Source organism: Erigeron canadensis, chromosome 6 (genome assembly GCF_010389155.1).
Source record: "Erigeron canadensis isolate Cc75 chromosome 6, C_canadensis_v1, whole genome shotgun sequence".
Classification (NCBI taxonomy): Eukaryota; Viridiplantae; Streptophyta; class Magnoliopsida; order Asterales; family Asteraceae; genus Erigeron; species Erigeron canadensis.
This window is the reverse complement of record NC_057766.1, coordinates 32111810-32181573: the sequence shown is the minus strand read 5'-3', so window position 1 is coordinate 32181573 and position 69764 is coordinate 32111810. Positions and strand designations below refer to the sequence as shown.

Here is a 69764-nt window from a genome sequence, read left to right as displayed (position 1 = left end):
TTGGGTAGAGAGACTGTTTCCATATGGATGTAAAACGAATAAAGAAGAAAGAAGAAAACTTACGGATGTAAAACGAATGAAATAACAATAAAGAGAGAGATCCGCAATACGAAAGGCTCAAATGGATCAAAAGCCTGTAAAATTATCACGTACTATTTTTTTATAAAAAACAAATAGATGTTACAAACGCAATTATATACTCGTAATAAATCAAAAGGAATATGCACATACCGATTGATTAATTGATAATTGATTGATTTAAAATAATAAATCAAATAATGATATGAATGGATCGAGTAGGTACTTAATCGATCGGAAATATGTGAAAGGTCAAGTGCTGGAATTTATATACGCTTACGCTTCTCGATTCGTGGCTCAGAATCAAATTAGGAGAAAAAACCGCCAAACTCTAATGCCCTCCCCTCACTTCTTCACACGTGTTTTTTTGTTGAAGATGAATAAATATACCCCTGGGATACGCTTAATTTCAGCCGTGAAAGTTTTCTTTATTGTTAAACGCTTTTCAAAAATGATAAATGTGACAAATATGTTTAAAATTTTTTGTATTAATTTATGTAGACTCTTTGTGAATCTTAATCACTAATTACGACTGTATGTATCAAAAAAGGTTTTTTAGTCATGTTGCTAGACCTATCACTTCTAATCGGGTTCGAAGACCTATCAATTAGTATCATGTATGAATAAATATTCCATTTCTATTCTCTGTCACCAAAAATATGGTTAAAGAAGTTTATGCCTTAATTTTATTTCGTATAAAGCCATTAAAATCGCAACCTACCAACAGTCCAGCCTAGCCAAGCTCAAGTCACCCACTTGGAGACTGGAGAATCAGTTGTATCAACGCTGTAGCCAACCCCCCCTCCCAAACCCCCCGGCTACTTTTGCAATGTATAATTATTATCTTTGGCCCAATGAGACTATATGAGAGTGCTACGACAATATGACCAAAAAAAATGAACCGGTAATAGAGGACCATATCGTGAGAAAATGGGAGCAATGAGAAGTGACATGCTGGTGATGTGGGGGTGGGGGGAGAAAGAAGGGTTCAGAGAGGATAACCCATGGCCTTATATGTCCCAAAAAAAACTTGCATACAATGTAGTACTGCAAGTAAATAATTTATATCTGCCCATCTGATACTTTAAATATGCACATGAACTATCATCTACAATTCCTTAAGCTCCATTAAGAAGTTCTCTAAGTCAAAAAGGCTTCACTAACAAAAACACTCAATATATAATGATATCCGAGACAAAATATTCAGATCCCCAGTTACATAATCTTGTGTGAATGATGATCCTCAGGAACATCATAAAGAATCGAGTTCTCCATGTATTTACAAAGTTATGATGCGTTTGTTTTTCCCACTCAAGCAGGCTGCAGTTGTTTTTGCTTTGCCTTGGATGCAGCTAGCTTTCCATTTTTCTTTTCGTACTCCTGCTTAAGTTCCTCCAAACGCCTTGATACCTAAAACCATGAACACTTTGTGAGCAGAAGCCGCAAAAAATATAGATGACAATATGACAAATCAGATTGCATAACTTAAGAGTTGCTCAGGCAGCAGAAGATTATAGATGACATTTTTCTTTTCCTTTTTTAATATACAAACAGTTGTACCCATGCAAGTATACAGGCCGTGAATGCTTATCATTACTCTTTTGTTTGAAATATAGCCGTATTTTAGACATGCATTGTAAGTTAGGGCTGTTAATCAGTCGGGTTATTCGTAGAGTATAAACTAACCTGTAACCCAAACCAAATAAAACTTTGGATTATTTGGGTTTGGAATGGGTCAGGTCGGGATTCCTGTATCCAAAATCAACCTAAATATATTGGGTTCTTCCCTATGTTCATTTAGCACAAAAAGTTGGAAAAATACTATGAAAGTGGCTCATGTATGCATGAATGCAAGATAATGTACTCACGTACATAGTGTAGAAATAAATCATAATTTGGAACTTGCATTATATCAAAAAAAAAAATTCATAGCACCAAACAAATTAGAAGTAGTTGATAGAATCAATGCAAATATTGAAAGGAAAAGAAGACATAAAGTTCAAAAAAAGGTGACTTTATTAATCAATTGTAGATTTCAAACCTCACAAAACACATTTGTTCATACAATTCAATGAAAATATAATATGGGGCATTTGGGTTACCCCATTCTTTACTTATTCAACCCACATACCAAACTACATTACACATTTGATTTCAGGTCCCGAAAGCCAAATAAGGTGACCTACATAACCCAAACCCATTCGGTTCGAGTCAAGTTATATAGCATGGGTAATGTGGACACCGCTATTACATGTATGTTATACTCCTTCCATCCTAAGTATAGTCTAGCAATTTCACTTAAAAAATAGCTTTACGAAGATGCCATGAGCACTGGACTACTGGAGTATGACACAACCGTCAGCAGTACACTTATAAAAAGGAAGTTCCCTGTCCATGATTTTTCATACTGAAAACCATGAGCACCTTGATGCACCTCAAATCATGCTTATAAGAAGCATTGTCATGATGACTCTAAGGCATTAACTCAAATAGTTCTAACAATGGAACCAAATGATTTCGACAAGTTGGTGGAAGTATTGGTATGTGAGGCAAAGCTATGAAATAAGGCAACCTTGTGGCTTGTGGTTTAGAATCCATTAACAATATGCTATAGGGAGTAGAAGTGTGAAATACTGGAGACAATACTGTGATACCAACAGACCATACAGCGACATATCCAGTGTACACCGTACAAACTATACATAAAAAAACACTATTAGTACCGTGCGGGTTGAGACCGCTTATTTTAACTTTAGTTTCAAAACGTTGTTTTGGTAAAAACGTAGGCAAGAATCACTAGGCCAAAGTTTGAATTAGGTGACATACAGTACAATATTAGTACATATATTATCAAACTTTTGGTTCCGGCTTCATCCTGTTGAGACGCCCTTACAAGGGCTATGGGTAAAAATGTTACAACTTATCTTGGATGAAAACATTACTTACAAAGATGTTAGTTTCGACATTGTGGACCCCCCCCCCCCCCCCCCAACACACAACAATTCTATCTTTCAGTTCATGCAACAATTAGAGAGTGGTACCTTAAATGAGTAGGCCAGTGGAAGCAATTTATCTGGATTCATTGCATCATCGGGAAAGTTCCGAAGAGCATGAATAAGTTTCTCAAATGGTAAGTTTACCTACAAATAACATATTTTAGTGATATATAATCTACAATAACACTTAATTGGAGTCTAACACAAAGGTTTGGGCCACTAACCAAGTCATCATGGCAATATTTCAACAGCGCCAAACCAACTTTAAAAACAATCTTGACACCCTGTGCATAGCATACAAAAGAAAGTCATTAATAAGCAAACTTCTTTTCTCGTTTTCCAGTTTATCAATATCTTTATATGAGTTCAGCAAGAGCTTCATACTTCCTACACGCCACTAACCTCATAGAGAAAAACATCCCATATACGAAGAGCCAGATGGAAAGGGAAAGAATATGAGAAAACAGTAATAAACCACTGGCTTCCATACATACTTGGGTTTATCATTTCTTGTGTAAAGTGTTCCCCTAACTTTGGCAGATACTCCCTCATCAAAAGATCAAACTGAAACAAATATTGTTGAACAAGAGGCAATCCCTCCTGCACCCAACAACAAGAACTCAACATTAAAAAAAATACAAAGAAATCACAGATAGATAAGACATTGAAGAAATGAAGAAAAAAATGAAGTGTTTTAGACTTGTGGGTATAGTAGAAGTTACCAAATACAATCCTTCCATTGGAGCATGGACAGCTCCTTTCAATAATGCCACCAACAGCCAAAATGCATCTTCTTCGCTCATATAAAGCAGCAAGAGACCGGCTAAAAATCCCATACCCTGCATTTGAAAGAAACTTTTGATACACGGGCCTTCTCCAAAGATTGTTAGATATTCATTGTAATGTACTTCGATGGTATACCTGTACGTATCCAACGTCCCTGTCATATACAGAGTAGGCCTTCAAAACATTGTAAAGTGATCTTTGGCCAGGTCCATGTCTCTGCTGGTAGAACACATGTGAAGGAAAAGTACGAGATATATCCCGTATTATATCTAGCTCAGAAGCTGATGTCTCGTATATCACTAGTTGCTGCAGCAAAAGTAATCAATTAATCATCGGCGAAAACTTTAGACTAACTCAAAGTAGTTGTAAGATAGTAAACCAAACGTTAAACTGATATAGAGATTTGAATATCAGGAATACCTCATAAACGCCAGGGTTCATCAATAAAAGATCCCGACTTCCAGAAATCAATTGCCAAACAAGACCCCTCAAACAATCAGGTATTCCTTTTCGTATACGACGTTTAACTACATGTGGTTTCCTTCTCACATAATGCTTCCAATCACTACCTCCAACACCTATCATTTTTCTCCATTTCCTAAGCTTTCTCTCTTCCCTATCAACCATCGTTTCATTGATTCAATCAAACAATAAACCACATAAAACAAAACAAAAAACCACTACTACCAAAGTTTTGTAGTTGAAAAACTCACAAGTCATATGCAAATTATGAACATCTCTAAGTTCCAAATGAAATGTAGTAACTTGATACATACTTGATACAAGTAAGTATGCACAATGCAATAAGGTTTAACGCATCGAAAGGTATCCAACTTGTCACGTCTTTCCATTGAATGTAATTCAACTTCTAAACCTTCTATTTTGTTTATCTAAACTCTCAATTCATTCTTATTGTATGTATATGATTATGACCTCATGTATAACTTAATACACTAATTACTCTGCCTAGAGGTAACCGGATACATACAATATCGAAACGTGACAAGTTAGAAACATTAATATACAATTATACGATATCTTAAACCTAATTTGATCTGCTCCTAACAAACAATAGCTAAAATGAAACAAAAAAACATGCATTACCTCTGATACTCGAAAGACGACTTGTTTTTCGCTAATCGGTCAGGTGGAGAGTGATTATGTTCGGGTTTAACGAAACCGAATCTATCTACTTTAACTGGAGCTGGCAGTTGCACACTCTCATCCACTCTTTTCTTTTCCATCCTCCTAACTATCTCAAACACCTCACCATTTCCCCCTATTTCCATTCCATTTATTTATCAATAAATCATAATGAAATCAAAAAACTATACATTTTCATAAACCCTAATTCTTCATTATTACAAACAACAAATAAAAATAACTGAAATGAGGTTTTCATACCTGAGTGATCTAAGGAGTTTGATTAATCTTCTATTCAGATGGTGTCTTAGATACAAAATGTGTATATATATATAATGTATTTATATGTATAATTAAAAATTGGAAATCAATAGATTATTATAATACGATGAATGAAAAATTATTGGGGGAATTTTATTGATTGGTTTGTGTAAATTGAGTGTGAAAGAGGATTGGATCGTCTGGAATGCCGGGATGTGTTGTATTTCGATCTCAGCCGTTGATTTTTAATCTAAGGGATTTTGTATTATGACACGTCACTGTGAGGGCGTTTTACGTTACTTCTACTATTTTTATCATGTACATCACATCCCGTTCCTTGACTTTTACGTGATATTACGACTCACTTGCCTTTATGATTCTTGCATCGTATGATGCACGACTCGGGTATGATTGCGGCTGCCTTTATGGTGGTCCGTAACTCGTAAGGTAAAGAAAAAAATCATCTTTAATAAATACTAAAAAAGAATCCTTAAATCAAAAATAGAGGAATCTAGACCCTTTATTAAATTTTTTTCTTATTTCTCCACCCTTAGATCAAGATGATGACATCATCATTGACTCAACATAGAATCAAATACTCTTTTAGTCCTTCAACTATAGATAAAATGTTCTAACAATACATATTAATAAATAATATTCTACTAATCATATCAATTTTAATAAATCTAACATTTTGGATACCCTTTTTGATTCACATCATCATTTATCGTTTATTTTTGATAAATCTTCTTATAGATTAATATTATTTAAAAAAATACGTTTTTTTGATTTGTTAACAAATAATGATTGTTTCAAAAAACTATGTCGATCCATGTTATAACTTTTTTGATAATTGATTTTTTAATAAGTATTAGCATTTATATTTGTAGTTTCTTAACTTGTGTCAAGTAATATTATGATCCATCTTCCATTATAGTTTATTTTTCGTATTTGATTTTCTTGCAAATAATTAATAGCAATTAATTTTGTATTGTATGGTTTAAATTAACCTTATGTTAAGAAGTATAACTAAACACTTGATACTATATGATTAAGGTTGAACTATAAGGTTGTTATTGTTTATAATGAATCATTTAAATGAGCTTGTAGGAATTGAAATATTGTGACAAACAGTCATTACCGTGATATGAAAAATGTATGAGTATTATACATCAACTACACATTAGCATAATAAAGATTACATAGTTGCTTCCATATCACTATATACAATATCATAGCTGATCAAGTTTTGTGCGATAGGATGGTTGACATCGATGCATTCAAGGAATCTTGGAACATCTGGGTTAAAATTGTCTTACTTTGGAAGCAGACGTATACGTACAACCCAAAAATTGTCCCATTCGAGCCCATCTTTAATGAAGGAGGCGTTAGGAAAATCAATAACTTCGCTATAGCTTCAATGAAGGAGATTACATGATTGTGGATCATAGACATAAAATCAGCTTCTACAAAACCACTACTATTTGTGTATTTAATTATTTTGTGGATACCATAAATCCTTATAACTTTTTATACTATACGTAGTTAACTACCTCCATGCATTGGACTAACCGTTTTAGCTTTAATTCACTGGAAAAAAAACCTATTGTAATATTTAAAAATATAATCATTTGTGATACTACATAAAACTAAAAAACACTTGTCAAGTGGATGAGAAACCAATGTCAAACCTTAGTCTTTGAAATTATATTTATAGTATGGTTGTTTTATGAAAAAATCAAACGGTTCACTTTCATTATTCTTATTTTATTTATTATTCTGTAAATTTTAATAGCTTTTAAGTATTTATTATACCATTATGTTAACTTTTTATAGGTATAAAATGTAATTTTTCATAAGTTTTTTCCGCGTGGGTTATAATCTAGTAATTTATGATATGAAATATTTAAATTAATTGATTCTTATTTAACTTTGATAAATGTGTGATTAGTATAAAATATTTTCATTTAATTAGTAGATATATTTAAAGACTACAATATTCGACATATATATATATTCCATATAGATTTTAGTAGATATATTTAAAGACATATATCTATTCCATATAGATATAGATAGATTTTCAAATTTTAAGAAAAAAAGTTTAAATATTATAAACATAATTGCCTCTGAAGACAAAGGTCATGAGTTCGATCCTCATGTCTAGTAAGACTGGAGGTCCTTTTCTATCTGTGGTAAAATCTGTAACCAGTTTCTCTACCTTCGGTAGAGCCGTAGAGGTAAGATTGTCTACATTTCAACCTCCCCATACACTGTTGACCGTTGATGAGGGTATTTGGACAAAACAACCGTGGAAGGTGACATTATAAACACCATGAGGAAGCTAAATTTGATGTCTTACAGAATGGGAAGGAAAAAAAAAATTTAGATGTTTTAAAAATTTATCATTAACGTAAAGCGAAACATGTTCCGCGTAACATGTAATGATGAATATGATAGATTAATCAATAGTTTTGTTGGTCTTCTTTTAAAATTATGGATTTGTCAATAAGGGTTAATGTTTCAAAATAAGGTCTTAAATTATGATTTTATTTTAGTTTATTTTAAGTTGTATTGTTTATGAAATTGGACCCTTGTAATCATATATTAAAATGAAAATGAATGGTAATGTTTAGGGTTCTTATAAACTTGTTGTATCGGGTTATCCTTTAGGTGGACATAGGACTATTTTGTTCTTGATTTATTCTTTTTATTATCTGTTTATTTGGTATTATTTCAGCGTAGGACCATCTTTATTTGTATATCACTAAAATACCACTAGACGTTAGAACGTCACCGCTACTACTTTTGTAGTTTTTAATTTTTTATGACCCATTAATTTTCTTATCTAGATTACTAAAACAAAATTTTATATTTTTTAAAACTTTTTCTATTATTCATTAAATAGTTTCACTCTATTTCACTTAGGAGAGTGACAATGGAGCAAGGTATGGGCTATGCATCATGCCTAGCGGCAACACCGCTGTCAAGAATAAGGCATGGGGACTAGGCATGGATTCAGACAAAAATTGTCGGAGAAATAGTGTTGGGAAGAAAGTAAGATAAAGAATTTGTATGATTGAAGGAAAGTAGTGAGAGATTGTGAGGTATGAGAGAGACATGATTGTCTGGGTTAGGTATGACTAAGTATAAAATAGGTATGAAACGATGTGACATGATATTATTGGTGGATGACTAGGCATGAATTAAGTATCTAGGCACTACTGCCACCCTCTTTAATCCTTATGGATGAGATCGACATACACAAGAAGCACACATATATCACCACAACTACATCAAACACCATTGTACGTATACCATCATAACAACATCACCCCTTTTAAACATGCTAAGCCAATGAATTGACGAACTGGGCTGATTTGTCGAACCGTTGAAACATAACCAACTAAATTGATCGATTGGGAAACCAAATGTTAAACATTGCTTGCTACGAGTAATATGTTAATAAATAACAAAAATTAAAAACATATAGTAACAAACTAACAATTAATAATTCCATAACAACAAGTAACACCATAGAATTGGATATCATCGATAATATCAATCAAATTACAATTGCCCAATTAATATAGCTAGATAACGTTATTATTTTCACAAGCATGGCGACGTATACCAACGAGACACTTTGAAACTAGTGTTTTTAGCTCTTCTTATTAAAACTCGATGTAGGGCTTTCTCTCTTAATTAACAATCCCAGGGATCACACAATATTTTCGAGTAGATCATTTTAGTTATGACATATTTCGGATCAACTTAAGAATCCGAATAATAAGGTGAAAAACAAAAATTAAATCAAATTAAAAATCTCATTTTGTTTCAAACAAGAGTACTTAATTTAATAATAATATTTTGCTTAATTGCAACCTGGATCATATCTAGAACCCTCTCCTAAACACCGCCACCATATCCTTCCCGATACATCTTTCATATTCCCATTTTCTCAATTTCTTTGCATATGCTATATTCAGTGATATCCATCCATCCATCCATCCATCCGTCCATCCATCCATTAGTATATATATATTTCTTCATTATAATAATAATTATTATCATTATCATTATTAAATATTAAATATAATAATAATATAAAATAAGCCGTATATATAAAACACCTTGGAGCGCACGTTAGTGACTTACACTACGGCGGCAAAAAAACATTTCGAACACCGACCAACCCTAATATGGCGATGGCTAACCTTTTATTGAAACCCACCTTGCCGTCAATCACCACCCACCCTAAATTCTCTACAAAATCTGATTCCGGCCGCCGATCACCACCAAAACCTTCCCTCCTCCTCCCTCCTCCTTCTCATCGCCACCCTTCCGTGCATGCTTGTGCCCTTGTTAAGGTCGATCACCCTCACCACAATATATTTATTGTAGATATATTTCTATATCTATAGACGATTCTGTTTTTTTTTTTTTATTCTTGTGTGATTTATATATACAGGAACATAAGGGATTTGCTGAAAACTTAAAATGGCCGGCGGCTGATGTGACTGCCTTATCATTTTGTGACGATACTGCCAAAACATATGAGAAAGTTTGTTTCTTGCCACTCTTTCTGTTTAATTTTCAATACGATTTTTTTTGTTAGATTATAATTAGGTTATTAATAGACAGTAGTTTAGTTTAATTAGGAGTTTTGGCTACATATCTGATACCATATATAATACTCAAAAAGTTTACCTTTTTTCTTTAGAAAAAGAACAGAACAAAACAGAGACTTTGTATTTAGCTTAAAAAGCTAATGTGAAGGGTGTCGAGTGATTGTGTACTGAAGACGTTATGCACTATCGAAATTAGAGTTAGAATGTGTAAAAGAAAACTGTAAAAACCAAGGTGAAATTGTGAATGGAGATGATTATATACTGAAGATGATTTATTGCAAAAGATATTACGTATTCAGGATTGGGACACATAAAAAATTATTAAGGCGAATGTTATTGGTTGTACATTAAAGATGGGTATTAGAACATTGGAATTGGAAAACATAAACAGCTTTAAGTGTAAAACTAATTGAGTGATATTGGATTGTATGTTACAGAAGATTGTTATGATAAAAGTCTGAAACTTTTGGAATGTACTAACATAAAATGTAGAGTGCCGACGTTCTTTTGAGTTTGGGAAGTTGTATGAATTTCTAGAACCAGAATTTATTCAATATATATAGTGTTTTGTATGTGTGATTCGTATATACTGCTAATCGTGTTGCATTACTGACTATTTAATGCTTTTCTGCCCAAAATGGCGTTATGCACATTTTGAACAAATTTTGAAGTTTCAATGTCAATGGGCGAAAGAGGGACCTGTTGGTGAGACTAAAGATGGTATGCAATTTTTTTTGTACTTTTTTATTGCAGTCTTAAATCTTAACAGGATTTATCACATATGTTTCTTGACATATGTTTGGTTATATCATGAGGAATTGAACAAACACTGATGGGTTTTTTTAGATTATGGGCTTTTGTGTTGAGTCTTGATTTGGTCTCTTTCTGATTTTCTCAACTCTATTACAGAGACTCAGTCAGCAAAAACAAAGACTCGTAAAAGTAAGAAGCGGTGGACAAAGATATACACATTTATGGTTGGAGCTTCTCTTTGTGTAGTTGTGGCGGTTTTCTCCTTTGCTCTTCCAAAGCAAGTAGCGCTACGTCAAACAGTTGTCCCGTACTCGGATTTTATTGGTGGCATTCGGGATGGGAGTGTGACACGAGTTCAATTTGTGGAGAACTCACGCCTGATCTATTATGACGCCAAACCTTCCAATGACCAAGATGTTGAAACTCAACAAAGTGAACCGGGTCAAATAGAATTGTTGAAATTATTTACACCCAGGTGGAGGCACTATACAAGAAACGTGGGAGACGATAAACAACAAATTATTAGGATACTAAGAGATAAGGGTATCACATACGGTGCAGACCCTGAACTGCTTTCTGATACAATGAAGACTGTGGTTTGGGTCATGTTTCAAACAACGCCGTACTGGGTCATGGTGGGAATTTCAGGCTATCAGTTGTATATGCAACAAGGTCTTGGGAAAATGAAAAAAAGAAAACAGAGTAAGAAACTGTCTGTAACTTTCGATGACGTGGAAGGTGTAGATTCTGCAAAAGCTGAACTTCTTGAGGTAAGTCATCATCAGGTTTAATGTCGATGTTTTTTTATAATTTTGGTGTTAATCTTTCATTTGAATTTTGTAGATTGTCTTGTGCATTAATGAAGATAGCAAATACATGAAACTTGGGGCAAAGTTGCCCAGAGGGGTTTTGCTTGCTGGTCCTCCAGGGACAGGGAAAACATTGCTGGCCCGTGCTGTGGCTGGAGAAGCAGGTGTGTCGTTCTTTTCCATTTCAGCTAGTGAATTGGTAGAGGTTTTTGTTGGTACCGGAGCTGCCCGTGTTCGAGAAATTTTCCGTGAGGCAAGAAAAAATTCGCCATCTATTATTTTCATAGATGAGATAGATGCGGTCGGTGAGCAACGTGGAAGAACTTTGAATTGTGAACGCGACCAAACTTTAAACCAGGTAACATAGTTCTGTTTCAGAGGTCAAACAATATATTTGTTACTTAAAGATGATGGAAGTCATTCCCGTTTACTTATGAATGGGTTCGAGTTGGTTTCTTTTTATCTTTAACGGGTCAAATACTCAAATGGATAAATAAATACTAGTAAAATTGAACATTGCTGAAATGAAATATCAGAGTCTCTCATATTGTTGAGTTAATGCATAAACTTTCTACCTTATTCTAATTAAAAGATTATTGTTGTCGAAAAACATACTTGTAATTCTTTCTATTATACTTGACACACCGACAATGGCTTAATTGCTTAGTGGGATCTAGAGACCATAAGGTTTTGGGTTCGAGTCTCACAAAGGTTATGAGTTTTCTCCTGCATGGGTAGGTAAAGTAACCCCCAATGCCGTCTTCCACGGGTTTGGGTCTCAATACCGTCTTCGATGATATATGGGGGAGGTGCATTTGTAGACAGCCTTACCCCTACCAAATGTAAAAAGACTGCTTCCAGATTCTACCAAATGTAGAATAGGACCTCTAGCCTTGCTGGGCATGAGGATTGAACCCTTGACCTCTGTCTCCAAAGACAAGGCTCCAACCACTTGATTCAACCTAGTATGATTTTCTGCTGAATATGTGTATGACATTTTTACCCTAGTGGGGATATGATCGGGTGGTTCTACTGGTGACACGATGATACTTCAGTGGCCCGTCAGTGATCTAAATTTGATGTTCAAAAAAGATCATACTTGACATACCATTAATCCAGCGCGTATCATATCCCATATTGACCCGTTTACCCACCTAACCCATATTGTCACCTTTTGCTTAAACTCCAAGTCTTAATCGCACATAACAAATTCACAAAGATTTGGAACATTAATCTGTCTATTCCTGTAAAAGTTATGTTCTTGATGTTTTAGCTTTTGACTGAGATGGATGGGTTCGATAAGGATGAAAGTGTGGTAGTTATAGCTGCTACTAACAGGCCGGAGACACTGGATTCTGCTTTGATGAGACCAGGACGATTTTCCAGGAAAGTTCTTGTCGGTGAACCAGATGAAGATGGTAGGCGAAAGATTTTTGCTTTGTATATGAGAGATGTCCCCATGCAGGAAGACAAAGAAACCATTTGCGAACTTGTTGCTTCTCGTACCAAAGGATTAGTTGGAGCTGATCTTGAAAACATAGCTAACGAATCTGTAATGCTTGCTGGTCGCAGAGGTTTGTTAAGAAAATCTTGATTTCATTTCAAGTATCTAATTTTCACTTATTAGCATATTGAAATTACGTTGTGTGTGTATTATTAGGTGGCGATTTTGTGACAAGAGATGATGTTTTTAAAGCTGTTGAGAGAGCCACAACAAAGATTTATGATGATGATTATACTACCAAAACCAAATCACCATATTCATTTGGACCAACAGCAGTAGGAGGAGGTGCACAGTACAGGGGTCCAGCTATGGGATTCGGATTCCCGAACTGATGAAGCAGTTCGATTCGTTGAAGGTAGCTCATTTGATCCTGGTTTTGTAGCAAATCTAGGATTTCATGTTTCTTATGTATGTGTGTTGGCATGGATGGGGAGATGGATAATTTCATTAGTAGAATGAGTATGTGATTGTATTCACATTTGCTTTTGATTATTTATGGTTGTCACAGTATTAGGGAATGGAGGACACCAATTAAAACTTTGCAACATTTTTTTTTTCTTTCTAAAAGGTAAGGTTTCGTTTTGCAATATATGGTTCTGTACATCTTGTATAAGGTTGTAATTTCTATTATGTTCAATAAAATTTGTTTACCATCAAAGAATAAAATCAAAAGATGCAACTTATTGCCAAATTGTGCATGGTTTGATCAAATCTTAAAGTTTAATTATACTTGTTGATTTTTTCCTCGGCATGTAACTGTTTATGTTTGATGAGATGATAGTCTGGAGTTCACTTTTGTATTTTAAACAGAACTTGCAGTTTATGATAAATTTTCCGTGTTTTGAATGAGATTTTGAAGATTCAATCATAATTCATTGTGTGTCTTTTGTTCACGACATGTAGTAAGGACACAAGCCATCCGTCGTCCAGAATCTTTCACTTGAATCGACCATGGATGCAACTCAGGTTTCATCTGCCGGGTGACTTCTTATCAGCATCAACGTACATTTTTCATCTTTAACCTGATCTTATCTTCGTAATTATAGTCCTATCATGCCTTATGGCATTCGATGGAATTTAAGTAATAAAAGCGCTATGGATATCGACATATAGTGACACGAAACCATATTCTATACATATATATAAATTCGGTTACTTGGTTTCCGTGCGAATATCTTTTTCTGCAACATTAGCCCCTGTTGTTAAATCTTTTGCAGTAAGGTCCCCATCAGCTAATGACTGTTAAGATTTTTTCTCAACATAGTCCTTGTCATTAAAACTTTTACAATAATGGTCCCCATCAATTAACAGCCGTTAAGTTTTACTAAGCTGTTTAACGGAAGTTACAAAAAAGCTGCAAATTAGGTTTTTTTTTCCCAACAGGAGCCTCCTAAAGTTCTTATATTTATATGGCACTTTCCATTTATTTTTGCATTTCATATATATTATTATAATTTTAGTGTGTTTACATTACTTTTTTTTTTTCCACGTTTTGTCACATTTTTTTCAATTAATCATATATATTCGATACATTATTAACATTCGTTTTTTTCCCCTTCAACTATTCATATAATTGATCATTTAATGATTAATGTAACTTATGTTTGTACACGACAATACATTTTTAAACACACATTTAAATACGAAACAAATGAGTGTATCTCCCGCTAATATAAACTTTTTGAAAGCAACGTTATATTTTCTGTGGTAACGCCCGAGTTACATATATAATAATTTGTCTAATTTTAGTACATTAAAACACGTATAATCTAGAGCATACATAAACTTTTGATACATTTATCGTTATGTCAGCACCTTTTAAGTTTTAACTTTTTATACTCTGTATATTAAGGTTGTACGAAAATAATAGTTTAAAAAAGAATCTAAATCAAAAACTAATATATTTTGAAGTAGTTGTACTTTGTAGGACCAAGGTGTACGATAGTACTTTGTGATCTCCAACTCACATCCAGATCATTTCAACATGGCTCCGGTCCCACTTTCATCTTAATTACTTATTTACTTGTATACGAGCATGTTACCCGCATAATACGACGGTTTTTGTGACGGCGACTGTGTAGTGGTGGGGGACGGATGTTGGTGGTAGTGGCGGCGTCAAGTGATGTTAGATAATTTTTGATGTGAAAGTAATTTATGTAAAGGGTTAATGTAAATATTTTAAAAGAAAAAGGCTGATAGTGTTATATACCATTAAGGGTATTTTAGTCATTTCTCCAATGTAACTTTCAACACAGAGCTATTTTTTTATTATTTATATTTATAATCCCTTATAAAACAAAATGATTTTCTATTTTAGAAAATTCAGCACTTTTTCAATATCCCCAAACTACCCCTAAATAACCCTAACAAATATATTTAAAATGGTTAGTTTTTGCACCTTATTATTTTTTGCTTCTAATTCTCGACTTATATCTCTATAATCTATAATCTCTTATAAAGAGAATTAGGATTAAGAGATTAAACATATTTTTTTCTTCCCAAAATACTCATAGTCAAACATAAAAACCTTTATATACATTCTTTTTACTCATTCTCTCTAATCATTGCACACTCTCATCGACCTTCTATCACCCTCCCCCGCTTCCCTCCTTCTACACCGCCTCCCTCGATCTCCACCACCGCCTCCCTTTTATATTGTTCTCATCATTTAGCCGCTGCAACGTGCGGACACTATACTCGTATAGTATAAAAGTATAGATAAGTCAGGTTATACTAGTGTTTGCATATGTTTGTCTATATCTATATTTATATTTACTCTAAGAGAAAATCGTGACAATTTTCGTTTCCATCGTATCAAAATAGCCAAGTTTTTTCGAATTATCACAAAATAGCCATATAAATCGCAATAATTTGCAAAAATCGCAATAAGATCATGAGAATCGCAATGAGATTCTTGAGAATCGCAATATCGCAAGATTGCAAAGAGATCATGCAAGATCGCAACGAGATCATAGAATTGCAATGAGATTATAGAATCGAATAGAGATCATAGAATCGCATAGAGATCTTGCTCAATATTGAGATTCTGTAAAAATATATATATATATATATATATATTAGCAATTTTGTCAACAATAAATATAAAATTATACTAGTTTATTACAAAATCCATGAATACAAAGCTTCATAATTTCGATAACAATGTAACTTCAATACCTAATACAACACAACGTTTGCATCTAAAAGTCCCCTAAATTAACACACAAAATTCGTAAAAAAAAAAAAGAAGCAGCCTCTAAGTTTATTTGTATATAAGTTAGTAAACTAGTATGTTTTTTTATTTATTGTTGACAAAATTGCAAACAAAAAAAAATATTACAGAATCTCAATATTCCACAGGATCTCTATGCGATTTTATGATGTCATTGCAGTTATATGATGTCATTGCGATCTTGTGATCTCATTGCGATCTTGAGATTCTAGTATTGCGATTCTCAAAAATCTTATTGCAATTCTCATGATCTTATTCTGATTTATATGGCTATTTTGTGATAATCCAAAAAAACTTGACTATTTTGGTACGATCGCAACGAAAATTGGCTATTTCGCGATCTTCTCTAATTCTAAACCAACGGTTCATATATTTTTGCAGGAAAAATTGATATGTCAGTATCTCTTCCCTAAATGTCAAAAGTTTTGCATGTGAAAACTGATAGATACATGGACGCATTCATTTTAACTGATTAATGTTAGTAACTTTTAAGTATAGAAGATAAAGGGCGCGTGTAGTGCACGTGAACGTGACAAGCTAAGTTACGTAACAAATTTGTTGATGGTGAACAAATGGATAAAAACGAATGTGTATATATATTATCATACTGTATCAAATAGGCATGTTCACGGTTAAAAAAAAAAAGAAGAAGAAAGAAAAAATGGCATGGTCAAGTTAGACTTGTGTAATTTATTGGTGTTGATTTGATTTCTGAAAAAAAATGCTTTACATAAATCTCGTGAATTATAAATCGTGCGAACTTAGAGCCGATATCAAGGGACCTCTATGAAAATGACCCTAAACATGACAAGCTTTTGAATGAAAGCGATTACAGGGGCGATAATGTTAAGTATCTTTTTTCTTATTTGTAAAATTTGACTTAACCATAAAACTTTGTTGGCTTAACTATATTTTGATACTTATTGGTTTTTAACAAATTATTTGACATTTTGGTTCACACTGAAATTAAAAGAAAAATTTTCACTCCACCACTGAAAGGGATTGATCAACCAAGAACTTCCAAGGTTGCGGGAACTACAAATTAGGGTCCTTGGTCTCCAACACGAGTAAGAACACCCCCAATGGGGGGATGTATATTGGACTTTGAATACGGTGCACACCGTTGGGTGTGTTCCGTATTCAGAGTGTATTGGAGTGAAATGTGGTGGTCACCACAATTGTATTAGGGACTAGGGAGTGTATTGGAATGTATTGGATGTGAATGTTTTGGAATGTATTGGATATTGGATGTGAATGAAAAGATAACATATTGAAAAAAGATAACATATTGGAGGAGAGTGGGAGACGATTACAGGTGCTCTAACAAACTTGTACCAAGTAACCTTGACTTGAAAACAATGTGACCAAAAAATAGACTCTTTAGCAGAACAACCTGATTATAAAGGAGTAAAGGACTACTAAGTAGAAACATTGTAAATTTTGTATTCTGAAAGGATTGTAAATAACCAATTTTGTATAGTCAAGTTAAAATTTTCACTATAAATACATGTTATACTAGTTTCACATGCTCATTGATCACAATATCATTTTCACCAACTTATACAGTTAGTTGATGGCTATCACCAAAACTAGCTGTTCCACCAAGTTAATCCGATCACTTGCTTGCCATTTCAACTCACCATCTCCATCCATTGCCGCTACTCACTTTCGTTTCGCTCAAAGAACAACCATCAACACAACAACAACCATCTTCCCACCACAACAACAGGAATTTCAAAAAATCACTGACAACTGGGAATACAACTTTGCAGACACCAAAGGCCTATACTCATCTGTCAAAACATGGAAACTGATACACTCAACTGCGAACCTTAGTATGGCTTCAGTTGAGCCTGTGGTGGATTTAGGGATGTGGGTCATGAATTCTAAGTTGATGGAAGTTGGGTTGGTTAGAGACATGGTGTTGGGTGTGATCAAACATAGTGTTTATCACCACTTTGTTGCTGGTGAAGATACTTATCAAGCTGGTCAGACAGTTAAGAAGTTGTGGGAGTGTGGTTTAAGGGGTATGTTGGATTATGGTCTTGAACATGCAGTCAATAATGAATCTTGTGATGTAAATACTCAACAGTTTGTTAAAACTGTTGAATCCACACAATCTCTTCCTCCATCTTCTGTAAGTTATCTACTTATTGCATTTTAGATACAACATACAAGTAGTTTTGAATTTGGAGGTAATCTTAAATAGTGTACTATTTAAGATTACTGCATATATATCCGCTAGGCCATGGCCTAGCGGTTATTCAGGGGACTCACCAACCAAGAGATTTTGAGTTCATGTCCCAATATGGACAAATGTATGAATTTTCAGGTTAGTGCTTTTCGAATTAGATTTGGGAGCGAAATGATCAGTTACAGATCAATCATTCTTGTGTAATTTTGTCTAAAATTGTAAATTTGGTTCAATGAACAGGTTAGTTATGTAGTTGTGAAGATAACAGCTCTTTGCCCAATCTCATTATTAAAGAGAGTGAGTGATCTTCTTAGATGGGAATACAAAAATTCGTCTTCTTTTCTCCCCTGGAAGCTAAATACCCTTCCCATATTTGCCGAATGCAGCCCTTTCTACCACACGTTAGAGAAACCATCCCCTTTGACATCAACAGAGGAGCTTGATCTAGAATTGGCCCACAAAAGGCTAACAACAATATGTGACAAGGCATTAGAAAGCAATGTGAATGTGGTCATTGATGCAGAGGATACTTCTATTCAGCCGGGTATTGATTATTTCACATATTCGGGTGCAATCATGTATAACAAAGGACAAAAGCCCTTGATTTCTGGGACCATTCAAGCGTATTTGAAAGATACGGGTAAGAGGCTGTATGAGACCAAGAAAGCTGCTGATAGAATGGCATTGCCAATAGGGTTTAAGATTGTTAGAGGAGCTTATATGTCTAGCGAACGGATTTTGGCTAGTTCTCTTGGTGTTGAGTCTCCCATTCACAATAGCATCAATGACACACACCATTGTTTCAATGAGTGTGCCTCATTCATGTTAGATGAGGTCTCTAGTGGCCCTGGTGGGCTAATCCTTGCTACTCATAATCTTGAATCAGGTACAAGCTCGAAACTTCATGGATTTGATCATTTGGGTTACGTTTTGTTTTTGTTATTTTCTTAAAACGGTTAGAGGAATATGCTATGCTCTGCTTGGAATAAAGCATTAGATAAATATAGTGCACCAAATTTGATGAATGCATTGTGAATCAGGAATGTACTATCCAGGGTTATACTGGTTATGAAACCCGAGGTTGAAACGTAATATTTCATTAATGAGGTATTTCTTAAGACAAAATTCACGATCATTAATGTGAAATGCTTTGTATTGACTTTGTGTTTTGAATGAATCCATACAGGAAAATTGGCAGCCCGAAAGGCCCGCGATTTGGGAATTGGTAAAGATAGTGATAAGCTTGAGTTTGCCTCACTTTATGGAATGGCAGATGCAATGAGTTTTGGATTGAGAAATGCAGGGCATAGAGTGAGTAAGTACTTGCCATTTGGGCCTGTTGATGAGATCATGCCTTACCTTCTGAGACGAGCAGAGGAAAACAAAGGGCTAATATCATCTTCATATCTTGACAGACATCTCATGATGTAAGAACCTATACTATACGTATAACCGAGCTGTTTCTTGATGCTTCGTTTTGATGTTTAAATGATGGGATTTATGCAGGAAAGAGCTGAAAAGGAGAATAAAAGCTTATGTTGGGCAAGGCTTGGCAGAAGGAGGGAGCAAATTTAAAACACAAGCAAGCTTATGTTGGGCAAGGCTTGGCAGAAGGAGAGAGTAATTTTACTCTCGGCCTTCTGCTTCTAAACCTTGTTGCCATGTTGTTCCAAGGATGTATATCAATTAATAGGAGCGTAGGAAGTCTTGATGATAATAAAAGAAAAACGCATTTAATATTCAGTAATCCAGTTGTTGAGCTTAAATTCTTTCGGTCTGCAAGAACACTTGCAGAAGCCAGAAGTTGAAGATTTTCTGGAAACACTTGCACAGTACAATACTTGTTACTATCTTTTTAGGTTTGTTGAAATGTTCATATCAGAGCCATGATCTCCATGTATGTTTTTTATATATAGCTTGAAGTTTATGATATCTGGGACCCTGTTGGCATACCTTAGTCTTAAAATCCATGTCTGAGCCACAACTACGAACTTTTACGATCAAAACTAATAATGATAACCGTCATAATAGCTTAAAACCAAAGTAATAACAATTTGAGCTATATGCAGCAAAGCCATATTGATGTTTTCATTCTTCAGCAGGGAAAAGAATTTGGAGTTTATGTATTGACACCGCATTGAAAAAACATTGCAAGAACTCAGATTCCATTTATCAATCAAGTCTACATTCAACAAATACAACCTTACATGAAAACAATTACAAACATATTACAATCTTTTCAGGCTTTTCTTTCTAGCATCTATCTTCTTTTTGTCCACTTGAGCTTTCACCAATCCGCCTTTATTGATTGCCACCACAGGTGGTAAAGCAGTAGAACCACTACTAACTCCAATATCCACCACCGAGTTCAGAAGAGTGGTTGCACCTTTCATGGTGTTTAGTGAAGGGGCCAAAGGTGTAGTGGCTTGCACCACTGCTCCAGAGACAGCGGGTTTTGGGTCTATGATACAAACGGATGAGTTTGTCTGGTCAACATTTAAGACTGCCGTTGATTCGGATATAGCTCCTGTCTTGAACTTTGGTTTTGGCTTCAAAGCATGAATTCCAGTATACAGCCTGTGATCAAGTCACGAAAACAGTATGTTAGTATTGGATCAAGATATCTAACATAGTAGTAAACTGCAACACGTGACCTGACGCATTGTTGTAGAAAAATATTGATAGATGAGGAATCTTAAAAACCAAATCAACACCATCAATCCAACATAATCATTTCAATGCTAAATAAACGAGGAAGATTTAACTTTTTTTACTTAGCAGAGTAGGATAGAACTGCAATTTAAATGCAGTAACATAGGTGGCAAAATAGATAAGCTGGATAAGATGTCAATATGGGTTGGGCCAACTTGCCACACTTATTCTGTCCATTATATATGAATATGGATTATGTAACACTGTAACCAACTAATTATTAAAGTAATAATAACAATAATCCCAGTCTCTTTTAAAAATGAATTTAGAATGTCGTAAATTCTTGAGTTTACTACGTGACGGGTTTAAGAATGAGAACCCCTTTTGCCTCCACTTTTCACTATCAAGTTTTATTACTCATTTGATATAACATCATTCAATATAAGCCGATTGACCCATTATTTGGTGAAAGCTGACCTGGCATGCCTAGCATACTCTTCATAGTTCTCAAGAAGCATTTTGCCAGCTTGCTCGTTTAATGCAGATTCCGGAAATGGCTCAATCAACAAGCATCTGACAACCTGCAACCAGGAGACACATCAACCATAAGTTTAGTGCTTTAATTTACACCAAGTCCTCAATTTAGGAGCTGAAAAAATGATCCACAAAAACTTACAACTAAAACATGCCGTAATCCAAGACTAGGATTCCAATCCCTTTTCAATGTGTTCACACATATCTCACCGTTTGATGCAATGTTTGGGTGGAAGATCTTGGTCAAAAAATAACCTGAAAGAAGAAACACAAAGAAGATAGATATTAGCATAATACACACATTCAGGTTTAATGGCATGTTAAAAGTTTATAACCTGAGATGATCAGCATCATAGAATATTCACAAACACATGAACACGCAAGGAATGAGAAACCATCATAGTTTTCACAAACCTTTAGGAGGTGAGTGGGGGAAATCACGAGACAATATCAACTTCATGCGGAAAACACCATTCTCGTATGGAGTGCCAGCTACATACATGGGAAACATGGTTAGAACAAAGAAACAATATCTCATATATATGTACTCATTGACAAACATTGATACATTGCACATATATAGCGAGGGAAGGGTTGATGAGTACCCGGGCCATCTATATCAGCATATATTGTTGAAAAATCATCATCATTCACTCCTACTTTAATTCCTTCTGGTGGTGAATCATCAAGACTTTTCAATTCCCTAGCAAGTAGTTTGATTACATTTGGAGGAAGGTTCTCGTTGGTAGCCTGCAATTATTGCAAGGCAAACAATATGAATCGCCTATCAATTTTACTCATCAAACAATCATATCTTAAGTCTTGAAGCAACCAACTTTAAGTATACCATACCCAAATTGCCGAGAGATTTAGCATAATACTAAAAGTTTTAGAAACATTTTTGAAGGAACAAAGGTGCTAGCTTGAGCATAATCACAGGGGACTTTAGATATCATTAAACAAAGATAGATGTCGAAAGAGAGAACATACCATAAATCAGAGATAATATTTCGAGACTGAAAAGCAAACGTCAATGACAGGAGAATATAGTCAATGAAGCCAATTAACCTGTAAACACGATAAATCATTTCAAAGTTATTACACATCCGAAAGATAAACACAAACAAAATGCAAAGTTTCAACTTTAGTTACCACAATCGTCTAAATCTATGAGTTATTGAAAAAACTAAAACTATACTATCAATTTGTCTTCCTTTAGCATATCATGTCATACATCTACATTTTAACAGTTAGATCCTCGAATGCTATGCCTTACAAATGTGCCTTCCTAATGTTATATCGACATGAAAGAAACAACTTTATTTCGCAAAAACAAATACAAACTTCGGCCGATCGCTATATGCAGGGTTCATACCCTAAAAAGATCTAACAAATAAGTCATATCAACTTCCTAATCCGCAAAAATGTTACACATTGTAAGGGTATGCAAATATAAAAATGCCTACTGATACACTGAAACGAAAACTCCCAAAAATCTCTATACGAAAAATTCCTTCATCATTAACAATTAGCCTAAATCTAATCTTAAAACAACTAAAAATCAAAACTTTATACTAAAACATAAAAGGGCTTTCTTATATTTACAATCAAGTGCAGAAAAAACCCTAAGTCAATAATAGCATAACAAATAATTCACCAAAGAAACAAACTTTATACAACAATTAATCACAATAACAAAACCCCAATTCAGAAAACACACAATATCAATATATTGAAATAAAAATAAATTATTTTACCTCAAAATCAATAATCTTGAATCACACCCAGAATTAAACTTTCTTTAAAAGCCCTAAAGGTTTCAACTTTTTCACTAAATTGAAATAAAATCAAGATCAAGAAATTTATCTATTTTAAAATGATTGATTATTAGGTTTAAAATGGAGAGAGAAGAGATGAAGAGCGTTCTTGGCAATTGGGGATTAATAAATACCGGGTATATATACAGAGCAATTATAGGTACAGAGTTTACCGTTGAGGATTGTCTTTGTAATTTCATTTTAGTACTTTGAGTTATGAGCAATTGTGAAAATGATCCTTAGTATGAGGTAGATTTTGTAAATAGTTATACTTTTGGGGTGAAATTGAAGTTTACGTAATTTGTTTCGTCGGTACAAAGCCGAAGATGGGAATAAAAAAGTGTCATTGTCAATCACAGCTTGCTTTTTAAATTGGGATTTCCAATTATTGAGATTTTGATTAAATAAAAGATAAAAGTTATTAATGATCTAATTAATGGATGTTGTAGTCACCTCCCTTTCAAATATTCGGGTGTTAGTCGGGAAGAGTTGTTAGATAATATTTTTTTAATTCATCTTATCATTGTTTTTGTTATAAGTGATTTACAATTATTAATTGTATGTTTCTGAAAATGACAAAGTGATAAATCTACAACAATTATTAGTAATCTACAATAAATGTACAAGTTATAATGCACAAAGTACAACTATATAAATCAGACATTGTTGTAGATACTAAAACTTGTTGTAGCTTTATCACTTCTCATAAGATAAACATTCATCTACTCGCATTATGTGACAAAACTTTATAAAAGAAAATAATACAGAGTTATAAGTATCATTGCATCAACTAAAAGTTAAGAGTGTTTTCGATTCAGAAGTGTTTTGAGTTTGTAAGATCATTATCAATGATAAAGTATATCATATGTTATTTCTTATCAGTTTTTATCATATTTATATCTTGTCGCTTGTCAAATGATTATCAAATTAAAACATCAATATCAACAATACATCATCACTTTTTCATCGCTCTGTTTTTAAACTAAACACAATAACATAATTTCAATAGTTATGGATTATATCCTATTGGTATATGCATAAAATAGCTTGTCGTTTTAAGAAAAAGTTATTAAATAAAATGGTATTTTAATAAATAAAATAGAAAAGTAAACATCCAATGTCATTCTTCACAAATTTTAGGTCTCAATATTTAAACGGTGTATGAGAAGGTTAAGATGTAGACATTCTTAGCTCTACATAAGCAAAAACATTGCTTACAAGTTTTATCTAAATAATTGAATATGACCTCCGACTAGAGTGAGGATTACACCCTTTGACCTACCTTTGTGTCTAAGAAAACCATATTATTTTATTTGATAAATAAATATGAACTTCATGAAAATCACATCAGAAAGAATTACAATAATATTAAACAAAAAGGTAATTTTTCTTCTTCGTTTTCATTGCTTACGCCAAAGTCCTAGTCATACTTTGACCGAAAGTCTACCTATGTTTTTTTCCAATTTTCTTTTTTTTACCATTTCCACTCAAACCATCTTGAATTTGCGTTTAGAGAAATTAACGTTTCAAGAAATTATTTTTGTCTTGTCTCGTCTTATAGTTTTGTCATCACTTTTTGTTGTCTCATTATAGCTTTCTTAATTCCAAACGGGTCTCGTAAGTTGTTTTCTAAGACAAAGATGCGTGAGTTGATTATCCAGACAAAGATGCGTCTGTTTAAGTGTTACTATCTGAAGGATTGTTCCTGCAAAAACTAAGATGACGGGTGTTAGACGGAAGGACTGAAGTTGCACAAAATGTTAGTTAACCCGTGTAACGGCCGTTACACATCACTAACGGTCGTTAGTCGCTGAAATATATAAATACATTCATTTGGACGGATTTTGGGTAACTTTTTGATCACTTAAAACCCTAAAACGATCACCAATTGTCATTGGAGCCCTTTGAAGGAGGTTTTTTACTTGAATCATCATCTTTGAAATCAAAAACACGATTGGAATATCTCAGCATTCCATATTTGATTTTATCACTATGTTGGACTATATATTTGCATTCGTTATTGATTGTTATACTTTGTCGGCTCAATTATTCACAACCCGCTGATTGAGCAATAAAGTTAGGATGGAATTATAGGCCGATATCCTCTCGTAATAAGGATACTACGAGCATGGGTTTGTTATGTGTCTTTATGGGCCATATGAAATTGGCATAACAAGTTTCGTTTGGCATTATGAATGGAGTCATTAACGAGGAAATCTTCCCCAACAATCCAAAGAAATTCTCTCGTTTAATTTTGTGGCTTTTTGTAATTTGGTTGCCTTTGATGCTGAGAAACAAATCTCTATCTCTATATATAATAAAACAAGATTGTTTCCTATAATTACTTTTAGAAAATTTTTGATGTGTCAAATCCATATTTTACCTTAAATTTTTATTTATTTAATTATGATATCATATATATAAATAAAATAGAAATAGCCCTTTACATGTTTAATAAAAACATTAATCATTTATTTAAAGGAAAAAACATCTCTCTTATATAATATTACAAACAAAATATTTTTTTTTATTTACTTAATGCGGTATTCATTTCTATTTTAAAATTTTTTTATTGTGTTAGTTGATTTATTAACTATATAGTTATTGTGTTAATTGAATTACTAGATTTATATCAAATTATAATGTTTTAATAACAAATATTTTATATATTTTTAATATATTTTATTTTAAATTTTAATTAACAAGTCCGGGTTATACCCGTGTTGATTAACTAGTATTGCATTAAAAAGAAATTTATTTAATTAAATACTGCAATAAAAAAATTATCTTTAAAAAAAATCCCTTACACAAAATGAAACTAATAAGCCACCGAGGCAACGACTAGTCGACTATTATCAGTAAAACTCATTCTCATGAAATTCACGAAAATGTCACGGCAAACAACCAAACACTTAAATTATAATATCAGTGATTTCATTGTTGGAAACCAATGATATAGTTTTATCACTTTATGCTTGAAAGTTCTTAATTATAATCGTTTTCAAACTACATAATCATTTTCTCCTCCATTCTCCAACGACTTTGTATAGTGTCATAATATAATAGTAGGTAGTATAGTATTGATGTAATGATATCTATATCGATAAAACACACCAGATATAATTCAATCTATCCACTCATTTACTTAATTAGTTAATTATTGGCTAACCAAGTACACTTAGTTGGGTTGGTTAGGGGTATCTTCTAAATCCACTATGTGGGCCCCGGAGGTGAGTTTTCTCCAAGGTCTCGGGTTCGAGTCTTGGGTTTCTCATCTCAAGGTATTTTCCATGAGGAGGAGGTTGGAGGTCCAGCAAATTCTTGATTAAAATTGTCTCCAACACGTCTGAATCGAAACTAACTTTAAAAGAAAAAGGTTAATTATTGGCTAAATCCGATAAAATACATAATTACAAATACTACTATAGTAATATTGAGTGAAGTTTCAAGCTAAAAAATTAAAATAAAAATTTATGATGTAAAACAAAATATTGTAAATTATAGTCAAAATTGAAAAATAAAAGTCAACTTAAAAAATCGAGAATTATAATTGGTTAATAAATTAGCTTTAGTATAATGAGGATAAGTACTCGTGTGTTACGGCGGTGAGATGGTGGGATGATAGGTCATAAAGTGTGATAGCCAAAGGCCTTAACCGTACGGGTTTCGCCATCAGATTTAAAATTTCGTCGAAAGTATATCGAATGACATCTCTAATGAAAGAGCGCGAAATTTTAAGAACACCCATATAATTTTTATAATTTATCGATGTTTTGTTTGTGAGATAAAAATTTTTGCATGAATTGGAGGAGTAAATGATTTACGGGGGAGAGAGAAAAAAAATTATTGGTTGAAATTTGAAGGGAGAGAAAGGTGTTTGGTAATATAGAATTGATAGAAGAAGCATTTTGGAGAAGTAAATGTTGAAACTTAAAATTTTAGATAGGAAGAATCTACTTTATGATATAGTATAGATATAGATAAAGGAAAGGAAACAACGAGACCACTGATATAATTTCAAGCGAAAGGTGTCAATGTTAAGTTCTAATTGTTATTCCATACTTGATACTTCCTTTCAGTTCATCTCCTTGTCCCGTGCAAATTCCAAATTAATATTACACATATTTTTATTTTATTGTTGGGGTAACTTTATATGATGTTCACTTCATAAGCCTCAAAATTCACTAGAGTTATTTAACGTGTAAAAATTGACTAGCATTGTATCCACGCAATGCGGGGTCGCTTTGGTGGTAACGATGATTGGCGGTGGTGACGGTGGCCGTGGTGGTGTTGTTCATGGTGGGTGTAACTCTATAAGTAATTTGTATAAATGTAATTGATGTAAAGTGATAGTAGATATAATTTAGAAGATAAATGATTAATGATGTAAATTAATTTATAAAGTGTAAAATGGTAATTTTTTATCTAACACTTTTATAAGAGGAAAAATGATAATTATTATAAGATAGTATAGATATAGTACATGACGCATAATGTTAACATCATACAACATTTTCCCTTTGTTTAATACCCACTTTACTTGTATATATTCATGCTCTCTTTTTTGATCAATTAAGCATTATTTTCACCTCTCTCATATAGTTATATTTTATCCTGGGTAATGATTTACATGACTAAAATTTATAAAGTTGAATATGTCTAATCAACAAGTACTCAACTATTGAATAACGGATTCCACATATTTTCTCTTCTTACCTTCACCTTTCGTCTTGCCATGTCTCTTTCAGTCTTTCTAAGGCATGTTTACGACGAGTTTTAGGCGTGTGAATCATTTTTATATTATTCTATGTTGTTTATTGATAACTTTGTAGCTATTTAGATAGAACAATAATCAAATAAAGGTCTAACCCGGTATTGTATTTCATTTTTTATTTTGGAGCATATATCATTTTAATAAGCTAGCATACTACGGGTACAATGCGGCAGAATTATATAATTCTCAATCTTGGCATCCAGTAAATTTTTTTAGAACAGTAAACCATCTTATCGATCCTGATCACTAAGTTACATGATTTCGGTTTCAACAAGTGTTTTTTTATCATGTTTTTCATTGGTTTCTCTTTGAAACAAGCTAAAGTATTTAACAAGAAGAGAACTTATTATATGCTAAAACGCAATTTAAAAGATGTTGATTATTCGGTTATTCCCAAATGATTGTAAATTTGTAATCCTCTTGAAAGTTGAAGCACAAGTTATTAGTTTATTTTACAGGTAAATATGGGTCCAACTACTTTCATATATATTAAACTGCAAATTCAAAGAAAACCTAATATGAAAAACTCCCATCTCTAAGTTTGGAGCATTTTGTTCATAACTGGAATTAAGTTCAAGACGTTCAAATCTCGAGTCTCGTAGTATCATTTTTTAAATCAACTTTAATAGGTACAAACCACAAAAGGCTATCAATTTTTCAGAGTTTCATAATAATAACCCTATCGTTACAACTCCAAAGAAAAGGACATCAAACGAAAAAAAATATCACAAAAAATAATCTGAACTAGATTCTCAAGGGATAAGTTCTTTTGTGATAATTAATATATATATTAAAAACAAAGTTATGGAAATGCGTGTAAAGAATAGCAACAAACCGTTTTATTTCTTTGGGCTCAATTATATTTTCTTAGTGGGCCGCTTTATTTTCTTTTGAACCCATCTTATATTCTTAATTTTGGGCTTGACAAATTATGTTTTGATATTTTAAATTGCTTCCAATTTGTTTACAAAAAACAACTTATTTTAATTGCATATTATTATTTTTTAAGTTTTTAACATTTTTTAAATTATCTCATCTTAGTACAAGTGAACTATTACAATCCGTGTAAAGAATAGTAATGGGCCGTTTTATTTCTTTGGGCCCATTTTTTCTTGGTGGGTCGCTTTATTTTCTTTTGGACCCATTTTATTTTCTTAATTTTAGGCTTGACAAATTATGTTTTGATATTTTAAATTGCTTCTAATTTGTTTACAAAAAATCACTTATTTTAATTGCATATTATTATTTTTTAAGTTTTTAACATTTTTAAAATTATCTCATCTTAGTACAAGTGAACTATTACATAGTATATATACACATAACAGTGGGGTGTATGTTTTCGATATATATACCTAACCATCTCCGAAAAATTTGATTGTTATACTTATTAGTTTCAATGTTATTTCGGTTATGTTTTATTATTATGGATTATTTTTTTTTCACTTTCTATTTTCAATGATTTAAGAAATTAGCTTTAATTATGTTTTTCTTATTAATTTTTTTTTTATTTTATATATTCTACTTTCATACTTATTATCTTTTAAAATTTATATACTATATTAATTTGTTATAAAATTATATCGTAGATTTTTTCTAATTTATAATTGCTTAATCATTAAAAAATCAATATCAACTCAGGTTTTGAGCTAAATAATGTTTTTAAAAGCATGTAATAATTTTTAAATAATACGGAACACAATAAATATAATGTTTCCCGGGTCATCGTCCGGGTAACGTATCTCGTTGATAATTAAGTGTAAAAATATCTTTCATGGACTTCTGTTGTTGAAGTTATATTTGTGGTTCACGATGTCACAAAAGTGGCTCAACAATTGGCAGTGGTAACCTTAAATGTCACATGCAATCAAAACTATGATCAAGTCATCAAACAGTTTCTCTTTTAATAATTGTAAATGATCATCACTATGTAAGTATGTAACGAATACTAATAATTATAAAAAAAACCTTTAGAGTGAAAACTTATATCTATCTATATATTTATTAAAAGAGTAGGAATCATAGCCTTTTAAAACATTCTTCAAACTCCAAACTATATTAAAAAATTGCCATATAAGATTTATCTTATGTGACATCTCTATATTTTTTACAATATTTATTATATAACTAGCTATGACATGAAAGCATATACATTAATATTGATATTGATACTTTTGATATTTGATTATAGTATTTATGAAGCAGGGATCCAATCGAATCTGTCAAAAAGAATATTTGAACTTTTGTCAATAACTAATAAGAATCGTGGGATTTGATAGATTTTTTGCCAAAAATATTTTTAATATAATGTTACGTTAGAGTTTGTAAAGTACACGTACATCTACTATATTGAAAGCTTTGGTTATAGAAGATGTTATTTAATTTAATATTATATTAGACTTTGCAAGATACATATACATAGAGTATGATTTGCAAATGGCAAACGTTTTCAGAAGACTCTTGCGGGGAAATTTTCATATCTTTTTTCATATTATTGGTATGTTTTCTGTAATTAATTGGGTGAGTGGTTTTTTATTCAGTGATTCATGATTATTTTTAAAATTTTTTTTTTATATTCATGATTATTGAATGTAGTTTTTATATATAAATATATAAGTTCTACAGTTTTCGATAACCAATCGTTTCACAAACCCATGCAAAACACAATTATTCCCATAACATATTTATAAATACATTAGATAGTTATCGTAACCTATTGTATACTAACAATTTTAATTGCCGCATATCGTGTAGGTAAAATAATTTGTAATAATATATACTATACTTAGGCTGAGAGGAGTGAGGCTATCCCATTTGTGGGCGACTCACGACATGTGGCGTCATGTTACACATTGGGTAGCCCCTTAAAAAGGTGGGAGTGAGTGAGTGAGGCTACTTGGAGGATGGGGGACTCTTGCCATGTGTCGCATACTAATAATTAGTTTATTTTTTTTACTATACTTAAGCTGAGAGGAGTGAGGTTATCCCATTTGTGGGCGACTCGCGACATGTGGCGCCATGTTACACATTGGGTAGCCCCTTAAAAAGGTGGGAGTGAAGCTACTTGGAGGATAGGGGACTCTTGCCATGTGTCGCATACTAATAATTAGTTTATTTTTCTACTTTTTATACTAAAAAATTACAAACACGCACACACACACACACACATATATACACGAAATATATAAAAGACATTATTGCATAACTAAAGAAAGTCACACCAGTTCAGCTTCTAATGTATAATAGGGGAAAAAAATCCAACAAATAAAAAACAACTAAAGTAAACGAAGTATATATATATATAACTAGTCGTTCGTTGCTAACCAATCAAAAGCAATAGTCAAAGTTGTGGGAGGCGATCGATTTCTATCGCCATTTTCATTTTTTTGGCCCTATCGTCATCTCGGGCTGGTGTAGCTGACGATGGAAGCGACGAACAGAGGGGGTGGGGAATCCGGGGATCGCCCCACTCCCTTCAGTCTTATATGTCACATGTTTGTTTGTTGTCTGCTTAAAACATCCAATTATTCAAGTATCTATTTTTCAATCCAATCAAAGTGTCAATAATCTTTTTAGGGTGGGGGAATACCTCCCCACTCCTCGTCACCCCTTTCCACCTTTTCTTCTTTTCTCCGTTTTTTCTCCACTTGCACGGAGTACCTCCCCATTCAATTAAAAAGAAAAGACAACATAAGACACACACAAAAAAAAAAGAATATAAGGGTGGAGACACACCCGGGGACAGCTTTCCTCACCCTCCTCCCGCCTATTAGGTTCCACTACCACAGGGCAGTGTTCAATTAGATACCCTACGTACTTCGTCCACCCTTAAAATTGCTTTTCATAATTTTGTGATTAAAGTGATATTTATGTATTACACTTCTGCTATCATTTGATTACTTCTAAAATAGAAATTTAGTTTACTTCTAACTAAATTGGTTTTTACATTTTTTATACGATCGAACACTAATTATCTCCATTTTTTTTTTAACAAATGAAAATTTTATTTATAAGAAAATCCTGCAAAAACTAGGATATGAAATTAAAATGTAGTAAACTATAAATGAATGTCTAAACTATGTAATTTAACTATATTTGTGTTTATGATAAAAAAAATTCTAAAACTTATATAGAATTCAAATACGATACTTGATTAAAGTGCAAAGTATACGTAAATAGACGTCCAGATATAAAGGAAATTAAGGGTTTTGGATACAAAAGCACAATCAAAACATAAACGTTAAATTTCTATCTCCATCTCTAATACATTATAAAGCATTTGTTTGCTCTATTTTTTTAACTTTAACTAAGTGAAAACCCCAAAATACTCATATCACTAATTCATTACATCTTTAGAAGAAATCTCAACCACTTATTTTTTCCTTCATTCTCAAATCTCAACCACTTATTTTTCACTATCCTTCATAAATCATTTTATTTCTCTAATACATTCAAAATCTTTTATCTCAAAAAACGTACATCGATAAATTATAAAAATTATATGGGTGTTCTTACAATTTCATGCTCTTTCATTAGAGATGTCATTCGATATATTTTCGAAGAATTTTTAAATCCGAGGGCGGAGCCCGGACGGCTAAAACATTTGGCTATCACACTCTATGACCTATCGCCTCTTATGACCTATCACCCCACCATTTCACCGCCGCAACGCACAGATACTTTGTCTCGTAGTTTTAAATATAAAATCAAAAAAAGGAACAATCTCTCATTTCTCACTACATCATAACAGTAAACACTAAAACGGTTAAAAGAGAATATTCAAAACCCTAGGCTGTTAATAGCTGCGTATAAATAGAGCCAAAAGTTTGTCTTCAGCCCTTTATATTCCGTCAACGTCACCTCAACCCTTGTGCCTTCTTCATAAATTAATCTACACAGTTTTAGTCCCTCAACTTGTGAAAATGACATAAAAACCAGATTAAATTAGACAATTAAGTTGAGTTATTTAACAATTTAGTGCATGTATTTAACTTACAAACTTCAGATATTGTATGTACTCATATATATATATATATATATATACATCCAAATAGTTGTTTGATGTATACCATAGGGGAAAGAGATTTATAGTACAAGCAATCCAAAAGGTACATAAAGTACAAAGGGATGTCTTCTTCCTCATTCTTACTTCTTTTCCGGCGAGACTGCCTCCGCCAGCCACCGCCTCCTTCTTCTCCGTTGAGACAACCACCGCCACCACTATCATCTCCGACTATCCCAACCACGATGTCGGCATCGACAACAAGGGCTTCATCCGTACTGTATCAAACCGCCACCATCTCTTGGATCGCCACTCATCAAATCCATACAATTTCTATATGCGTCCCTTGACAACCAGTTTAGAACAGATGAGGGCAACGCCCGTACCGTATCCATCAGAAAACGAACTTGATTCTCGCTGGAAAAGTCGTCGGAAGTGGTAGCGGTGGTTGTCTCGCCGGAGAAGAAGGAAGAAGGAGAAGGTGTGGTGGTCGCCAGAGAAGAAGATGGTGGCTGGCGGCGGTAGTCTCGTCAGAGAAGATGGAAGAAGGGGGAAGAAGATCGAACGGGTGCCTTGTACTTTGTACTTTTTGGATTGTTTGTACTCTAAATAACGCACCCCTATATACCATAAACATATATATATATATACACACACTAGATTAAACCTGTTCGTTAGACGGTAATATAATAATAACTAATATACTTATTAGAAACCAAAAAAAGTGAAACAATCAAATTAAAAGAACAAAAGACGAATATATTTGGAGATTATAAAACATCATTCATCTCTTTATAATCCATAAGAAAATCACAAGTTAGCTCAAAATTAAAAAAAAATTACTATATAAGAGAAAAAGAGACAAAAAAACAAAAAAAAAACAAACTCATTTGAAAAGATAGATAAAATACTGATAATTAATTTACTATAGAAAAATATATATAATAATGTTTGAAAATTTTTTAAAGATATAAACCTTTAAAAGAAAAAATAAATTATATCCTCTTTTAGTTATATAAAAGAAAGAAGAACAAGAATAATGTATAATCTGTGAATATATATACTAATTATAACCGTAACTTTGTATCTTAGTGAAAAAGAAATCTATCAATTAAGTTTAAAGAGATATACATGAAACAGTTAATTATGATAATTAAATTAAAGTGGTAGATATCCATAAGATGATGATGATGATGATGATAATAATAATAATAATAATATATGGGAGATGAAAAATCTTCTCTATATAACTAAAAGATGATAGTTTTTCTCTTAGTTAACATTTATAAGAGATTGACACAAGATTTTTGATTATTTTGTCATTTTTCATTAAATTATTTTATTTAAATTGCCATGTGTGTATGCATATATTAATCTTAATTATCAATCCTAACTAGTTATCAATTTAAAAAATGGAAGTTAAAATTTTTGGACATTTTAAAATCAACGGAATAAAAGGAAGAAATCACTATGTGATAAGTATGATAAAGTATAAAGGAATTTTTTTATTCTTTATTTATTTACATATATGTCAATATTAAAATCTATATTTAAATTAGATAATGACTTAGGATTCCAAATTTTCGTATAACTAATTTAATTTTTTAAAAAAATCTTTTAAACGTTAAGTTTAATGGTATAAAATTAATTACCCAATAGTATAGGATTCCAACTATTTCTTTTAACCGTATCTTACAATTTATCATTATATATGCATTATCATTAATGATGATTATGATAGAAAATAAAATTTTAAAATAATGCTTAAATGTAGAAAATTAATGTGAGTATGACACATATAAAAAAATCATACATAGCATTCTTTCATAATGACCAATTAATCAAAAAATTATCCTCAGATAGAGAGAAGAGATATATATTATCTATACTATATTATAAACCAGAGTTACCCTGTCTAAAATTTTTAGTTTCAACATTTACTTTCTCAAAATGCCCATTCTATTAATTCTATATTACCAAACGCCATTTTTCTTTACTTAAATCTCAACCAATCATCTTTTTTCTCTCTCCTCCATAAATCATTTACTCCTCCAATTCATTCAAAATCTTTTATCTCACAAATCGTATATCGATAAATTATAAAAATTATGTGGGTGTTCTTAAAATTTCATGCTCTTTCATTAGAGATGTCATTCGATATACTTTCAACGAATTTTTAAATCCGAGAGCGGAACCCGTACAGTTAAGGCCTTTGGCTATCACACTTTATGACCTGTCATCCCACCATTTTACCGTCGCAGCGCGGGGTATTTACTCTCGTATATTATAAAGCAGATTTCCCTTGTATAACATTTTAAGTTTCAATATTTACTTCTTTAAAATGCCCTTCTATTAATTATATATTACCAAACACCTTTTTTTTTTCTCAAATCTCAACCAATCATTTTTTTTTTCTCTCATCCACAAATCATTTATTGCTCCAATTCATTAAAAATCTTTTATCTCACACACCGTACATCGATAAATTATAAAAAATTATATGGGTGTTCTTAAAATTTCATGCTGTTTCATTAGAATTGTCATTCGATATACTTTCGACGAATATTTAAATCTGAGGGCGGAACCCGTACGATTAAGGCATTTGACTATCACACTTTATGACCTATCACTCACCATCTTATGACCTATGACCTATCACTCTAGTATTACATTATTTTTGATGTATAAAAACACTTGAAAAATAAAAGTGCAATAAAAACCAAAAAAAATGAAATAAATCAAGCGTGTAACGTCGTGTATTTTAGCAGCCACACGTTTGATTTTATTCGGTGAAATACGAGAATGAGTACGATTATTTTATTTTATTTTTTTTAGTACGATTTTTTTATTTACGTTTTTACATTTACTTATAACTTTTTCTTTTCTTGACCCAGGAATAGATTCTTCTTGGCCCCAATCTAGTAAAAAAGCAATTAAACTCATCAAAATGCAAACCTTTTCAACACCATCTTCCCCAAATTTTCTGTAGATCAAAACCCTTCACTGAATCAGGTCAGTTATTTATCTGTTACAAAATCAGCTTTTGTCTACGTCTCACCTTCCTCGTACCCAGCTCATGGCAGGATTGGGTATCATTAACATTGTTTTAATTTTCATTGTAAAGTTTATTAATTTAGTTTCACTAAAGACATGTTCTTGCATGCAATATGATTATTTTGATTATGAACCCTAGATAAACTATATTTAGTTATAGTATGTTCTTTATATTATATGGCATGATTATTGATTACTAGTATGATATTGTGAAATTTTGAAACTTTCTTAACTTTGAGCTACTAATTGTTTATAATTGAAGATATATATTTTGTTTGGAATAGCTTATTATTGATGATCTGATCTTTATATTGGAACTTTAAAGGTGTTAGATAATTTTGAAAAGGTGTGAAAAAGAAGCATGGTTGATACTAAGAAACCGCGTAAAAGAGTTGCTTTTGTGTTGATTGATGGATTGGGAGATGTGTCGATTCCGAGATTTGGTTACAAGACTCCTTTAGAAGCTGCTAAAGTGCCAAATTTGGATGCCATTGCTTCTGCTGGAGTTAATGGTCTTATGGACCCGGTTGAAGTTGGGTTAGGATGTGGAAGTGACACTGCCCATCTTTCTCTTCTAGGTTATGACCCTCGAGTGTATTACCGTGGACGAGGTGCGTTTGAATCTATGGGTGCTGGATTGGCGATGGCCCCAGGGGATATTGCTTTTAAGGTATGGGTACTTGTCTCTTTTTCTTGCTTTCGCTTTGCTACAATATTTATTACTTATTTTATCCGGTAGCAATGTTGTGAGCAGATTTCAGTAATTTGCAAATATCGAGGATGACTGTTCAAGTTGACTATTAATTGATTGATATCAGATCATTTTGCTGCAGTTGAGTAAAATTGCCGTTTTTAATTTTTGGTGTCGTCAAAATTTTAATACCTCTTTGGATATTATCATACTTTTGCCCTGTTGTTTGGCTCCAACTAGAACTCTTACAATCGCTTTGATTGCTCTTCAATAGTTCAGTTTAGCTTAAAAGTGGAGTTTAATACAACCTATCAACATCTATACAAGAATATCCTAGTTTTAAGCACATTTGTGAAGATAAATGATGAAAAAAGACTTTCACAAGAAGAATTATGATTAGATGTTGCTCTCTTGTGTTCTTACATTATAGTGAATGGTTTTTATCTTTGGCTTGACTGAAGAATAGGTAATACTAGTTCTTGATCTCAATCTTTGTTAAAGGGCAAGATTGGGACATTAGTTCTGCCATACATGTTCTGTTGTGTGATAGAAAGCCACTAACTTGGTAGTTGGTAGCTTATTTGTTTCTTGTTTGTGGTTGAGGCTGATTTTAAATTCTTTGACAATCTATCAGTCAAACTTTGCAACGTTGGATGAGAAAAAAGGAGTAGTCACCAGCAGAAGAGCTGATCGGCACTTTGAAGAAGAAGGGCCCATCTTGTGTGCGGCGCTAGATAAAATGAAGTTGCCATCTTTTCCTGATTATGAAGTCAGAGTCAGGTATGCTTGAACCCAATTCAATCCATTAGTTTAGTTGTATTAATAATAATTTGCATGTTAAGTTATTAAAAGTTGCAATCGTCCCATTAATATTGATGTTGCAGTTTTAATGGGATAAAGGATTCTTAAATGATACAGTAGTCTCAAATGATGCTGATATATAAAATTGTATATAGTTCTTATGCTATTTTAAATTTATTTCAGGTATGCAACGGAACACAGATGTGGGGTTGTTGTGAAAGGACCTAAACTAAGTGGAAATATATCAGGAACGGACCCTTTGAAGGATAACCGCTTACTTTTACAAGCACAAGCTCTTGATGATACAGAAGAAGCAAAACATACTGCAACCGTTGTAAATGAATTATCTAAAGAAATTTCTAAAATTTTGGTTGCTCATCCTCTGAATGGAAAACGTGCTTCTGAAGGGAAAAACATTGCCAATATTGTCCTTTTACGAGGCTGTGGTATTAGGATTGAGGTATGGTCTATAACTCTATAACCTTTATAGTATCTCTTCATAAAAAAGGACGTCTTTCTTCATGGTGATGTGACTTGTTACAGGTTCCCACATTTCAAAAGAATCATGGACTACGACCATGCATGGTAGCTCCCACGAAGATCATAGCTGGGCTTGGGTTATCACTTGGCATTGATATTCTAGAAGCTCCTGGAGCTACAGGAGATTATCGAACCTTATTGACATCCAAAGCCACTGCAATAGCAAAGGCTTTGTCATCACCTTTGCAGACTTGCCCCAATGTTTTTGTACCAGGAGAAGATGAGCACAAACATGGCCCTTCAGACGGCTATGATTTTGGATTCCTTCATATAAAGGTATTAACCACTATTCTTAAGACCATGTAGGTGAAAGTGTTTTCTTTCTTGCCCATATGGAAATGTTGAAATTCTTGATTTGTAAATTGCAGGCAATAGACGATGCAGGCCATGATAAAGCAAGTGTCTTTAAAGTCAAAGGGTTGGAAGCAGTTGACAAAGCCATAGGGCAACTTGCCAGGCTTCTTTGGGAGGCAGAGTCGACAGGGCAATTCCAGTTTTCCCTTTGTGTCACCGGAGACCACTCGACTCCTGTTGAATACGGGGATCACAGCTTTGAACCTGTACCGTTTACACTGTGTCGTTTGAGAGACTATGTGGGTGCAGTTGGCGGAGAATCTGTGGTCTTGCAAACTTCCCTTGATACATTTCCACTCCCGGTTATTAAAGCTGGTGAAGACTTATCAGCAGATGTGGTGACAGAAGAGGAAAGAAGTCAGCAAAATCAAGCCTTTTCTGGTGATTCAGTTTGGAAGTTAGATGAACTGGCGGTGGCAAAGGGTTGTCTTGGGCGATTTCCGGGAAGTGAGATGATGGGAATTATTAAGAAATTTCTTGAACTTGAATTTTGAACAAGCTTCAAGAATAACTGTTCCCTGGGTGATAAAAATGATGTTGAAGTTATACCTATCTTCTGATGCAGTTCACACTTACATTTTTACCATGAAGCTTTAAAGAACTTAAAGACAATCTGTGTGCACCGTTTAGGATCACGCCAGATATGACCGCTTAGGTGCCAACCCTTGTGGTTGGACCCACTTTTCAGAGGTTATGATCGGAAAAAGGAATCAATTGTAGTATGTAAGACAATAATTTTGAATACAAATGCCAAAGCTTATGTGATCTTTTGAACTTAATTTTTTTTGTACATGTCAAATTTGTAAGCTACGGTGACTTTCCCATGTTTATAGAAACGATAGCTGCAACGGAAGATCCAAAGCGTGTTCACCAAGTCATCAGACACATGCATGTAGCTGCATATATCTCTGATGACTGATAGCCCTCCGCTGTATTTTATTTAACATCTTATTAATTTAGTCCCTTGAAACATACCAAGATGGATCCTATAGTTGAGCCTTGGGTAAAATATAACAGGCAAAAAATAAAGACTTCTGCTACAGAATAAGAGGGTAACTCTAATGTTTTAACTTTTTGTTCTCTTAAATAACATGATTTTGATAGTATTACATGTGTGCCACTGTGCCAGTCCAAAAATAGAACCCAAAACATTACACATGTTTTGGACTCACATATGAACATATCTGTCTTACTGTGAATAGTCAACGCAAATGTTGAATGCATGAAAGTGATCTACGGAAATTGGTCCACATGTCAGCAAATGCAATTGTTAATTACAAAATGACAAAACCCTAAAGCTTTCTGCAGTCTGTAGCTCCCCATCAATTTCCACACCCCTGCAACTGCAATGTCTCAATCTCTTTCTCTTTCAGTCATTCAGAGCTCAAATCTTTCTTTCAAAGGTAAAGAAACATACATTCTGTTTAGTGGTTATTTCATTGTGCATTGGAATTAGTATTCTTAGTATCTGAACTGACTGCAGTAGAGCTATGTATATCATACCTACCCATCATACCCTGCTTCTTGCAAGATTGGGTATGGTGGTTGTTGCTGTTGGTATTTGAACTGACTAGGTTAAAACTATCAATATTCATATCAATTTGTAGCTAACTGTTTCAATCTTTATATAAAAATAGAAACTGTTGTAATCTTTTAAGTTATATTCATTTCAGATTAGCGGATGATTGTTCATTTATCAGTAACTATGTCCCAAGTTTATGTGATGCCTTTAGTTATTTGAATGGTTATAACATGTAGTAAGAAGTTGGATAGATCATTCTGTTACAGAAGGGCAACCAAGTTCATATCCTACTAGTTTATTCTGTTATTTACAGTATATAAACTCATTCTAACCTTCCAGGTGAGGGAATAAAGCATAAATATTTATCATTTAATGCAAATCGCAATCATTTGAACTTCTCATTTCGGGAGAAAGGAAAAACGACTATGTCTCTCAGTCCACGTGCTGCACCAACCGAAATCCCTACGCATTGGTATAACATCATTGCTGACCTACCCATCAAACCTCCCCCGCCTTTGCATCCAAAGACACATGCACCATTACAACCTCAAGACCTGTCTCATCTCTTTCCTGATGAGTTGATTAAGCAAGAAATCAGCAGTGAACGATTCATTGCGATTCCTGATGAAGTTGTTGACATCTACAGGCTTTGGCGTCCTACCCCTCTAATAAGGTTGGTTTTCATTGTGGATTTTAGAAATATAACATTCCATGGTCAGAAACTAATTTACATATTAACATATCTGAGTTTTATTCAGAGCCAAGAGGTTGGAGAAACTACTTGATACACCTGCAAGAATTTATTACAAGTATGAAGGTGTGAGTCCAGCCGGGTCACACAAACCAAACACCGCTGTTCCTCAAGTTTGGTATAATGCACAACAAGGTGTCAAGAACATTGTCACCGAAACTGGTGCTGGTCAATGGGGAAGTTCTTTGGCATTTGCTTGCAGCCTATTTGGTCTCAATTGTGAAGTAAGTTGTATTCAAAGTTGAGAACTTTATTAGTTTTTAGTCTGATAAGAAATCATTTACTGCCAAATAACTGTTTTGCAAGTGTTTTAAATGGACATTCTGAATGATAGAAAGTTACATTTCCATCTTTTCGGCTAATTTAAAATGAATAGTTCTTGTAACTTACACTATGGCTTGTCTGTAGGTGTGGCAAGTTCGAGCTTCTTACGATCAGAAACCATATCGGAAACTAATGATGCAAACTTGGGGAGCTACAGTTCACCCTTCTCCTTCCAACATTACTGAATCGGGTCGGAAAATTCTTGAAATGGATCCATCAAGTCCGGGTAGTTTGGGAATAGCAATTTCTGAGGCTGTTGAGATGGCAGCTCTTAATGAAGACACCAAGTACTGTTTAGGTAGTGTTCTGAATCATGTTCTGTTACATCAGACGGTTATTGGGGAAGAGTGTATTAAACAGATGGAGGCATTAGGGGAGACCCCTGATGTGATCATTGGATGTACGGGGGGTGGGTCGAATTTTGCAGGGCTTTGTTTTCCTTTCATACGAGAAAAACTTAAAGGGAAAATCAACCCTCTTATACGAGCCGTTGAGCCTACAGCTTGCCCTTCTCTGACAAAAGGTGTTTATGCTTATGATTATGGCGATACTGCTGGAATGACTCCTTTGATGAAAATGCATACACTTGGTCATGACTTCATTCCTGACCCTATTCATTCTGGTAATTATTTTCGTATAACTAATTCAACTTCTAAACACATATAATTAACATCATAATGTTATATTACGAACTTAAATCGAAAGATAACCTTGTTAAAGAAATTCAAAGGTTATTTATATCATCTGAAACATAAGTTTGCTGATATTTGTAGGAGGATTGCGTTATCATGGTATGGCGCCACTGATATCACATCTCTATGAATTGGGTTTCATGGAAGCAATTGCAATTCCACAGATTGAGTGCTTTCAAGGTATACTTACTTCCGCTATCCATCTGGCCCGTGAAAATAACTATACTTTCTATATGGATGTCCCATGGGTTTTGCATCGTTTTTCCTTTATATTTAGTTTATAAGTTCAAATTAATTATCTGCACCTGTCAGCATTTTATTTTATTTTTGAACGACCAACTAAACTCTCATTCCATTATAAACAACTACCAAGTTGATAATTGTCACCAAATATGCAAGGATTATTTACATATTACATATCATAAACACCAAAAGGAAAACACCAAAAAATAAAATGAAGCGCCAGTAACACACTGTCAGCGTTAAGAGCAAAAATATGATCTTGATTTGGATTCAAAGTTGTCCTTTTACGCCATTAAACTGTCACAACTTTCTTGTTACAAAGAAAGTATCAATTGGGGATCACATAACATAATTATAACTGTTATAATTATAACATATAACAGTTATATAACATAATTATAACCTATAACATATTATAACCTATAACAGTTATAATTATAACATAATTATAACTGTTATAGGTTACTGCTTATAATGTCTAATCATTTAGGCTATCAATGTGTGTTCTTCTAATTGTGTGTTTATTATGGAGGTGGCTTGGATCCCATTCACGATAAAAGTTGACGATAGTACCCATGAAGTTCAAGTGAAATCAAAACCAACGATCCAAAAAACATTTAACTAACTGAATTTGGTGAATTAAACTGCTGCAGGGGCGATACAGTTTGCCCGGACAGAAGGACTGATACCAGCACCCGAGCCCACACATGCCATAGCTGCAGCAATACGGGAAGCTCTTCAATGCAAAGAGAGTGGAGAATCAAAAGTTATCTTAATGGCAATGTGTGGACATGGCCATTTTGACCTTCCTGCTTATGAGAAGTATTTGCAGGGTTCCATGGTTGATTTGTCTTTCTCGGAAGACAGGATACAAGTTTCTCTTGCTAATATTCCACATTTGGGCTAAAGGTTACAACTTTTGTCTTTTCAACATCATTATCATACAAATTATCTTATTGTCAAAGCTACTTCATCTTATATCCAAGTAACGACACAATTTGTAGCTAATAAAGCCATTCGATGGAACTTTAGGAATAGAAAAAATAATATGTCTGAACTTACAAACTTATGTAACCTTTAATCCAGCCTACTAAAAAACATAAATTCACATTACATGTATGTTCAAATAAGAAATAGATAGAACGGTGCATTAGAACTACCCTGTTTGCTTGTTCCTTTAGGTGAAACCGCCCATCCCAACAAAGAGATTTGCGACAAAGAGGAAAGCAGCAGCAATAAGTGTATATGCACGAACCTTGTCTTGATTTTCTTGGTATGTTGCCAAGCGTGCTGCCTTACATGAATTACAGTTGTAACATTTCACATGTTTCGGCTTATTTAAGGTTGCATTGGCCCATTTTAGGCAATCATCTTCATCACTTATACCTTTGAGTGAAATTACCTTTTCTGCACATCTTGATGGTGGCTTGCAACATCCTTCCTGAAATCCAAAGTTCCGTTACATGATACACCATTGATTATTAATATACAACACAACATTCGTGACAAAATTGCAACATTACCCAGAAATATTCGTAGTACTCTTCTATTTTCCAGTCATCTTTAGCAAAGAACTTTTCAGGTCCACGGTCTTCTTCACAAAATTTTATCTCGTGTAAGCACTCATTGACGTCCTCCCACTTGTTGTCTGCAGCCATGGCTTCAATCAACCTTGGCCTGTATTCATCATCTAGAGGTGAATTATTATTATAAACTTCATCAAAACTCATTGATGTGGGTTTTCTGAGCCACCCAAACACAAGTATACGCCAAACCATAATCGCAATAACATAAATAATTCCAAGGTTAATCAATATATTAAAGAGCCATTGGAACAATTTTAGTTTACACACAATCCCCATTAGCCCAATGACGCACGAAACCAATATAAGGGTCATAACCCATGTTGGCCATAACACAGGGTCCTCTAAACATGTTTCGTTATGCAGCTTCACAACCCGCATCCCCATATCTACAAACCTTCTGCCTAGCAAATATATCGAGCCTGCGGTGCCACCCATTAACCAAAGGGTGAGCAATAGTTTCGCGAACATTCCCATTGATCCTACCTCTCAATTTGGCGCGATATATATTACAAAGAAGAAAAATGTACAATATGTATATGGGGAGAACTTCTTAGCATTTGCAAATGTAGAATGAATATTGTTTCTGGTACAAGAATGGATTTTTGCATTAACATTTTTGTTGTCCGAATATGTCTCTCCCCCTCTTATCTCTCTAACACATAACATTAGATTGTTTGATAGAACATGTGGTTGTTTTCCTAAATTTTTGGGATTTAAAAAATAAAAAAGCAGTGGATCTTTTATCTACATAAATTCGGTTATGTCCGCTACAATAATATGCTTTACACTAACTTAAGGATTGAACAAGATTACCTAAAACCGAAACTGCATCGGTAGTGGTACCAAACTACTGTACGGATGGTATTCTGGATCAGTTCCGGTTGCACTGATCTTATACGGTCTGGTGGTTAAGTACCAATACGATGCAAAAACTGAAAAAAAATAAAAATTATGAAAGGTTATTATGCAATTATTTAACATGTAATATGTAATTCTTATGCTGGTTTTATGTAAACAACAATCTTTCGAACAATTTATCAAACTTTTCATTACAGTATGTTGGAATTGTTAAAACAAATAATGGATGGAGTGATAAATTAAAAATGATAAATAAATTGTAATACATAATAATGTCATTCGAACAATTTTGTGTGCTTTTTAATTTAATGTACGTGCCAGTACTACGTCACATGCATATGGTAATTAATCAAATACTTTTTCATTTTCAGCAGCAGATCCAATTTGAGATCACAGTCTTAATATAAGATCACATAATAATTAATTAATTTGAGATCACAGAGATTTGGATTTATAATACACATACACACAATTTCTAATCAACCTATAATTTTTAGCTTTGGCTGAAAAATGAAGGTGACTATATTGTCAAAAGAACTTATTGGGCCATCTTCCCTAACCCCTTCACACCTCAAAACCTACAACTTGTCCTGCCTTGATCAATGCTGGCCTCCTTGTTATTTCCCTTTCATTCTTTGCTACTCATATAGTAATATTGATCATGATCATAATCAATCCACCAACGTATTAACACCCTCCAATATGACCATTCTATTAAAAACCTCACTCTCCAACACCTTAACTCACTTCTATCCTTTGGCTGGAAGGTTATCCAAGGACGGTAACACCGTTGACTGTACTGATGAAGGGGTTCGGTTCTTGGTGGCCCGAGTTGATGAATCTAGTCTTTCTGACTTTGTTAAAAATAATCCAACTACTGAACAAGTTAAGAAACTTATGGTGGCTGAATTACCATCATTTTCTGCTGATGAACCATTAGCCATTCAAGTTAATATCTTTAATTGTGGTGGAATTGTAGTTGGTGTATCTCCATTGCATAAAATAGGGGATGCTTGTAGTTTTTCATCATTTGTAAGCCATTGGTTCGCGACAGCCAAAGGATTATCGACTGAGAGTACTAATTCTAGTCCAGTATTGACGCGTCCATTTCTTGATTCGGCGGTTTTGTTCCCTCCAATGGATGATCAGTCTGCACATACGTGCAGTCAGAACCAAAAGGGTCCAAAAGTTCATGTTGCAGAATCAGAGAGTCATGTAACAAAACGGTTTATCTTCAGTTCCTTAACGATAAACAAATTGAAATACCAATTAATGAGCACAATGAAGCTGCAAGAAAAACCACCTTCAAAGGTTGAGGTGGTAACCGCTTTGATCTGGAAATTTGGGACCCAGGCTTTCAATGACTGTAAAGCCTCGGTTGCTTCCCATGTTGTCAACTTTAGAAAAAAGATGGTCCCTTCATTACAAAATTATCAATTTGGCAATCTTATACAAATGGCTACGACAGCGATAGCACATCAAAATGGATTGGAAGACATGGCTTGTCTTGTGACAAAGTTGAGGGTATCGTTTGGGAAGATTGATAGTGAGTATTTGAAGATGCTAACAGGTGAAAATCGGGTTGAGATAGCAACACGTAATTTCACAGAAAGGAACAAATATATGACTGAGGATCAGAAGGATGGTGATGATCCTGTAAGGATCTTCAAGTTCAACAGTTGGTGCAAACTTGGATTTACTAGAAATGATTTTGGTTGGGGAAAGCCCATATGGGTTTGTTGCACTGGTAATCCTTATAACAATTATGGTGTTTTTCTTATAGATTCAGTTTGGGATGATGGAATTGAAGCTTGGGTTACATTGAGTCTTGATAATATGCACAAGTTTGAGCACAATGCTGTGCTCCAACAATTTTTCGGTTAATTTATTAGTGCATACTTACTCAATATATCATATAACTTTGATCTGTACAACTTCGTTCATATATGAACATATTATATATATGTAAAAAATTCCCTATTAATTAACCGTGATAACTGAGACTTCAACCCAAATAAATTTTTTTAAAGTCAACCACCTTATAACTAGATCAATACCCGGTCGTTGACCGGGTCAACGCACTAACCCATATGACCTGAAGCCAACCCGCTAATCTACCAATTCATCAACTCATATGACTTGAATTCAATTAACCTATTCATTTAACCTGTGAACCCATTTTTTTTAGGTTGGCGGTTGGGTTGAGTTTGGGTTTACGGATTGACAGATTTAAATTGAGATTTCAAACTCGATATTGATATGAGGTCAGGTTCGTGTTGGATTTTATCAATTCGTTAACCGAACTCGTCAATCCCAATTAATTATTTTATAATTATACTTATACTTGTCTTAGTTACTATTTTATATAAAGTTATTTACTCGTGCATTAAAATTTTAAATTGACGGTTGATAAAGTTAACCATCATCACCCTCATCCGTTTTCCTAAGTAAATCTAAACTCAATAGGAATCACTGAACATGAGACGATCACAGAACAAAGCACGATTTATGACAGAGAGTTACTTGAATATTAAATCCAAATCAATATAAACCCATTCAAGATTTATTATATATCTTAATCAAAAAGGTAAATCACTTTCTCCTTTTTTATATATTAGGTTTTAATTAGAATCAAATTTTCAATATGTTTTAATTGGATCTTATACAAACTCTTTTTTTTCTTTTGGATACTTGAATATTAAATCCAAATCAATATAAACCCATTCAAGATTTATTATATATCTTAATCAAAAAGGTACATCACTTTCTCTTTTTTTATATATTAGGTTTTAATTAGAATCAAATTTTCAATATGTTTTAATTGGATCTTATACAAACTCTTTTTTTTCTTTTGGATAACATATATATATCTATCATGGAGATGCAATTTTTTTTGAATGCCAACTTGATGCACCTTTATTATCTATATTATATTTATTTATTTATAACTAATATTGGTTTTTTAATTATGGATTAATGCATTATTGCCATAATTAACCATCAAAGTTGACTTTTAGTTTTAATGGTAGAGATTAAGTTATTGGTTTATTTTCAATGGTCTAGATTAAAACATTATTTATTTTTTTCTCTTTGTAGTGGTAGCCATATATATATATATATATATAATAACACCTTTTATATATAAAAAGCCAAGTAGATTAGATCAACCAATTAGAACTATTATCTCTATGTATATAAACAATAATCCACTAGGTTTGAATATAATTGTTGGGTTTAAATAAAAAGTAATCGGTTTTATGACAAAGTTGAATAAAAAAATTTGCATTTCACATATCAAAAGCTTACCGTCGAGTTTTATGACAAATATACAGCTCTCTTAAGCACGTTAACGGAAATGCTGCCATTAACAAAACTCTATTTTTTATTTGTAGTTGCAAATGGATCTTTTAACTTTTTTAAAAATTGTTTTCCTTTAATTTCTTTTGTTTCATCCTATTTGTTTTGAATAACTACAAAACATAAAATCTTTCAATTTTATCATGTATTCAAAACAAACTATTATTAAACAAAAATAACTCATAATGTTCAAAAGAAAAAACACTAAAAACAACTCATGATTTAGAGCTAATCTTTCCGATATACATGTTTTAGCAACATAAAATTTATCTAAAAGAATATGTATATAGGGGAGCCTTATTTTCAGAACTCTTTTTTTTTTAAGAATCTTGAGAACTCTTGAATTATGTATCAGATCACATGTTTTTTTTGTTCATTCACATGTGAAACGTTATAAAAATACATGTTGTAGAAAAAAGTTTTTTTTCAAAACCTTATATATACCCATTTGTTAACATGTGAACGAAAACGTAAACATATTGATTCATAAGTTCACAAAAGACTATTTTGAAGGTTTTTTAAAAAATTTCTTTTACAACATACTTTTTTATATCATTTCACATGTGAATGAACAAAAAAAAATGTGATCCAATACATAATTTGAAAGTTCTCATGGTTTTAAAAAAAATGGTTTTCAAAATAAGGAAAGTCTATATATATATATATATATATATATATTTAAGAACCCTTTTTTTGCGAGAACTTTTGAGAACTTTTTAAATCAAGCCCAACCGATGATTATTCTTTACATCAAAATTGTTTTTTGATTGTTTTCTGAATAACTTATGTGTAATTTTGAAGTTTATAATTGTGTGGAGCATGGGTTATCATCCGTTACACAATTATGTGGAGATTTGGATTCTTGATCACATGTGCACGAATATTGCTATGATCACATGTATGCAAGTCGATCACATGTGATCATAACAATATTCGTGCACATGTGATCAAGAATCTAAATCTCTACATAATTGTATAACGGATGATAATCCATGCCTCCACACAATTATAAACTTCAAAATCACACATAATTTATTCTATAAACAATCAAAAAACAATTTCATGTAAAGAGTAATCAACAGTTAGATTTGATTTGAAAAGTTTTCAAAGGTTCTCGCAAAAAAAAAATTCTCAGTATAACTTTTCATTATATATATATATATATATATGTCATTTTATGTCCTTTCCAATTAATAATATATATATTTTGACGGCATAAATTTACTCCATTATCACATTAAAATTGTTTAGTTATTTCATGTTAAAATTAATTTTATTATGAACATAACTATACTACCTTGTAAAAACCTAATCATTTTTCCTTTGTAATTAAATAAAATTGAAACATTAGAAATGACCTAATTGTCTTTTATGAACTCACTTTTAGGAAATTCTTATAAGAAATTAATACTAATCTATATCTATAATCTATATCTATAATACATTATAAAGGAGAAACACCTTTTTTTAAATCTCAATTAAGAATTTGAAATACCTAATATATTCTTCTTCTTTATTCACTAATTTAAACATCTTTACTTAATATACCTATAATACCCTTAAATCTCAACTACTCATTTTATTTTCCTCAAATCTCAACCACTCATTTTTTTCTCTTTCCTCCATAAATCATTTTATTTCTCTAATTCATTTAAAATATTTTATCTCAGAAACTGTATATCGATAAATTATAAATATTGTATGGGTATTCTTAAAATTTCATACTTTTTCATTAGGGATGTCATTCGATATACTTTCAACGAATTTTTAATTCTGAGGGCGGAGCCCGTACGGCTAAAATATTTGGCTATCATACTCTATGACTTATCACCTCCTATGACCTATCACCACACCATCTCACTGCCGCAATGCGCGGGTACTTTCTTTCGCTTACTCTAATAAACTAATATATATCATAATTCTTACATAGCTTGAAACCGTCACTATCACTAGTCACCGTCATCACCAGATCGTTGTCGTATTGCATTAATACCATCAATAGTCACTATTCGCCGTCAAAGTTGAATAATAAAGACTTTAAAAATTCAAAATATGATACTTTCAGTGTGACAGAGGGAGTAAAAAAGAATTATCAACTGTCGTCTTTCACTGGTCTTAGGCTTCAATATATTTAAACACTTATATATTTAAATGGTAGAAATAGACATTTGACTTTTGTATGAGATGAGAATTAAACCGTTAACCTGTATTAATCCAAACCATAATGTTTATTTATACCCCTTTATAATACTGTAATTATCAACCCCTTTTAAAAAGTATTAGAAAATGGTTAAATACAAAAGTACTAAATTACCATTAATAAATACTGATTATGAAAAAAGTTTTGTAAATTACCAATTTACCATTAGTGAATTAATTTACACTCTAAATAATTAATAATTTAAGCTTTATCTTTTAAATATTTCACTATCACTTTTACATCAATTTATAACACCATCATACCATCAATAATACTATCACCGACGTTACTTGACCGTCGTCCCTACTATTGCACGTAGTACTAGTTCAAATATATTGATGTGCGTTAACATCGGATCCTAATGGGCCGCATACGATTTAGTTTTTTAACCGTACATCACTAGTTAGCTGTGACTAAAATTTGCCTTTGGTACCCCGATCCTAACGTGTAAACCTTCATAACGGCGCCCCAAATAATCAGGGCATGAATTTACCAACCGTGTGTAATCACCATCAAACTGCCGTAATCACCAATCTCCGCCATTAAATTTAACAATTCATCCAAAGGTATTTTCCACTTCATTCTAGGGTTTCGATTCTATTAGAGTTATTATTCTTTTTCCCCTATATATATATCTATATATATTTCAGTATTGACCTAGTTATTATATATTATAAAGTTTTGGTTTTTGTTTTTATAATATAATAATTGTTTCTGCAATGTGTTTTAGACTGATAAAGTTTGTAACTTTTTGAATTTGGAGGCATGATTGATTAATTGCAAGTATTTTAGGTCACTGTTGATTATAAGCTGGTCTCAGTATTAGAATTATATCTCCAATGTTGGTTTTATTCTTGTATTGACCGATATATCGTAGGGGGTGATATGTACACACAAATGTTTAGTCGTACACAAAAGGTCTAAATAACGTATTGCATAGCGTGCAACTTTGTAAAGTGTATAAGTGTTATGTGTGGCGTAATGTTGTTGTGTAGATATTATCTCACGTATACTGAATATGGTGCTTTGAGTCATTTTAGTGCACACTCATATACAAAGTCATTTTAGGCTAAAGTAGGTAGTATCTTCATTGATTACTCTTTGGCATGTCGTTAACTTGGAATGCGGGCATTATTTTGTTTACAAATCAATGAGGCTGTGCATTATATGATATACGTCATATAATCGGTATGGGGGATGCCGAAGTTACTATACGTAGCTTTAACAAGGTTTATATCTGTATCGGCTTCTGAGTTCATACTTCTCTTGCTCGCTGTCCAGGATGCGTACTATATGTGTAGCATCAAACTAGGCCTTTTTTTAGGTTTAAAAGTAGTAGAACATTTTTGAATTCTATTCTTTGCGGTCCTTAGCTATTCATGTTTGCCCTGGAGCGACATGATAAATCTTGGCTAGCCTCAAACAGAGGACTTATATGTTTTCTCCATATTGGTGTTGCTCTCATTCTGAAAGGCTTAAGTTTGTTAGTGGTTTATGTTGCTATGGTTACCTGTGTGCTTTACGTATCATGCTTCTATATTGCAGACAATAATAAGCCATATACACCTACTTGGTATTATGGATTTTTCCAAGGGATGTGGCTAAGCATTATTTAAGTAACAGTTTTTCATTAAGGGACACGATGCTTTATATGTTTATAGGAATGCCACATTCAGAATAAAAAGCTTTTGTTCATTCATGACAAATATTTATTGAAGGATTGTTTAACCAGCTCTGAGGGATACAGATACAAAAACCCCATACATATTCTTTGAAGGCATCATAAATTAGGCTGAGTATTAATAATGTTAGTCGGATTTAGTAAAGTTTGTCTCAGCTATTTTTGAGGGTTAGTTTTGATTGATGTTCACAAAATCTGGAGCTTCCCACTCTTCATCTAATCCCATCTTATAATCGGGTGATAAATCCTTGTTGATGCCGACAAACATCATAGTATTTAAAGAAACGTTTCAATGTGTTTATTGGGCTGTATGGACTTCCATGATGAAGAGTAATTTCACATGATTTAAATTGTTTGGTTTTTATTTCTCACTATTGTGGCTTTTATTTATTTATTATTGGAAGCTCTCCGCTCTGATTTGCTTTTGTTATGTTTATGTGTTAGCGTACAAGTTGATTTGAAATATATATGAAAGGAACTCTTACATGAAAATTTGTTATTTTAAAGTTCAGATAGTTTTCGGATTGATACTGATTATTGATGTCGGTCTGTCTTAGGGTCAACTTTTAATTACAATGGCAAGTAAGGGTAGACTTCCTCCTCATCCTTATAGGCGTCCTCTTCCTAGCCCCGGAATGGGACATCTTGATTCAATTCCTCCTGAAATGCATCCTCAACGTGGTGGATTTCCTCCGTTTGATATGCTGCCACACCCGGAAGTCATGGAACAGAAGCTTGCTGCACAGCATGTCGAGATGCAGAAACTTGCAACAGAAAACCAGAGGTTTGCTGCTACTCATGGGACTTTGAGGCAAGATCTTGCCGCCATACAGCATGAACTGCAAATGTTGCATAATCATGTAGGAGCTGTGAAATCTGAGAGAGAACAGCAAATAATGGCTCTTTTAGATAAACTTGGGAAAATGGAAGCAGATCTCCAAGGTGCAGAGCCACTTAAGTTGGAACTTCACAAGGCTAGAACAGAGGCACAGAGCTTGCTTTCAGCTCGGGATGAACTTGTTTCAAGAGTGCAGCAATTAAATGATGATCATCAGAGGGTTCACATGGATTTGCAGCAGATTCCTGCTCTGATGTCAGAACTTGAGAACCTTAGGCAAGAGTATCAGCATTGTAGGTAATTTATCTATTCTTGTGTTGTAATATTCTAATATTTAGTACTATAGTATTTGATTTGACAATACTTTAAGATTGCATTGCTCTTGAACGTTAGATGAGAACAAAGTATTTTGTGAATTTAATGAATCAAGTACCTTTGGTTCTGGGGTCTTTCAGGGCAACTTATGACTATGAGAAGAAATTATACAACGATCATCTTGAATCTCTTCAGGTGATGGAAAAGAACTATATGACTATGGCAAGCGAGGTGGAAAAGCTTCGAGCAGAATTGAAGAAACATGCTGAAAATGACAAGAAAGCTGGTATATGATTTTATTTGCTAAATATATATACATGTGTATCTTTTTTCCTGCAAGGATTTTGTAACTGCATTAATATTTTCTTACTCATATAGCAGCTGCACCTGTCCCTTATGCTGGCTTTCCTGGGCACAATGACAAAGAAGCTTCTGTCCATTATCCTGTTGGACAAAATGCTTATGATGATGCTTATGGTGTACCCCAGGTTAGAAGAGTTCTTCTGTTTCCTTCTTGCTTTTATTTGGTTTGATTTCTTATCCGTTGAACCATTACTGTATTTGCTTGTGGCTGAGAGTCGGCGATATGAAATAAGGGTGAAATGGATGCCCTATGTCTTTGATGCTTCGTTCTAGCTTATAGTACATGTTAACAACACATTCAATGACAGGGGCGTGGTCCACTCCCAGGAGGTGGTACTGTTGCAACTGCTGATGGGAATACTCCGGTTGGAGTTCAATCTGGACCTGCTGCTGTGAGGGCTGGTTATGATGCTTACAGAGGACCTGGACCTACTGGCCCAGGCTATGATATGCAGGGAGGTCCTGGTTTTCATAAAGGACCCGGTGTGCCAGCCTATGACCCACAACGAGGACATGTGCCACCCTATGATCCACAAAGAGGTCATGGTGTGCCTGCCTATGATCCACAAAGAGGACCTGGTGGACCTTATGACACACAAAGAGGCCCTAATGCACCAGCTTATGACCCCCAGAGATATGACACACATAGAGGACCTGCTGGGCCTGGTTATGATCCTTATAGAGTACCTGGTGGAACAGGGTATGATGGACAAAGACCTGATGGAAGTGGCTATGATGCACGTAGTGGATTCAACTCTGATGCACAGAGAGGTCCCGTTTATGACCCACATAGAGGCCCGCAGTTTGGTGGACCTGGCTACGAGATGCATAGAGGAACCAGCTATGATTCACCTTCTGGGCACCAAGGCCAAGCGACGACACAACCTGCTCATGCTGGAGGTGGTTTTCAGGGAGCACAGGTGCCACCGCCACCACCACCACCAGCAGCTGGCCACCACCCTGGTCGCAGATAAGCTTGGCCTTGTTTTGGAATGCAAACTTAATCTTTGATTTTTTACTATTTGCCAGTGATCTTTTCAGTTGATGTTGTAAGGTATAAAGAGATGTACTACTTACAATTATGAGGTTGCGTTCTTGGAAGTAATTTGCCGAAATACGTAACATTATTGCAGTTTCTATCTCTTACATGTTTCAAGCAGTTTTATTGCATTAAAATACGAATATCGAACTTAAGCCAAAGTTCTGGACTTCTGGATCATTTATTACCTTCCAGATTATAACTTGTAGTCCAGAAATTGTACAACTGCGTTTGAACCCAGCCCTGGCCTGTTGATCTCAGTATTCATACTCACTACACCCACGACCCACCCTCCTTTATAATACTATAATAGTGTTAATTTAGAATTAATCGCCTTGAGTGTTTGGAGTGGTTACATATGCCTCCCTGAAAAAACACACGTAAGCACCACAGTAACAATCATGGTGAAACATTGTTTATGCTTGATAGATTATTGAACAAAGACAGGTAGGCACCACAGTAACAAACAATAATGTTGAAACTTTGTTTACGCTAAAGGATTACACAGATATTTAATACTTAAGAAACACAAACCAGCGTGATGATCATAAGTTCATAACACACAGCTGCTACCACTCCGGTCATGGTATGGTGTCAGAGGCTTCTCGAGTGGTTTACTACAAGAAATGCCACACACGTTATGTGCTCGTATCTGTCATGCATTACATAAACATGTAAGGAGGAAATTTTTTCCGTTCGGGTGTTTAGGGATTGCTTGCTATTTTTGGAGGCTTTACTAGTTTTTAGTTTTTTGCCACGTGGTCGGTTCCAACCATTTACATGATCACAAACATGATAATTAGTTTGGGCAGGATCCAAACGTGTGACCTTTTGTAAGAAAACATGACTCTTTGCCACCAGATTATAGTATGATTGATAGTTATATGCATTACATGATACGGTCTTGCTATATCATATAGAATATTTTTTCTTCTTACCCCCGGATGCGTACTTGAGTTTGTTAAAATGTGAACAACTTTGTCATTTACATAAGATTAGGTTAGGCATTCGATCATTGCAGTCGACACCACTCTTTCGCTTTGTCACTTAATCAACTCGATTTACCTCTTACATATTGGTTCCAAGCATGGGACGATCTGGCCTGGATGGGGTTTTTAAACTAAGCTATGTATAAGTAGATAAATGGAAGATCTTTTTCCGGTTCTTGTTAAGCAAAGAGTATATGTATTTGATTCAAATGGAGTTAGTTTAACATACCGACTGATTCGATTATAATTTTATGTTTAAGTATTTAAAAGTTGGGAAAATAGAATGTGCAACCATCATTTATACAACAAGAAAGAAAATTTTAATTTTATTTTACAAATTAACCTTTTTACTTTATAAATACACAATGTGTCCATGATTTTTACCTTATTACTATTGTGGACTAGTAAACTTTTAATCATTATTTGGTTAGCTTTTACTTTTAACATAAGAATATTACTAATTTAAGTTATTATAGTTAGTTGTAAATATTGTAACTTAGCACCGCCGGTGTGTTTTGTCGGGTGAGAGCGAATGAAATTTTACTTTAAAAAAAAAACAAAAAAGACTTTTACTTTATATAAAAACGTTCGTACAAACACATTTTGACATTTACAATTCAAAATTTTCAAACTTCCCGCTAATCCTCATCGCCACCGTCTCACCACCTACTAACCAAAGGGTCTGCTCACCGGCTCTTCTAACAGGTCTCTCTCTGTGTGTGTATATATATATATACGTATTAATTATATTTCAATTGATGCTTTCAATTGATCTTATATATATATACATAGCAAATTGTGCCTGTCTGAAGCCCTAATTTTTTTATTTTTATTTTTAAATTTAGGATTATATAATCGAATTATGGATACGGTTGTCGCTACAGTTAGTGGCTACCATGGGGCAGAGAAATTTAATATTATTAAATTAATTTGTCAATCCGGTGCTGGTTATGTTGGTTCTTTGAATCCTTCCATTTCTCACTTGGTAACTTTATATATAAATTATTATCTATTTATTAATTGTTTCATATATATATATATATATTTCCCTATGTTTATGTGAGTTAAAATGCTGATAATTGATTTAGGTGTGTTGTAAATTTGAAGGAAAGAAATATGAATTTGCTAGGAAGTTTAATATAATTGTGGTAAATCATCGATGGATCGAGGATTGTGTTAAACAAGGGAGGCGTGTCTCGGAAAGACCGTATATGAAAAAATGGTATATTATATTAGTATAGTATTGTTTGCAATGCTGGTCATATATACATAGTTGTTTTATATGTTTTTGGGTAATACAAGCTCAGAATTTTTGCAGTGGGTGTGTCAAGGGACCTTTTGGTTTGGAGATTCCGGGAGCTGCTGCTGTTTCTTCTAAAACAACAGTGATTGATGTAGAGTCTGGTAATTATGATGATGATAATGATGGTGATGAATTGTGGACGGATTCCGTGTTGGTGAAAGAGGTTAGATTTGATTTTTTTGACGGTTGTTGAACTTTGAGGTTTTATATGTTTCTGATATATATGAATGTGTTGCCAGACTTTAGTTAGGTTTAACATAATCTAGATGGTTCGATATATTTAGGAGATGATATGAATTCATTATTGGAATTTGTTTTTTGTAGTCTGTAAATTTTTTACTCGGTATTTACTATAGGCTGTGTATGGTTAACATGGTGATATATAGGTTTAGTATATCCCTCAAAGTAAGAACAAATTGGATGCTTTTATATCTCGGTTAAGATGCTCTGCCTTATTATGCAAAGCTGGGTTATACTTGTTGTCAGGGCCATGTGTATGGTACTTAGTTTGTGTTTAGCAGGAGCCAACTATGTTTAGTATAATGTGTGGGTGCTTGGTTTGCTGCATGAAGATTGTCTGTTAGAATACTAGTAGAAGGACATGAACTGTTTTGGAAACTGATTCTGATGATGTACCACATATGCCTAGCATATAGAATCGAGTATTACCACAAAGAATGCATTTGATCTTAGAAAAATATTATATTGTTGGATTAAAAGATATCCAGGACATGCTATAACTATATAAGTAAAAATGTTAAAACTCTATGATATTGTTATAAAACAAAAGGTCACGGCTTTTCTTATACATATAGCTACGAAGTAAAAATGTAACTTGTCACAAATTAATTAGGCACACGGTTCCTTCCATTTTATTTGTTCATTACCCAGTACGAGTATGACTGATGATAGCTACTTTTTTTTCGGTACAATCATCATAATGTTTTCCCCCACCATCATGGCCATTGATAAATCTAAAACTGTTTCGATGTTGGACTGGATAGTGGATAGCCTAGATGGATACGTTATTGGCTATATGTTGACTGATCACAGCATAGTATTTTTAATGTAGTTACGCCTTTCTGATGCGAGAAAAAATGAGGACCGTTCTGATAGATCAAAGAGAAAACTCAAGAAAAGAAGCTCGAAGCAGGATGGCTTGTTCACAAACGATAATGATTTACCCGAGTCTCCTTCATATGTCTTGAGAAGAATAGAGGTAAAGTATGTTTGGTTTGGTGAATGGCATTAAAGCATTCTGTCTGTATCAGTAAGAGTCAACTCATTCAAGGATGTAAATGATTTAAAAGAGAGTCCCCTGCATAGCACATGTAATATATGAGTATAACAATTAACAAAAAATTTTAAGCTGATTCCCTAACTGAAAACATATTCTATACCCAGTTCAAAAGATCTCAATGACATGTGATACATTTTAACTTCCAAAATTATGTTCCTTTTACCTTTTTGTTCATGACTTAGCAAAACATCTTTTGACCATTTAGTACTTTCAGCATCATATTTTTTCACTGCTCTCATGTCTGTTAATAAATCAAGTAAACCTGTTTTGAATATTTGATGTACCTGATGGCTTGGTTGGTGTGTTTTTCGGAAATATAATTTGGTGTCCACTGATCACTTTGCATGCTATTTTCACTGTAGAACCCCCTTTCTGAGGCCAGGCAAAATAAGGAAAGTTCTAATAGAGCAAAGATAAAACTCAATGAGGGAAGCGCTAGGCAGGATGTCTCGCTCGCAAATAAATATGATTTACCCGAGTCTCCTTCATTTGGCTTGAGAAGAATAGAGGTAAATTATGTATGTGTAAATTAGTCAGTCTCATGAATTGTATAGGCATGAATCCATGACATTTTTATAATTATACTTCTTTTTGAAGTTTTACTATGTATCTTTTTCTTATGTCTAAGGACTCAAGTTTTTTTTGCCCAACACAACGAGTGAATAGAACAAAGGAAACCACTGCCGTATGTGAATCCTCCAAAGGAAATCATAGGCTGATGCGTAAGAATATACGTGACAAGTTAAAGTCTTCTTCAGATTCTGAAGAAGACTTTCAGCATACAGAAATTCACCGCAAAGATGTTGAAATTGGTGAACCTTCAAAGTATTCTGGGAGGCATGAAACCAGGAGATCTTATGAAACTAGACATTATCATCCAAAACGAAGAACTTTAATCTTGGAGGATTCTGAAAATGTTGAAGATTTGGATAGAACAAAGGAAACCACTGCCATATGTGAATCCTCTAAAGGAAATCATAGGCTGATGCGTAAGAATATGCGTGACAAGTTAAAGACTTCTTCAGATTCTGAAAAAGACTTTCAGCATATAGAAATTCACTGCAAAGATGTTGAAATTGGCGAACCTTCGAAGTATTCTGGGAGGCATGAAACCAGGAGATCTTATGAAACTAGACATGATCATCCAAAAAGAAGAACTTTAATCTTGGAGGATTCTGAAAATGTTGAAGATTTGGATAGTTCTAATCTTCATGATCAACCAAAAAGGAGAAATCTGATCTTGGAGGATTCTGAAAATATTGAAGATTTGGGTACTATTAATCTTCAAGATCCTGAATGCAATGAAGATGATTCTCACATAAGGGAAAAGGACCCCACATTGTCCACACAAGTGCCCCTATCATGTGTTATTTGCTGGACAGAGTTTAGCTCAACTAGAGGCGTTTTGCCATGTGGGCATCGCTTTTGTTTTTCATGCATACAGAATTGGGCAGATCATATGGTATCATTCAGTTTTGTCTATTTACTATGCTTTACATATATATGCAATTTATTTTGAACACAAAAAGCATATTGTGCAAGACAAACAAGGTGACACTTGACTGATTCTTAGATTAAAAGAATTGATACAAGTTTCTTTTTATTGAATACCCGTCTTCAATCTTCATGCCTTTCGTTTTTGGCTTATCTTTATATTCACCCTGCCTTTTTGCTTGCAGGCTTCAATAAAAAGGGTTTCTACATGTCCCTTGTGCAAGGCCAGTTTTTGTAGCATACGAAAGATGGAGGATGCCGTATCTTCTGATCAGAAAATATACTCTCAAACACTTCCGCACAATCATGCAGCTATGGATGTATACATTCTTCCTTATGGCCAAGCCCCCACACATCAGATGATGGTGAACCTTTGATTTTATTACATTCAACTACTGATAAATATTTATTGGATCATGCATGACTGAATTTGGGTGATTTTTGTGTCTTGCAGCCACCACCAGGACCAGTTTGCTACCACTGCTTCTTGTGTGAGCCCGCAGAATTGCTAATAAGATGTTACAGTTGTGATCTCAGCTGTGTTCATTCCTATTGCTTGGATCCTCCACAAAATCCATGGATATGTGTCCAGTGCAAGGATCTCCGTATGCGGTATGTCCATTGAAATTTAAGAACATTTTAACTGTTATTAGATATAGACAGGTCAGCACACATTGGTTTCATTTAATTTTCTTCCAATCTCTCTTTGGATCTAGTAATATTACTCTGTAAGCCAAGCCATAAACGATTTCAGTTTTAGAGTATGGTCATTTCAAAGCTGCCTACTTCAATTTTGTTAGATATCACTATTGAAATGAGTCCCTCGAGCACTGTTGGATGCTTTTCAACCCATCATGTAGATGGGCTCTTGAAAAGCGGTTTAAGCTAACTGTTGGCTTGTGTCTTGCAAAGCTTCAAAAGCTCGACCTAGTTCAATCTATGGCGTCTTGAGTTGTTTGTCTCTCTAGTTGTAGCATTGCTTATCTGAAATTTATATTTGCTTGATATGCCATGGCAAGTTGCTATCTCGAAGGAACCAAGCTCAATGAACATCAATACTAATTAAGTTATCGATCTTGTATTGCGCCTTTATTCGAAAAATTTATGAATTGGGTCTGTGATAATTTCATCGTTTTGGGGTTCATCTTCTTGTTCTTGGAGAAAAGGGAGAAAAATTGAAGGGGGATTTTGATTCTGGTTGTGGGGTGAAGTATGATATGATACAAATACAGATACATTAAATATAACTGGATGAAACCTTTTCTAGCCGGTTGCTTACATTACATAACTAAAAAACAAAGTTGGTTATACTAGATAACAAGTTGAGTAGATGAGTAGACATGATTTATCGGAGGGAATGAAAAATTGTATAGTTTACATATTCTTTTTTCCTATTGAAAAACAGCAAAATAAATGACTCATTTATAGATAACATGATTTACACAGTAATATTATAATAGAGGAAGGGTTATTGAATTTGATATTACATACAGTAACTAGTTCTCAGTTTCTCACCCAACAGATTTGTTTCACAAATCTATTCTTATTACTTGTATAACATGATTGATTATGCAATAAATTTCTTAATGTTTAAAAGAGTAATATGCTCAAAAGTCAAAAGTATAAATCACACGAGCTGAATACAGTTTTAAAGATTATATTAAAAATACATAAATTAATAACAACTTTTAAAGTTGTATCTAACAATCTAACATTGTGTAAGTCACATATAACAACGATCAATTCTCAATCTTATCGTGATTTAAAAGTATAAAAATATGCGATTCATATTCTGCTTACATATATAGGTCCCGTTCGTTAAGAGACACATCGATCTATATTGATTTATGGTATCTTACTATCTTTTAATGCGTAATTGTAATATTGTATTGCCGTTGCCCGTCATTGTTTTTCGATAGATAATAGTTATCATGATCATAAAGCTTTTGAGTAATAATCTTGCACTTTTAGATAAAATTGGAATAAAGCTAAATCATAAATATTTCTGAGCCACAATGAATACATATATTAATTGTGCTGAAAAGGATTTTCTCCAGCTAATAAAACATATTTAAATGACATAATATAAAATCATTAGTATAGAGATTATCTAAACAACATGTTAAAGTTCATATTCTCACCGACAGCCGTAGTGAATTAAACGTTTGTTATCATCGATAGGATACAATGAATGAATTATTATATTTAAGAAAAAAAAAACGTCTTTTTAATGTTCATTGATTTAAAAGATTGAAAACTTGAAAGGGTATTTCCATTGATAATCATAAGAGCTAATTACATCTTTTTTACTAACAAATTCAGAGGGTGAATTTTTTTTTTTTTTTTATGAATGTAATGTTACTATATTATAAGGCTGAGGCTCAATAAAGTTATGGGGTTTGTTAAATACAGCCCTTAGGGCTGTGTTTAAGGTGCATAAATTATTTATACATTTATCATGAAAATTAGGGGTGGACTTTTAATATGAAATGTACAAGTTATTTTATACACGTTAAATATAGCTCTTGCATTTCTCTAAAATTATTAATTCCTTTTCGCTTCACTTATGTCATTATATCACTAATGCATTTTTATATATATATATATATATATATATATATATATATATATATATATTATTTTCTTTTCTCATCAATTTGTATTTAATTAATTTATAAACATATATCAATATATATTCACACACATAAATTGATAATAAAACAAAGAAATGATAGACACATATCTTACCAACTTAGTTTTTCATCTCGTTCTGACAAACCATCTCACTTTTCATCTCTTCTGAGAAGTGATGAGACACCATTTTTTACAAACCAGCTTCTCTTTTTTTTATTTTTATTTTTTATGTTGGTATTTGTTAGAAGTTGAAGTAAATATATACACTCTTTTTTTCTTTTTCTTTTATCAAACGTATATATAATAATAAAGTTAAATGAGTAAGTCACAAGATATTTTAGAAGGTGGCTAAAATCTTCCAACATGATGAAGTTTTTGGCCACAAGCAATTATCTACAATGTATGGAATTGATTTGGCAAGGAACATGGGAAAGGAAGTTACCTCACCTCACCTTACAAAGAAAAACCAATGTCATGATTGACCATATGTATGCAGATATAAAATTGTACACAACATATGCACTTTTTAAAGCCAGAGATTCCTTCGTTTCTATTTTATATTAGTCTCCATATTGTATGTCTGCCAGTCAGTCAGTTTATGTTTGATTATCCTTTAAAAAATCCAAACACGAGTGCCCGTAAATATTAAATTTGTTATAAATAGTATATGAAATAGTTGTAATCAAGTGTACACATGTTAATCCAGTAACTATAAATTGACTTAGTGGATACGGTAATAGCTATAGGCTATTTTTGGCAAGACCTTTTCAAGAGTTTTTGGAGAGCTTTAGCTTTTAATTTTGAACAAAAAGCTCCTCTTGTGTTAAAAGCTTTGTTTGAATACAACTAGCTTTAGCTTTTATTTGAAAGAAAAAGCTTCAAAATGAAACGCTACTTCAAGTAGCGTTTCAGGAGCTTTAGCTTTTCGATGAAGCTTTTTGTCATTAAAAGTACACAAATTCATCTTAAAGCTGCAGCTACAGCTACCATACCATACAATTTTAAAAAGTAAAAGCTCTAGCTAACAGCTTTGCTTAAAAGCTACAGTTTATAATTCCAACTAGAAGCTACAGCTACTAGTTACAACTACTTTTGCCAAACATATCTTATAGTTTACAAAGAATTATAATTAGATAAAAGACTTTTACTTGAGAAAGTAAGTTTTTGATACAAGTATATACAAGTTAACTTTGTTTCTAAACCTTTTTTTCTCAAACAACCCAAGATGATGCTTAATATAAGGGTAACATTAATACGCCTAACAATATGTTATCCCAGTCATCTTAAAAGAAATTGTAAAATATATTATTCAAATTTTTTTTTTATGAAGATGATAACATATGATTTTTATTTTTCTTTTGAGAATGGTTGGATGTTACTCTAATCTTTTTACACTACCTAAGTATCATCCGTGTTCAAGGTTGAACCCGAGACTTCTACAAAGTTTCTTGTCCCATCCTAATCAATTGAAAAATGATATTTGTACCATACAACTTAAAAATTTACCACACTATTGCATCATTCATTTATACATATTGTTATAAAAACTATATAGTATGTAAAATTAATCAAAATATGTGGTATAATTATCATCTCCCTAACAAATTAGACTAGGGCGTTGGCAATAATATATCGTATTTAACCCTCAAAAGGTACAACCTCGATATACATACACAAAGTGAAGCACGGAATACAATGCCTTGAAGCAGTAGCCACGTACATGAAAACAAACCATTTAACTCTGGCAAGAACATATGTCGAGATATAAACTATATATATTGACCATGTGAGAGTTAGTAGTAAGTAATCATACATAAGTTGGTCTTACATATGCTTCTGTCTGCTATGACTTGTGTCGTCCAATACACAATTAAAATACTCTTTTGCGTAATTACCACATTACCCTTTCTCAATTTAACAACATAATCTACTTTTATCATCTTATAGTGGGGAGAAATGGAATTAACACACATATTATTCTCCAACTTTGTCCTTAGAAGGCTAGTGATAATTTCCTAGCCAGTTCATATATATATAACCATAAAAGAGGTCTCTCTTGAAGTTTTATTTCATGTTTCAATTATTAAAACTAAAGGGTAATGATTTGCTCATTTACTAATATTTTGTCACAATCAATACTTTGAGTGAGTATATATAAAGCACTTCAAACTCAATATTGGCCACTTTCAACCAATGAAGGCCAATCCAATTGAACTTCCTACCACCAATGGCAATAACAACAACCTTCTTCACAAACCACTCATCACTTCCAAACACTTCATCCTTCCAAGCTTAACCTTAGCCCTTTTAATCACAATCCATCTTTACATTGGAAACTTTCCGAACCTCGGGTCGATTAGCCCGGACACGTCGTCAGGAAACTCGACTACCGATGATAACAAATGTAATTTGTTTAAAGGGACTTGGGTTCTTGATGATGAGAAGGAAATATACTACACAAATGAAACAAAATGCATTATTGATGATAGACAAAATTGTATGAAATATGGTAGGCCGGATACCGATTTCATCAAGTGGAGATGGCAGCCTGATAAATGTGATTTGCCTGAATTCGACGCGGTTGAGTTCTTGGAGATTGTTAGAGGGAAAAGCTTGGCCTTTATTGGAGACTCGGTTGGAAGAAACCAAATGCAATCTTTGGTTTGCATGTTAGCTAATGTAAGTTAATTAATTAATTTTCATAATATATAAATATGATTCCAATTCATATATAGTAACATAATATATATGATCATCGATCAGCATGCATATTGATCAATAACTAGTTTATCATTCAAAGCTGGCGGTTTAATATTATTACTATTATAACAAAATAGATACATATATACAAAAAATGACAAATAGGCTTACTTTATACAGTTGCAATGGTGGGGGCAGATTATTTTACTTTGAAAGCAAAAGCTAGTGGTGGTACACATTGATAAGTATTATTCTTGTTATCTTGCATTTTGTCTATATGAATATATAGTCTCAAGACCATACCCTTTGATATATGGTCCAGCATTTCTAGACTTAGATATGTACAAATGAACCACCACATAGATTATAGATAAGTTTGTATCAAAGTAGTTTTCGAGATAACTCGATCACACGTCAAATAGTGTTAAAATGATATGTCTTATCATATACAACACAAAAACTTATTAGGTGGCCACCAATACGAAAGCCCGTTTGGTGCCCACCTAACAGGTTTTTGCTGTGAAGACATGTCAGTGCTATATATGGATAACTTTTGATTGTGCTTAATTTAATTTTTACTAATTTTTGTACTAATTAATGCCCAATTATTATGTATGTGTGTGGAGCTAGCCCTACCACATGAAAGAGAGGTGATTGTATCAAATGTTAATACAAGAGCCAAAAACAGATGATTAAGAGAGAGACCTTCTAACCGATCATCAGAATAGAAAAGATAATGACAACCAACGGCATTATTAATAGTGTTAATGTCAATTATTATCTTGATAAAGAATTGATAATGATACAATAAAGCCAAAGCTTATATCAAGTGAGCAAGTCATAATGTAGCTGGAAAGATGAAGTATCCGTTTTAAATGTTGAAAGGGTCGTTAGGCCAAATAATAGATGGGGCATAGAGTAAGTGTACAAACTAATTGAATATATATAAATTATTATATCTAAAGTTGGATGCTTCAATGTAATAAGTATGAGAGGAAAACAACAGAAGATTATAAAGTTTTTATGCAAAGAGAAAATGACAAGAAAAAGGTGAAGTCTTTGTTAAAGTGCAAGTAGAGAGTAAGTGTAACGTTTCTTGTTTCAAGTAAAAAACAAATGGAAAGATATAACAGATGAAATAAAAATAGGTAAGAATATAAGATGCTTAAAAAAGTTAATTAGATGCCATTAAAAGATAAGAAAACAGTATGAAATTATTCATATCAAATATTGTCAAAAGGAAATGAAAGTCGTTTAGAGAATAACTTTCTATTGAAGACTTTTAAAAGTCAACACAAATACTATTTGTAACGTTTCACTGGTTCAGATAGGAAGGTTTAACGTAGTAAGCATTCAAATGATGATGGCACCAATTTTTTATGTTTAGGCTTTAGATTTACCTCAATTTACTTTTTGATACGTCTATATATGTAATGCGTTAGTCCCTTCAAGAAGGGAATTGATATTGGTACCAAAAAAATGATTTGTTTAAAACACGGTACAAATTTTATAACATACTGTATAAGTCTGTAAAGCATATGTATGGTAAATAAATCAACAGTTGTGGTACTAATATTACTTTCCATTCAAGAAGGTCAGTTGGGTCCAAATTTAAGACCAAGTGGTCAACGTCTTTTCACTAATCTAAACAGTTTTTGTTATAAGTGTATTTAATGTATATCCTATACAGTAAATACAAATGTAACAAAGAGTAAAAAGTAGCGGGTAATGAATAACTAATGTTTATGTATTAGTAGTGTATACCTTGGTTAAACACCCAAATTAGCCACTAATATTGATATATACCCTATTGATAACAGGAAGCATATCCCATCGATGTTTCACATACAAACGATACAAGATTCAGGAGATGGATGTTTCCTACGTACAACTTTACAATCGTAGCACTTTGGTCTCCTCTATTGATGAAAGTTCGTGATCCCAGTCCAGAGAATTTCACTCGTAACAGCTTAATGAACCTCTATTTAGACGAGGCAGATGATGTATGGACATCTCAGCTACAAAACTTAGACATTGTCATATTTTCGGCTGGACAATGGTTTTATAGACCATATATGTACTACGAAAAAGGAGAACTTGTGGGATGTCGTTTATGCAATCAAGCAAATATTACAGAGCAAACCGTGTACTTTGCTTACCAAAAGGCATTTGAAACAACATTTACTACCCTTCTAAATCGTCAAAACTATACAGGATTAGCATTTCTAAGGTCATATTCACCGCAACATTTTGAGAATGGAGTTTATAATAACGGAGGGAATTGCGTAAGGACAAGACCTTACACGTCAGAAGAGATGAAGTTGGACGGGTACCAGTTACAAATGTACCAAACTCAAGTAAATGAGTTCAAAGCGGCACAGAAAGAAGGAGAAAAAAGGGGCTTAAAACTTAGGTTGCTGGACACTAGTGATGCAATGATAATGAGGCCTGATGGACATCCAAACCATTATGGACATCCAGCTAGTGACAATAAAAGTTTTGCGGATTGTGTCCATTGGTGTATGCCCGGACCAGTGGACACATGGAACGAGTTCTTGCTTGAAATGCTGAAGATGGAAGGAGACGGTTTTATCGAAAAGGCACCTCAGAGGAACATCACAAAATTGAACCTTAGATGAATTTCTCATACAAGCTTTCCAAAATTAAGACTTGGCAGTTGATTCAAAGATGTAAGTATAGTATTCTTAGAATTGTATCTAGTCCATATATATGTTTAAGCAAACATTTCAAGAGTAATTATATAATAACTATAAATATACAACTATACTGGCACAAAATGTAGAAAGATTTAGGGCATGTATTTTTAAAGGTTAATCTGAATAAGCCCATAATATGCATTGTCAAATTTCCTTGATAGATTTTGAAGTAGGAATGCATCTAATTATATTTTAAAGTTTGTATCTGGTCCATGTGTTTGAACAAATATTTCAAGAGTGTCAAATGATTATCATTTACTGCTCATGATAGTTATAAATGTACATAGTAAACAAGAGAATGGATGAATGAATGTATGTATGTAAAGGAATTAAGTCCAATCATGTAATGGCCCATAATATTCCTCCTATGATAATATCTGTCTTCACAGTTACACTTGTACCCCCAAAAGGTATTTGACAACTCAAGTGGGCTCAACAATCTCATGTAATGTGTTTGGAATTGCTTATAGAAACCCCTTATAAATTGTTCATATGTTTTATAAGCACTTTCTTTATACATCTTTTTAGTTGTGCCCAAAAACCAAGTTTTGCCAAAATCGAATCGACTCGAATCCAAACCAGTTTCAAACTGGTTTTTGGTAAATGTGGACTCGTTTTTTTTTTTTTTTTACCATAGTGTTCCTGTTGTTTTCTCAAATACACGATGTTTTCTACCCGATTTTTTCCAAAACCCAATTTTTTTTAGCACCTCTACATCTGTAAAACCACTTATTTAATATTTACCCTTGGAAGCCATATGCATATAGTATTAGTATAGTTCAAGTAGTTATATCTGTTTTTATCTTCCTAGCAAAGAGCAGTGGTGAAGCCGGTAGGGGTTTGGGCAGTGCATCTCAATTAAATCAAATGGGTGTCTCACAATAAGCCCCTACAATATGACATATACTAGGCTACAAGCCACTACGCTAAGCATTGTCACATCTCAACCATTCTGATAATTTTACTTCTAAATTATCTATATAAAGTGCGCGCAATTAGGCTTAATGTCGAAGTTTCATTGGGTATTTAGCATGACAAAGTTTCATGAACCTCATGAAACTAGTTCATTGATAAGATTGTGGGAGATTGATTCATTGACTCAATTGGTTCAATAAAATGATATATATTTTAACTTCATTTCTTGAGAATGTTATTTAACTTATCTCTAGTCTATCATTATTAGGAATTTACTTTACCTCTAAAGTTTACTAGTAATCAAGAATCAATAATCTATGGGCTTTTTAATAAATACTTACTCCAATAAGTAGTTAGCTTTTTGTTTTTGATTACTCCTAAATAACAGGATATCTAGTATATGTTGTTATCTAAATAAGAAAAGTTACTCATACATAAAAGTTAAATATCGGTGATCACCCGCAAATATATTGACTTATTGTGAAAAAACAAATCTCCTTGTCACTAACACTGCATTCTCGAGTTAAAATTTAGAAGGAAAAAAAAAATGATAGGATTGAACAGGAAAGAAGAATAAAATAAATTACATATTTAAAAGACATTCTCAAGTCAAAAGAAAAGAAAATGTTAATTATATTCTTGAGTTAGATTGAATGGAAAAACCAAAAAAAAGTTATAACTGTACAATATTGTCCTCATGTCTAAGAACTTATACCTCAATGCCATGCACCGGATAATTCGTTCCATTGCAAAATTTCAACATGATGATATCATATACTCCGTATTATGCATATAGGATAAAAAAAAAAAAAGGAAAAGAAAACATTTTAAACATCACACCTAGAGTAATCGTGAGCCTAGTGAACCAATTATGCATATAGGAAGCCCAATGAACCAATTACACAAATTAATCTCAAGTTTAAACAAAATAGCAACAGTGGCAACAACACTAGCAAGAACAACAACAATAACAACAACAGTTTTGTATAATACTGCAGTTTCAGTTGCTACAAATAAAAGTCAAGTAAGAAACCCTCAAATAAAAGAGTTTGGTAGAGGGATATAAGGCTATCAGGAGCAAAGCCTTCGCATATGAGGCGCCCCTTACTTTTCATGGCGACACGTGGCGAAGTAATCATTAAAAATGGTTCTTTACTTTTCATGGAACAAGGCTTTCTATGTTAATAGGCGTTCCTTTACTTCAAATATATTAATATTATACTCTAAAAGGACAAAAAAGAAGTGGACAAAACAGATACTTTTGCATGTGGACACATTTCCATAGGAACAACTTTGGCGTCCAAAATGTGACAGACTAAACCTTTTTTAGTAGAAAACTC

At 33.2% G+C, this 69764-nt stretch overlaps 10 protein-coding genes and 2 long non-coding RNA genes across 15 annotated transcripts in view; 9 read left to right on the top strand and 3 right to left on the bottom strand.

Moving 5' to 3' along the window:
- The window catches only part of LOC122602651, a 1218-nt gene extending 904 nt beyond the window's left edge, over window positions 1–314 (bottom strand). The window contains exons 1-2 of one of the 2 annotated variants that reach the window (XR_006324355.1): window positions 232–314; window positions 64–134 (exon numbers count right to left, since the gene is read on the bottom strand). This is a non-coding gene — a long non-coding RNA (uncharacterized LOC122602651). Of the gene's footprint in view, window positions 1–63; window positions 153–231 lie in introns of both variants that reach the window. The other variant, XR_006324356.1, reaches the window with a different exon arrangement.
- A 919-nt stretch (window positions 315–1233) lies between these two features.
- Window positions 1234–5411, bottom strand: LOC122603311 (EVI5-like protein). The gene is made up of 9 exons (XM_043775985.1): window positions 5265–5411; window positions 4965–5139; window positions 4281–4476; window positions 3996–4166; window positions 3797–3913; window positions 3477–3674; window positions 3299–3358; window positions 3120–3218; window positions 1234–1488 (listed from the first exon to the last, which is right to left on the bottom strand). Exons 2-9 carry the CDS (start codon window positions 5102–5104, stop codon window positions 1390–1392), a joined length of 1080 nt encoding a protein of 359 aa, XP_043631920.1. The 5' UTR covers window positions 5105–5139; window positions 5265–5411; the 3' UTR covers window positions 1234–1389.
- A 3983-nt stretch (window positions 5412–9394) lies between these two features.
- Window positions 9395–13550, top strand: LOC122605371 (probable inactive ATP-dependent zinc metalloprotease FTSHI 3, chloroplastic). Its single transcript, XM_043778305.1, has 7 exons — window positions 9395–9634; window positions 9736–9828; window positions 10567–10615; window positions 10805–11418; window positions 11492–11815; window positions 12731–13031; window positions 13118–13550. The coding sequence occupies exons 1-7, from the start codon at window positions 9467–9469 to the stop codon at window positions 13291–13293; spliced, it is 1725 nt and encodes a 574-aa protein (XP_043634240.1). The 5' UTR covers window positions 9395–9466; the 3' UTR covers window positions 13294–13550.
- A 4174-nt stretch (window positions 13551–17724) lies between these two features.
- LOC122605935 (proline dehydrogenase 2, mitochondrial-like) lies at window positions 17725–20119 on the top strand. Its single transcript, XM_043778899.1, has 4 exons — window positions 17725–18330; window positions 18628–19273; window positions 19574–19814; window positions 19894–20119. Exons 1-4 carry the CDS (start codon window positions 17767–17769, stop codon window positions 20009–20011), a joined length of 1569 nt encoding a protein of 522 aa, XP_043634834.1. The 5' UTR covers window positions 17725–17766; the 3' UTR covers window positions 20012–20119.
- Window positions 20120–20524: 405 nt separating this feature from the next.
- LOC122603668 (ubiquitin-conjugating enzyme E2 22-like) lies at window positions 20525–23496 on the bottom strand. The gene is made up of 7 exons (XM_043776436.1): window positions 23331–23496; window positions 22564–22641; window positions 22179–22323; window positions 21988–22065; window positions 21716–21828; window positions 21517–21620; window positions 20525–20964 (listed from the first exon to the last, which is right to left on the bottom strand). Exons 2-7 carry the CDS (start codon window positions 22564–22566, stop codon window positions 20616–20618), a joined length of 792 nt encoding a protein of 263 aa, XP_043632371.1. The 5' UTR covers window positions 22567–22641; window positions 23331–23496; the 3' UTR covers window positions 20525–20615.
- A 12574-nt stretch (window positions 23497–36070) lies between these two features.
- LOC122603177 (probable 2,3-bisphosphoglycerate-independent phosphoglycerate mutase) lies at window positions 36071–39382 on the top strand. Of its 2 annotated transcripts, none has more exons than XM_043775813.1 (6): window positions 36071–36175; window positions 36543–36887; window positions 37543–37688; window positions 37893–38169; window positions 38253–38525; window positions 38618–39382. In XM_043775813.1, exons 2-6 carry the CDS (start codon window positions 36579–36581, stop codon window positions 39095–39097), a joined length of 1485 nt encoding a protein of 494 aa, XP_043631748.1. In that variant the 5' UTR covers window positions 36071–36175; window positions 36543–36578; the 3' UTR covers window positions 39098–39382. The 2 variants fall into 2 exon arrangements, with proteins under 2 accessions (XP_043631748.1, XP_043631749.1); XM_043775814.1 differs by having other exon boundaries at window positions 36139–36175; window positions 36564–36887.
- Window positions 39383–39833: 451 nt separating this feature from the next.
- Window positions 39834–43196, top strand: LOC122602552 (tryptophan synthase beta chain 2). Its single transcript, XM_043775155.1, has 6 exons — window positions 39834–40006; window positions 40465–40798; window positions 40884–41100; window positions 41285–41822; window positions 41974–42072; window positions 42789–43196. Exons 1-6 carry the CDS (start codon window positions 39952–39954, stop codon window positions 43040–43042), a joined length of 1497 nt encoding a protein of 498 aa, XP_043631090.1. The 5' UTR covers window positions 39834–39951; the 3' UTR covers window positions 43043–43196.
- Window positions 43197–45089: 1893 nt separating this feature from the next.
- On the top strand, window positions 45090–46463 carry LOC122604713 (stemmadenine O-acetyltransferase-like). Its single transcript, XM_043777584.1, has one exon. It carries the CDS (start codon window positions 45090–45092, stop codon window positions 46461–46463), a length of 1374 nt encoding a protein of 457 aa, XP_043633519.1.
- A 4048-nt stretch (window positions 46464–50511) lies between these two features.
- Window positions 50512–54465, top strand: LOC122603290 (protein FLX-like 2). Of its 2 annotated transcripts, none has more exons than XM_043775959.1 (5): window positions 50512–50702; window positions 52375–52952; window positions 53111–53256; window positions 53352–53458; window positions 53642–54465. In XM_043775959.1, exons 2-5 carry the CDS (start codon window positions 52393–52395, stop codon window positions 54305–54307), a joined length of 1479 nt encoding a protein of 492 aa, XP_043631894.1. In that variant the 5' UTR covers window positions 50512–50702; window positions 52375–52392; the 3' UTR covers window positions 54308–54465. The 2 variants fall into 2 exon arrangements, with proteins under 2 accessions (XP_043631894.1, XP_043631893.1); XM_043775958.1 differs by having other exon boundaries at window positions 53349–53458.
- Window positions 54466–56223: 1758 nt separating this feature from the next.
- On the top strand, window positions 56224–60472 carry LOC122604712 (BRCT domain-containing protein At4g02110). The gene is made up of 8 exons (XM_043777583.1): window positions 56224–56346; window positions 56450–56583; window positions 56680–56827; window positions 57737–57883; window positions 58327–58473; window positions 58593–59426; window positions 59644–59823; window positions 59913–60472. Exons 1-8 carry the CDS (start codon window positions 56224–56226, stop codon window positions 60081–60083), a joined length of 1884 nt encoding a protein of 627 aa, XP_043633518.1. The 3' UTR covers window positions 60084–60472.
- On the top strand, window positions 57809–58615 carry LOC122606056. Its single transcript, XR_006324786.1, has 3 exons — window positions 57809–57883; window positions 58327–58473; window positions 58593–58615. It is a non-coding gene; the product is annotated as an uncharacterized LOC122606056 (long non-coding RNA).
- A 3734-nt stretch (window positions 60473–64206) lies between the features above and the next one.
- On the top strand, window positions 64207–67577 carry LOC122603243 (protein trichome birefringence-like 19). Its single transcript, XM_043775901.1, has 2 exons — window positions 64207–64771; window positions 66613–67577. The coding sequence occupies exons 1-2, from the start codon at window positions 64286–64288 to the stop codon at window positions 67429–67431; spliced, it is 1305 nt and encodes a 434-aa protein (XP_043631836.1). The 5' UTR covers window positions 64207–64285; the 3' UTR covers window positions 67432–67577.
- The last annotated feature ends 2187 nt before the right edge of the window (window positions 67578–69764 follow it).

Bases quoted from the DNA above. Each gene is read 5' to 3' on its own strand.
- LOC122603311 (XM_043775985.1), bottom strand. From the start codon at position 5,104: ATGGAAAAGAAAAGAGTGGATGAGAGTGTGCAACTGCCAGCTCCAGTT. The intron at 4,167-4,280 runs GTATTCCTGATA...CTTTTGCTGCAG, and splicing joins TGAACCCTGGCGTTTATGAG to CAACTAGTGATATACGAGAC. The intron at 3,914-3,995 runs GTATACCATCGA...TTTCAAATGCAG, and splicing joins GGGACGTTGGATACGTACAG to GGTATGGGATTTTTAGCCGG.
- LOC122605371 (XM_043778305.1), top strand. From the start codon at position 9,467: ATGGCGATGGCTAACCTTTTATTGAAACCCACCTTGCCGTCAATCACC. The intron at 10,616-10,804 runs GTATGCAATTTT...ACTCTATTACAG, and splicing joins TGTTGGTGAGACTAAAGATG to AGACTCAGTCAGCAAAAACA. The intron at 11,816-12,730 runs GTAACATAGTTC...TTGATGTTTTAG, and splicing joins GCGACCAAACTTTAAACCAG to CTTTTGACTGAGATGGATGG.
- LOC122605935 (XM_043778899.1), top strand. From the start codon at position 17,767: ATGGCTATCACCAAAACTAGCTGTTCCACCAAGTTAATCCGATCACTT. The intron at 18,331-18,627 runs GTAAGTTATCTA...TTCAATGAACAG, and splicing joins AATCTCTTCCTCCATCTTCT to GTTAGTTATGTAGTTGTGAA. The intron at 19,274-19,573 runs GTACAAGCTCGA...GAATCCATACAG, and splicing joins TACTCATAATCTTGAATCAG to GAAAATTGGCAGCCCGAAAG.
- LOC122603668 (XM_043776436.1), bottom strand. The intron at 22,066-22,178 runs GTACTCATCAAC...CCATGTATGTAG, and splicing joins TGCTGATATAGATGGCCCGG to CTGGCACTCCATACGAGAAT. The intron at 21,621-21,715 runs GTAAGTTTTTGT...TCCTGGTTGCAG, and splicing joins GATTACGGCATGTTTTAGTT to GTTGTCAGATGCTTGTTGAT.
- LOC122603177 (XM_043775813.1), top strand. From the start codon at position 36,579: ATGGTTGATACTAAGAAACCGCGTAAAAGAGTTGCTTTTGTGTTGATT. The intron at 38,170-38,252 runs GTATGGTCTATA...GACTTGTTACAG, and splicing joins GCTGTGGTATTAGGATTGAG to GTTCCCACATTTCAAAAGAA. The intron at 38,526-38,617 runs GTATTAACCACT...TGTAAATTGCAG, and splicing joins TTGGATTCCTTCATATAAAG to GCAATAGACGATGCAGGCCA.
- LOC122602552 (XM_043775155.1), top strand. From the start codon at position 39,952: ATGTCTCAATCTCTTTCTCTTTCAGTCATTCAGAGCTCAAATCTTTCT. The intron at 40,799-40,883 runs GTTGGTTTTCAT...AGTTTTATTCAG, and splicing joins CGTCCTACCCCTCTAATAAG to AGCCAAGAGGTTGGAGAAAC. The intron at 41,823-41,973 runs GTAATTATTTTC...TGATATTTGTAG, and splicing joins TCCTGACCCTATTCATTCTG to GAGGATTGCGTTATCATGGT.
- LOC122604713 (XM_043777584.1), top strand. From the start codon at position 45,090: ATGAAGGTGACTATATTGTCAAAAGAACTTATTGGGCCATCTTCCCTA.
- LOC122603290 (XM_043775958.1), top strand. From the start codon at position 52,393: ATGGCAAGTAAGGGTAGACTTCCTCCTCATCCTTATAGGCGTCCTCTT. The intron at 52,953-53,110 runs GTAATTTATCTA...GGGGTCTTTCAG, and splicing joins CAAGAGTATCAGCATTGTAG to GGCAACTTATGACTATGAGA. The intron at 53,257-53,348 runs GTATATGATTTT...TTACTCATATAG, and splicing joins TGAAAATGACAAGAAAGCTG to CAGCTGCACCTGTCCCTTAT.
- LOC122604712 (XM_043777583.1), top strand. From the start codon at position 56,224: ATGGATACGGTTGTCGCTACAGTTAGTGGCTACCATGGGGCAGAGAAA. The intron at 56,347-56,449 runs GTAACTTTATAT...TAATTGATTTAG, and splicing joins ATCCTTCCATTTCTCACTTG to GTGTGTTGTAAATTTGAAGG. The intron at 59,427-59,643 runs GTATCATTCAGT...TTTTGCTTGCAG, and splicing joins AGAATTGGGCAGATCATATG to GCTTCAATAAAAAGGGTTTC.
- LOC122603243 (XM_043775901.1), top strand. From the start codon at position 64,286: ATGAAGGCCAATCCAATTGAACTTCCTACCACCAATGGCAATAACAAC. The intron at 64,772-66,612 runs GTAAGTTAATTA...TATTGATAACAG, and splicing joins TGGTTTGCATGTTAGCTAAT to GAAGCATATCCCATCGATGT.